The following is a 72,089-nucleotide window of genomic DNA, read 5'->3' on the forward strand; positions in this document are numbered from 1 at the left end:
AAATATACACTGTATGTAGTGAAATCAAAGTGGCTTCTGTTAATTTCTAAGCAGTTACTTAAAAATTTGTAAAATCATGCCATAGCAAATGTCCTTTGAAAATAAAATGTAGATTTTAGTGAATACCCAGAGAAAAATCACCTTAGTTGATTTCTGTTACTCTTTCACCCAACATTAACTTCCCAAAATGGGAGTATTACCTGTGTTAATTCTGTGTGTGTCTGTGGATAGTAAGTTCACCTGATTAAGCCTCAGCCCCAGTGAAGTTCAGGTCTTGGGTTTGACTCACAGATGGCCAATTAACTCCACTGTATTCTGAGGGCACAGACTGTGCCTCTCACCTTGAGTAGCTGGTTGTGAATATGGCCATTGGCCTTGTAGGGACAAGCCTGAGTGAAGGTCTGATGGAAGTCACACAAGTTCATCACTGAGTAGAAAGACAATGAGGGGGGTGGGGAGTTGGTCAGAGATGCCCTCATGTAGGGGTGGAGGTAAACAAAGAGGCTGGAAGTGTTAGAGATGAGAAGGACTCAGGAAATATAACAGGACACGTGGTCACAAGTTTTCCCCTATGGCAGGAATGGGTCTGTTATAGGATGACCTAGCAGGTTTCACCAGTAATCAACCACACTCTCCTCCCGTTTTCTGCACACAACACTCTTCTATTCATACCCTTGATTCTTAGACTTTACAGCCAGAGGTGGTGCAAGTATATAAGTATATTGGGATGGGGATAAAAGTGTGGCTAAAATACTTAAAAAGCTTTATTGGAAGTTCAAACTAAATGCCTAAACATATTTTAGGAGTCTTCAGGTCTTCAGAACATTAATTCCTCCTCTATATTCTGCCTGAGATCAGCACTCATGGTATTTTATGCATGAGAAAGCTTTCTGAGAGTGGCACACAGTGTGTGTGTGTGTGTGTGTGTGTGTGTGTGCGCGCGCGCGCGCGCATGCATGCTTAAGGGAGATTGCAGGATGAAAGGCCTTTACTTCCCTTCTTAGTATTGAATGTTTTCTAGATATCACTAAGGGTGGGAACAGGGTGGAGAGGGATTCTAATCCCTATCTGACCATATCTGTGCCTCCTATAGCTTCCCATAGAACATCCCAGGCCCCATAGTGCCAGCCAACTTGGAATAATAGTTTTAATAACATACACTTGTGAGACTTTATATTTATTTCTAACCCTGGTCCTGTATTAATTGTTTCATTCACTAGACAGAACAAGCTCATGAAATAGGCTTATCTCCATTTTACAGATTAAAACAAACAAACAAAAACAAACAAACAAACAAACTTAGGATAGCCTCAAGTGTCTTTCCTGATGTCCACATAGAGCTCTCCTGATTCCTGGACATAACTATTTCTCATATAAGAATAAGATGTCTTGGGATGTTTGGTATTTATGCTTCCAGGTTTGATTAAAAAGCCATGAAGGCATGCTGTTAGTGGGAAGCTTGCTCACAAATTAAATTATATTCCTTAAAGTAAGTTTTCATTAGACCCTAGAGTTAATCCAAAGTCTGGGCTAGTTTTTACTTCACTTGAACTTGGGCCTACCAGCTAGCTGTCAGTGCTCACTGGTGCTTACCTAGCAGGAAGTTATTGGTTAATATGTTTACCCAGTAATTACACACCCATGCATATTACTCACTAATTACACTCAGCAGGAGCAAAAGTCATTAGCACAACACATCCCCGGCACTGGGGTAAAAGGGACACACCATTCTGTATTAATTTAATAATTGCATATTATTTACCATATCTAGGGTTATTTCACCAAAGAATGATAACAAAGAGCTGCATGGTTTACCTGCTGATGCCATTTGCCAGTGCAAGTCAAAGGTGGTATGAAGGCTCCCTCCTTGTGTGAACTATGGCACAGACAGACTGCGAGGGACACTTGGAGGTCCCAGGCTAGCCCTAGTGGCAGGAGAGTTGGGCCTTAACAGCCGAGTTGCCATTACCTATGTGTGTCTATCCTAAGCATATTTAAAACCCTAGGCCAGCCTCCCCAATGCCCAGCATGCTCCTGAGCTGCTCTGTGCTCAGGGAATTAAAACTAATTTTAATATTAGCCCTAAGCAAAGCATAATTAGAAAGATAAATCTTCAGCAACTCTCTCCTACCCAGACCTCTCCACTGCCACCTCCCACCCTTATCCCACCTCCTTGCCATAATGCATTATGAAGCCAAATATAAATGGCTTGGAGATGATCTGTAACAACACTAAACACATTTGTTCAGCTAATTGAAGGCTGGTTCTGATGTCAGGCAGACACTGGCGGTATGACACCTGTGAGGGTGGGGCATTCCTTGCCTCTAGAAACTATGAGGAGGGAACAGCTGGGTGTGGACCAATCCTGACTTATTCCTTCAACTGAATACCAGATCGATCATCATTCATTCCTGGAGCAGCCACTTGCTTATCATGGCCACAAGAACCTGTAAAGCCAAAGGTGAGATATTTCTTGCACTAAATGATGCTGTCTTGGACTTCAAATGCCCACCTTCATCTCCAGAAATAACTGTTCATCTTCTGTAGCTTTTGATTGCTGCAGAGGGACTCCCCTCATTTCTCCTTGACAGGTACAGGCAGGTAAGCAGACAAGTGTCTGGTGATTTAAGGAATGAGGGACTATGATGGCAAAGGGATTGACTCCCCTAAAAGGCTGGAAATGTGGTCTATAATGGTGGTCAGGTAGGGAGTGGGCTGCTCTGTACCTGCTTCACATCAGAGAGAGCTGAAACTTTGGAGACAATGAAGACAGCTGGCCTCTCAATTCCTGAGAGCAAAGAAGGTCTAGGATTTAGGAAGATTTTGCCATGTAGATTGGATAACTTACAATTTTCTGCTTCTTCTGTTAAAAATGCATTTAGCTAGTAATAACAGGCCATCTTCGTTCAGAAGACAAAACTCTTTTTTCTCATTCTTATTTATCCTTCTTCAAGGGACCACCCAACAACCTGCCTGATTTTCCTTCTCATTCACGTGTCTCGATGGTTTCACTGAAGGCTTATGGAATACTTCTTCCTTTTAAAAGTGCTAAGTGCTTTGCTGACAGCATCACCACCGCCATGGCCTGTGGAGTGGATATTAAAGAGAGAGATGAAGAAGACAATACCCGAACAATAGCCAGGCAGCACCAGCCCTTGGGACGCATCATGACAGCTGGGGTCAGCCCCTTCTTCCCTGGGGCAGAACATGAAAGAACCATGTCAAAAACCACAGGCGACTCTGACCTCTGTTTCTGCAGGTTTCTGAGTCCCCGTGCTTCTTTTCCCCAAGCTCCATGCCCAGCTATTGTGGTTTTCTTGCAGACCCCTCATGAGTTACTAACAGCAGAGCAGAATTCTGAGCCTTCTGTTCCTCGCATATTTCCCACACCTTTTTTACCCTACAACTGTCATCTTTGGCTTTCTTTTTAAATTTCTGCTCTTTATATTACAAGGTGTTAAAAATGAGTGTGGGGGGTGGTAGATCACAGCTCAATCAGAGAACTATGGAGTCAGCTTGTTCCCCACTGCCAACACCCACCTGCTTCTAACCCTGCCCCAAGTTCAAGTTCTAAACCTGGAGGGTCCCACCAACTCACTAGCATCCTCTGTGGGGCACACCCCCGAACCTTTTCTCACAGATCTTCCAGGTATCCCTGATTTCATGGCCTGTGAAGACAGTTGAAGCTAAAAGAAGGCTCTATATCCTCAACATCATTCCTGTTCCAGGAGCTTCAGGTGCTTCTAAGGAATTTGAAAATATACCACATACATGGATTCTTTCATGCATTTTATCATGCTCCTTCCTCTGGAATTTCATTTTCTTTCTTTTGTTTTTGTGGGGACTCACAGTTCAGCTCAATGGTTACCCCTTTTTTTGATGCTTTCCCCAATGCTCCTCTGATTCCCTGTTGCTTTCAGGCACAGATGGAGCAATCAGGGGGATGATTCTTCTATTAGTTTGCAAACTTCTTCATGAGATCTGGACTCTGACTCTATCTCATTCATCTTGACCATCCTTGGTGCCAAGAATGCTCTCAAGACACAAAGCAGGCCCTAAATGAGTCCAGAGCAGGCCTAACTCCCAAGACAAACAGGACTTTCCCATGGAAGAGGGCCACTTTGACCTTTGCAAGTAGTTGGGAATCTAGTGGGCATTGATGGCTTAATGGTGAGTATCACTGCCTTGCAAATAGGAATCTATGTGAAGGGAACTAACTAACATCACTTGGTGCCCTGTTATGTGCTAAATCCCTTATATCTCTTACTTCACTAAATTCTCAGAATAAATGAAGTAGGTATTTCCATCCCCCTTAACAGATGAAAAAAAACATTTATATAGGTTAAGATACCTCAGGCTAAAAAATGGCGGATTCCTCGGAAAGTTCCTATTTCTCTGGACTTTTTTTCCTCTGTACTGCTTCCTCAGAGAGATGAGCAGGAAAAGAAGTTTTTCCTTCTTTACCAGGAGGACCTGCTTCTGAGACCACTGCCTTCTTTCCAGCCTTTTGGGGATTTGCCAATCTTTTGCAGTTGTATGACCCTGCATGAGGGAGGCCAAGTGGCATTCGCTTTCTTCATGTGTTATGCCTTCTGATTAAACATCTGATTTTTTAAAGCATTTGATTTAACTAAACAATTTCTGACCAAATTTCAAGCTCTCCCTTATGCATGGTTTTCCATTTTTCAGCAGCCTCTGCAACTGGTTGTGCAGGGAAAGTCAGTCTGTCTCTGGAGCAGTGAAATCATGAATTCACTTTGAATATGGGGAATTCATAATTGCTGCTTGGAACAGTTGAGTTTTCCAAACATACTCCCTCTGAGCTAGCCCACCCACCCCTTCTCTTTTGTTAACAGGCCACTTATTGGGCTTTTCAGCCACATAAAGGTTTTATGTGATCTATTATATGATGATTTAATTGCTGCTGTTTATTTATTATGATTGTATTTGAATTGCCATGGAGAGCCAATAGTGACTTGGCAAATGGCACCCAAAGACAATGTTACAATATTGTTTTCAGGAAGGCAGCAGGCCTGCATTACAGACTGGAGGCAACCAAAGGGAAGGGATGGCCCTGCTGACCAGAGTGGCTGGTGTGTAATTGCAAGTCTACACTGAGTTGCTCAGTTCGGTATCTATTTTGGGTAAGTGCTCCTAGAGGCAAGCAGCTGAGAATCTTCCTGTGTTGTATAGCACTTGTAGGATTGACTTAAGTAAAATATGCTGTATTTCCTATACCAAAATAACACTCCAGCCCATTCTCAATGTTTTTTTTTTTTCCCCAGCAATAGTGATGGCTTTGTCGGAATCTAGTTACATACCTTCTCATCCAATCCCCACTGTGATTATTGACCCAAGACCAAGTGAAATAAAAATGTCCTGTGTGAGCATCATTGCTGTCCATTGGTCAGCTCATGTTCTAAATGGCCATGTACAAGCAGGGTCCACCTACACTAAAACTCAATGCTCTGTGAAAGGGCTTTGCTAAGAGCATATGACCTGAGCCATTATAGTTCATTCAGCAATGAATTATTGAACTTTTAATATATGCCAATCCTGTGCTAAGCACTGTCCCACCCCCAACCTTGGTGACTGGGATATGGAATGGCTGGTAGTAAGGGCAAAGAATTTTAAGACCTGGTTCCTATCGTCATGGAGCTCAGTCTAGTGGAGTGGTGAGGGGGGATGACACACAAAACAACCAGCGGTAACTTCATGAGGCAAGTGAACAGTGTGGACTCCTCCTTCCTCTGCTCTAGTATGTCATCACTAAATGGTCCATATTAACATTTTCAGGTGCAGAACCAGCATGGCAGCATGTCCTCGGAGTTGTGTGTTTGTTAGCAGGAAGGAAGGACAGTGATCTCTTTGAGGAAGCAAACACTCTGTTTCATTGTTTCAGTGGTGGCTGGTATCTTTCAGCCAGAGAAGGCATCCCAGTTCTTCTCTTGGGCCTTTTGGTGGAGAAGTCCTGTAGGGAAAAAGTATTTCTGGCCCAATGGGATGAAAGTGTCGACAGAGAGACCAGGAAGGAGCAGCGGGCAGCCCCAGCAGGGACACAGCAGCCTTTAGGGGAAGATGGGCATGGGGGAGAGCCAGGGCACAATCTGCTCCGTGGAGAAATGGAGGAAGCGGGCCGTCTGTGTGCGGAGTGGCTGGGAGCCAGGCAGGCGCAGGGAATCTTCAAGGGGATAAATACTAAGAGATTTCCATCCCTTTTGGGACGAGTGCCAGGGAAAGAGGCCAAGATTCCAGGGAACATAGCCAGGATAGGGTTATTATAATCCCTAGGAGGATTCATTTGCCAGCTACTAAAGCAAAAGCAAGCAGCACCCTGAAATGGAGACTAGCTATTTCGGAACAATTAGCCATTGGTGCCTGCTGCTGTCTTTGGAGAATCTCCAGAAGCCAGCGGGGTAAGGAGGAGGGCAGGAAGTTGCAGCCTGCCGCTGGGGAGAAGGCTCTGTCCTTGGCACCTCTTCCACCTGACAGCTCACTGTGAGTGCAGTGCCATACCTGACTGTCCAAGGGGCTCCTGCTGCCACAGGGTCTACATCCTGCCCTCAGGACAACACTGGGCCATCATAGCCTCCATCCTCAGGACACTCCACTACCACCCCAAAGTATAACATCCAGCAGTTGGATCAAGCCAGATGCTTTGCTCATATCAGACATTCTCAGCTTAGGACCCAGGGAAACTTTAGGAAATTTTCCTTTGGGGGACAGTGAATCACCAGAAATTATTCATAAAAAACAGAAAGGCTAAAGAGGACCTTACTCCTCCCACACTGTCATTAATTTGCTGTAAAAATGCACTTCCCCAACATGGTTCCTTCCAGAAGAATCAGCAAGATCTAGACGTGCTGGGGGTAAAGGCAGGATGGGGGTACTACTTGCACTTAAAATAATTAAGTCACTGCTCAAAAAAGAAATAGCCTCTGCTTTGTTTCCCTCTATACTGCTTGTTCTATAAACTTTCCAGACTCTGGTCTTCCTGACTTCTATGCCTTGAGATTTCTTTCTGGAGTCCTGGGACTTGGAGCTCCTGGTAACAGCTGTAGCCCATTTGCCTTGGTCTGTGCCCCTGCATAATCCTGGGGTATATCCTGCATCCACATCCCTGTCTTTCCCAAGGCCTTCCTATGGGCTGTGACCACTACCTGGAAATAAATCCATTGGAGTAGAAAGAGACTAGGTGCATTGTAGTTGAACAAAATAGCAACAAACTTCCAAATTTATAAAGCAAGAGAGACAACATGTGTTTTCTTTAGTCTGTAGCACTGCACTGAACTCAGGAAGAACTGATCAGGAGGGAGCTGCTCCACCTGGTTGGATAGATGACCGACCACTAAGGAGGGCAGAAATGAGATAAATAGGGTTTGGAAATGAACTACCATAACAATGTCAAGTACAAATGCAGGAGTCCCCAGCAATTTTTTTTTCACTTTTATTTTTTAATGTTTTTATTTATTTTGAAAAAGAGAGAGAGAGGGAGGGAGAGGGAGAGGGGTAGGGGCAGAGAGAGGGAGAGAGAGAATCCCAAGCAGGCTCCATGCTGTCAGTGCAGAGACCCATGCAGAGACCCATGCAGGGCTCAATCTCACAAACCATGAGATCATGACCTGAGCTGAAATCAAGAGTTGGATGTTTAACCAACTGAGCCACCCAGGAAGCACCCCACTCCGCTGCCCCAACAACTCTTTAAGCAAGGATCTCTTCTGTGCATTTAAAAATAGCTTTCTAACTCTTTATGTGGCCTTCTCATCCCTCCCCACTGCCAGCCACTTCCCCAAAACAGAGGTATTGCTCCAGCACTGACCATAGTCAGGTCATGCTCCAAGCTGAGAAGAGACACATTTCAACTCTCCTTTTCCAGGTATTTTGTGATAGGATCACTGTGGTAGATTAGCATCTGACTAGCCTGAAGTTAAGCTGGAATTACCTTCTGAAGAATCACGTCTCTGGGGACTTCTGCTGGGACTACTGGGAGGTAACAGAGGAGAAAGGCTGGGATCCCAAAAATATTCTTCAGGACGCAGCCCCAGAAGCTCTGTGCTGAACACTGAAGTGGGTAAGAGAGAAGAGGACGCCAGAATACCATAATAGAATAACAGAATACTGTGGAGGAGTTTGGCTAATGCCCAAAGGGCTTCACCATAGGAGTCCTTGCTCCAACTATTCAAAATGTGACTGATTTCCCTGCAATTCTCCCCTTTCCTGGAGAACAGGCAGAGAGCTGGTAAGGACTGGCATGCATAGCTTGGTGGATTCTGGGCATTTCTGTGTGCTGTCCTATCTCTCTGAGATTGGATGAAGAGAGAAGTGCAGAAGGGAGAGGTGTGGCTTTGCTCCACAGGACTCCTGTGGAGTCACTATGACGTCACAGGAAGCAGTAACTCTCCCCCATTTTTCTGACCCCCATAGGAAGCAGTAACTGGTGACCCAAATCTCCCACTTTCTTCACCTTCTCAATCATGTTTTCCAAGGAAACAAATTTTTAGAAGTTGTTTAGAAGTATACACCTTCTGAAAGGCAACCCAGGAAAAGGCAGTTTGGGATTAAACTTGTGTTGTTAAGGCCTAATGGAAGTGAGGCAGTGATGGTGGTCCTCCTCGAAAACGCCTTTGCCTTCGGACCAGGTCATTCCCCCACTGTACCTAGACACATTCTGCATGTAGCAAGCACTCTTTCTTGTGCACTCAGCCTTGCCTTTCTCACTGGCCCTAGCTTCCTGGGTCCAAAGACCTTGTCCCCACACGATAGCCTAGAGCAGGGCCCTGAGGGAGTCAACATGCTAGTAACATGGGAATAGGGGCAAGCAATACCTTGGTCTTTCTCTCCTCCCCCATATGCTTCCCTTGGCCCCCAAATCCCTAACATTCATGTATAAGTCAAAAAGATGATAAAGGGATACCCATGGGATATATGAGAAGGAGAGAAATCTTATTTCTTTAAAGATGGAAGAGCTTCTTGTACACATGTGATCCTCAAGTCTCCCTGTGTTTATGGTAGTATCAGTTGGTTGGCTGGAGGAGTACTTATCTCCTCCCTGGGTCCTTGCCCAGTCACCTGTGGTACTACCTTCTCTCCCAGAGTGACTACCAAAAGCTGACTTTGGGCTCAGGAGTCTAGGATCATGCATCACCTCCTCACGCTGCTATGAACCTTGGCCGTGAGTCAGAGAAAATGAGGCTAGGCAGGTGGCAGGTTGCGGGCTCTGGGGAAGGACCCCGAGCTGAGGCGGCAGGCGCATGGGGCTCCCCGCCTGCGCCGCAGCCACCCGCCGGCTGGGGGCCTCCGCTAATGAGAGGGAACCTGTTGGCGGACGCAGCTGAGCCCCAGCAATCGCAGACGGGCGCTGACAGCGCGCAGGACCCGGGCCAGAGGGTAAAAAGGACTTTGAGAATTCAGAGAGGAGACTGGCGTGCGACAAAGAAGCTCGCAAGGCTGACAGGAAGTTGGTAGCCAGCACAGGCGCAATCTGCCGGCTTCAGTGGGGAGATGGGGGTCTGGCTTGCCCGGTGTGTGGCTGCACCATCTGAACATCTTGATTTGCTGCTAATTGAGCAGCCTGACACCAGCGCGAGCACGTGACCCACCCGCAGCTGAGACCAGAGACTCCCGCTCCGCTGGCTCACTGGGGAGCACGGGGAACCAACTGCCGCGGGCTGCCGAGAAAGCTAGCTGTGCCAGGCAGAGCGGGCTGGGCAGGGCCCGTGAGCCAGCCCTGATCCAAGGGGCTTGGCTGTGGTCCCGCGGAAGGCCTGGCTCCCAGGCTCCACTTCGCCACACAAACCCTCCAGCTGGCAGGACTGGCATCTTCTGAGTCATGATAGTGATAACGGCCCCAGCCCCCATTGGTGGCTCAGCCCGTGCAGCCTCAAATGCTACCTTGCTCTATGCCCTGGCCAACTTCACATGGTGCATGTTATCCCCATTTTAGGGATGATGAGACCTGGGACTTAGGAGGGTTAGAGAAGCAGGTAACAGCTAACAAGTAGCAAGGCTGGGGTGTGACCTCAGTGGTACTTGGCTGCAGAGTTTATGCTTGACAGCCTCAGTACAATCTGGAGAAAAAAAAAAAAAGTGCCCTTCTAGGATTTGCTTATTCCATTTAGCATAATGTCCTCCAGGTTCATCCAGGTTGCAAATATGCAGGATTTGGTTCTTTTTAAAAATTGAATAATATTCCACAGCATGTATATCACATGTTCTTTATCCATTCATCAGTGGGTGGGCATTTAGGCTGTTTCCACATCTTGGCCATTGTGAATAATGCAGCAGTGAGCATGAAATGCAGATAGATCTTTGAGATCCTGATTTCAATTCTCTTGGACAAATACTCAGAGGTGAGATTGCAGGACCATGTGATAGTTCTACATTCTACTTACATGAGGATTCTAAACTAGTCACGCATGGGGTGCCTGGGTGGCTCAGTTGGTTGGGCGACTGACTTCGGCTCAGGTCATGATTTCTCAGTTCATGAGTTCGAGCCCCCTGTCGGGCTCTGTGCTGATGGCTAAGAGCCTGGAGCCTGCTTCGGATTCTGTGTCCCCCTTTCTCTGCCCCTTCCCTGCTCATGCTCTGTCTCTCTCTCCCTCTCAAAGATGAATAAACGTTAAAAAAATAATAAAAATAGTCATGCTCATAGAAGCACAGAATAGAATGGTGGTTGCTAGTGGCTGGAGAAAGGGGAAGAGAGGAAGTTGCTAACCAATGGGTACAAAATTTCAGTTGTGCAAGAAGAATAAATTCTAGTGATCTGCTGTACAACACTGTGCCTATAAATCACAATATAAAAATCTGTTAAGAGGGTATATTTCATGTTAAGTGTTCTCATCACAATAAAATAAATTGCTTTAAAAAAGGAAAGGAGGAGGGAAAGAATTCATGGTGACCCCACTAGTTATATCACTCACCAATTTCTTTAAAACTTTTTGATTCTATTTGTAAGTAAGGAAGATTTGTGTCCCTGCAGTAATAATTATCTTGTACTCATCTGATGCTTTACAGTCTAACCAGTGCTTTTACATCTGTAATCATATTTGGTCTTCATGGCCACATCACAAGGCAAATATTGTCCCCATTTTCAGATGTGGATACAACAGGATCTCCTGGCAATGAACTGGTGCCCACCTTTGGACCCAGCTCAAGTGCTTGTCCCACTCACTGCTTGGAGCCAAGGGGCAGAATCAATGCTGAAGTGCAGCACTGATAAAGCCCCTGGCCTTAGCATTGAATCCAATCTCTTTCTGCCCAGTCTTGATTTGGCAAACGCTAATGAATCTGTTTTGACCACTGTGCTCATTTCTGTGGTGTCATCCTTCAAATCCATTTGTTCCATTATTTGGTTAATCCAGGGATTCAGCCAGAGCGAGGAGGCTTTGATGCAGCTGCCGGAGTGTTTAAGAATCTCTCTTCCTCTCCCTGTGTATCTGAGTGCTTCTCCCTTCCGGTTTTACCTAACAAGGGAAGACAAGGCACACACAGGTGAGGCATGTGTGAGAGCGCGTGTCCCTGCAGATGAGTAAGGAGGCAGAAATGAAGGGAAAGGTCTGGAGGCTTACATTTTTTTTTTGCCGAAAGTAAAAAATCAATCCATGACCTTAAAGAAGTTTATGAATTCCTAGCTTAGGAATCAATGCACATTGATTTTTGTGCCTCTGCATGGGCTGTACATGTACACTATCAAATGATGAAAGATATATTTTGTTGGGCGTGGAATGGGGATAAGCAGGTGCCATTTTCTACTGGGTTGCCAAGAGTAAAAAAGGAAAAAAAGAAATGTTCATTCTGTGGCAGTCTCAGTCCAGGGCTTGGGCCTCTGGCTGTGACTGTTGAGTTCAGACATTGGCCCTGATCACAGGGTCAACATCATGGATTCCTGAGTGCTACATCCCAGTCTTCTTCCTCACACTCCTTTCCTCTGCAGTTCCAAGCCTTTTCCACGCACAACCTCCCTTTCCTGAGATGGTTTTCCTAGCTTAAATTCAAAGGGTGAGGGATTGCTAAGAAAGACGGGAAGTAGGACAGAGATAAGCAAGGGAGGCGTAATATAAAGGTGACTTAATTACATTTGAACAACATATTCCATTTAAAGAATCATTTTTTATGCATTATGTCACTTGATCACCATAACACCCTTGGGAGTTGGTCAGAGCATCTATCATTGCCCTCATTTTACAAATAAGGGAGCTGGTGCTAAGAAAGCTTGTGACTTACTTACAACCTGCCAGCTGGCATCAAACACAACCAACATTCACACCTGGGGCTTCTGCCCCCCCCCCTCCCCCCAGTTTCCTCCTCACTGGGATGGCTCCTCTGGTGTCCAGAGGACAGAGCCGCTCTGTCATGATGGAAGCTATCATGTAAATGAGAAGAATAATCTTTATGCATAGGAAAAATGTATAGACATATGTACAAAACATTTAAAGAAGGCAATGCAATTGAATCAGTGTAGAAAGAGAAACACAAATATTTGGGGGACACTGAGGTAGAAGAATCTAGGCAAGAGAAAGAGACCACATGAAGGTGTGGCTTGGGCTCTGCTGGGTTTGGTAGGTGGAGCCCTGGTGAGATAGCAGCTTCAGGACTGCTGGCCCTGAGCAGGCAGCTCAGCTGCTGGGGGTGTTGCCTTCACAAATGAGTCCTGGGCCCTCTGAACTCAGCCGTCCCCAGGTGATCCCTTTGCCATGTCCCCCCACATTCCTGCTCCTGCTGTAATTTCTAGTTTCATTGGTGCCATATTGCCTTTTGCCTGCTTCAGGAGCCCAGAACCTCTCTCCCTACCCTCCATTTGTCATCAGTTTCTAGCTCTTATTTTTTTACTTCTTACATTATCCTCGAATTTTCTTCTTTTACTCCTTCTATCTTTTCTTTTCTAGTTTGTTTATTTATTTTGAGAGAGAGAGAGAACACAAGCAGGGGAGGGTCAGAGAGAGAGGGAGAGAGAGAGAATCCCAAGCAGGCTCCACACCATCAGTGCAGAGCCTGACACAAAGCTTGAACTTATGAACTATAGGATCATGACCTGAGCCAAAACCAAGAGTCAGATGTTTAACTGACAGAGCCACCCAGGTGCCCCAGTGTTCCTTCTATCTTTCTCCTGGTTCAGGCTCTCATAATATCTCACAAAAGTCTTGATGTCATATATATATATATATATATATACACACACATGTGTATATGTATACATATATGTATATGTGTAGATATATATATATGTTGCCTTTTGCCTGGTTATATGGTTATATATGGTTATACATATATATGTATATATATATTTTTTTTTCTTTAAATCAATCAATTTTTTCTTTAAATCAATTTGGTGGAATAAGCCACTTTTTATGTTAACTGTGATTTGTCACCTTTATCTCTTTCCTCTCCTAAACAGACAGGTCACAATCTCTGGCCAGGACCATGGGTATATGAATGTAACCCATGTGGAGAGATGGTCTTATCTGGAATTGCTGAAGCACTCCCAAACCTTGGCACAATCTATGGGAGGAAGGCACTTCAAAAAGATGAAAGTTAAAGTTTTCTAGCAACCTGGTCACATAAAGAGCTTGAAAGAGAAATTAAGGTGAATTATATAAAGATGTACTCTTTACATACCTAAATTTGTGGACTGTGATTCACAGACATTAGCCCCTTGTTTTACTAATAAATCTCAGAGACTTTAAAATTTCATGTGAAAACAAAACAATGTTATATGAGTCTCTCTACACCTCCCCCCCACTTCCCCCCTACACAAGCTGCCAGAGAGATCCAGCTGAAATATGCATCTGATCATTTCATTTCTGAATTTAAACCCATCAGTGCTTCTGCCTGCCTTTGGGATCAAGTCTAAATATCTTGGCAGGGTCCTCTGTGATCTCTGCCCTCCCCCACCTCTCCACTTTCCTTCCTCTCTACTGCCTGCCTCTTGTGTTATATTCCAGTCATGCTAAGTACTTATAAATCTCAGCACCTCCCATGTTGTTTCATGCCCTATCACCTTTACTCATGCTGTTCCCTCAGGCAACATTTCTTCTCCCCTAATTCCCTTGTCACCTGGATGATTTCTACTCAACCTTAAAACTCTTCTCCTCAGACTTCCCTTTTTGCAGAAAGCCTTCCCTGACTCCCCATACGGACTCCCATGGCATGTCCTCCGAGTACCCTTCTCACACCAAAGGCAGGCACCTTTGAATCCCCAGCTCCCGAACAGGGTTTGGCATGGGTTGGCAAGATCTCTGGGGTGGAAAGGGAACAGGAAGTGGGAGATTGGCCTTCAAGAGAGACATGCCAGTTCCCTCCCCTTTCTGTCACAGGGAGGACACAGAGGGGGTGGAGTCAAATTTGAGGTTCTTCATGGAATGACTTCCACAAGATTTTCAGCACTGAAAAATAAATACTGGTATCTTAAAATGTTATGTGAAATGACAGATCAAGAAGTAATATTTTAACCAAAGTGGCTTCTAGCACAAAATGTCAGGACTTCAGGAATAAAATTTTCTCTATTTGGGGGGGTCTTCTAGATCCTTCTTTTCAGTGAAGCCTAATTAGCCTAGGCTCCTAAAACTGAGGAGAGAGAGAGGCCCACTACCCACTCTGCCCCCCTTTGTTTCCCCAAAGAGATAACAAGCTCCAGAAAGGGAAAAGGAAGGAAACTAAAGACTTCTGTCTATGATTAGAATTGTCTCTGCTCCACCACCCTTGTCCTTAATGTCTTCTCCTAAACTCAGTTACATTGTCCCTGGTTGATTTGGTCAGCATACGGACCCGGGGGTGGGAGATCTTATACTGGCAAATCTTGAGCTAATGATAATTAGGGACACTGTTCACTGTCCATCACCACATTTGCTTGATTTTGAGGGCTGGATTATGAATGGTTGGAAACAGAAGCTGTGAGGCAAATGGCACAGAGGAGAGCTACAGTGGGGTATCAGCTGGGGCCAGTAGCCTGGAGGGAAGTGAAATCTGCTCTTTGTGCTCCCACTCTCCAGTCCTGCAGGCAGAACTACTAACTAATCAGCCCTAGGGGGCCCCCACAGCAAGAAGCCAGGCTTCCTTTGGCACTGGCATTGTTTCTGAGTGTCCTATGCACAACAGCTTTTTTTTTTCTTCCACTTGTATGTGTATGGATCTCTGTATCCATAGATGTTGTGTGCTGTGTGCACATACATACATACATACATACATACAATGAGCCATGAAAAGAAGAGAGGACCGCTTCCTTTCTCCTCTCCACAGGTTTGCATTTATTTGTTGTAGAAGGGAGCACTACTTGGAAAATGCCTCCTCAGAAAGGTGCAGAGCTGTCTAGTACCAACTATGTATTTGGAGAAGTATAAGAGACAGAGAGGGTCTCAAATGTAATCTGCAACTCTGACTCTTAATCAGAGCAGCCCATTTTATAAGCCAGTTTTATAAAAGTGGAAAAAAATCCCTTAAAGGTCCCTGGGAATATTTGCTAAGAACACACATCTGCTCTGTGGTCAGTAAACAGTCATCTCCGAGCTTGGAGAGAGGGAGCAGTGAAGGAATGGAGGAAGGAAATGATAAAAATGGTGGCTGGGGGAAGACAAAAAGCATGGTGAGGAGAAGGGGCAAGACCAACAAGACGGCCAACAGAATTCACTCAAAATTATAGTAAAGGGGAAAACAGACAGTCTGGAGCCTGAATGAGTCAACTCCTCACAAACCAGTCATTCTAATAATGGTGGTGAAGACAGCGGGGAGGAATATCAAGATTAATCCCTCCAGACAGTAACCAGAGGTTTTCCCAATGGGGTGGGTATCTCTGCTTGGGGACATTCTTTTTAATCCATACTCTTGTGGGGGTAGTTTTAGGACAGTGGGGAGGAGGAGCTAAAAGGAATATTGACCTAGCTAAATAAGAGTTTCTCAACTTCAATCATTACTGACATTTTGGACAGATAATTCTTTCCTGTAGAAGACTATCTTATGTATTTTAGAATGTTTAGCCACATCCTAGTATCTATGCACACCCCACCCAACACCAGTTGTGACAACCAAAAAATGTCACCAGGCATCACCAAATGTCCTCTGGGGACAAAACAGCTCCTGGTTAAGAAACTCTGAGCTAGACTCTGTGCTGGGCGCATTAGTCATGTGGCCTTATCACACACACAACAATCAGGCCTTTCTCCATCCATGTGACAGGCAAGAAATCATGCCTGGACTGGATCACAGATCTAACTGACTCTAAGGCCTGGGGTCTCTTTGTTATACAGTGCTCCCAATGCAACAGAGTCTATTGCACATTCTCTGGCTGAGGGACAGTCACTGTGCATTGCAAGGCTATGGAGATGCATAATAGTAATGCTCTTCTGTGGTCCACTTTGACCCTGGGTCTGGAAGACCTTGTTTCTCTCTCTCCTCTTAACTTCAGCCACACCAGAGACTCCATGATCAAGATCCATATTTAGCTTAAGTTAAACCTTAGTTGACCAGGGAGAGGGTAGGGAGTAAGAGGAAGAAAATAAGAAGAATAATATGTTAAGCCAATTCATATTTCAGTATGAAAAAAATCACAAACCCAAATTTATTAGAGAAGAAGTACCTTTATCTACTGGTTCCTATTTCAAGCAGAATAGGACTGAAATAGGAGACTTTACAGGCAAAAACAAAGGGATATCCTTTTCTCTTGATATTAGAAATATCAGGAAAAAAATTGCACATTGGTTAGGTTTCCAGATAAGTTCGCTATTTTAGTACTTGTAGTAATATTGCTATTATGGTAAAATTAGCACCACTAGTGATATTCTCTATGGTTCATTTTCAATAGAGGAAACCACTATGAAGAATAGAAATACTTCTAAATGTTTATCATTGATATTTATTACTGCTTTTTGATTTAGGACCTTATCTATTTTTACCAAAATTTTTCTAATTGTCCCTTAAACATTTCTCTTGGCCTCATGTCTCCACTCAATCCATTGACTAAGTCTCTATTCTCTAGTTATATAAGATTCATATCTATATATTATAAATCTGTCCATACCCCTCCGTTTTCAATGCTCCAAAGTCTCCTGCTCAGACTTCAGGATTAAATTTAAATGCATTGGCATGACTCACAAGACTTTTCTTACTATGAGTTAGACCTGTTCTTTGCCATTCCCACACTGAACTTATAGTTCAATCACACAGAGCTAGAGGACCATGTCCAAATGTTCTTGGTTTCCTCATTACTGCATAAACCTCTGCACCTGCTATCCACTTTGCCTGGGCTATTCTTCCCATTTTTCTCCATCTGGCTAATGCCTTCTTGTCCTTGAAGACTTATCCCAGGAATCTCATCTTTCTAGAAATCTTTCTTAACTCCCTCCTCCATTGTATGCCTTCCACAGTATCCCATGCAGCCACCATGATATCTTAGGTGATACCATATAAAAGTTACTTGCTTATTTTTCTGATTCCTTCACTAGCCCATGAGCATCTCAAAAGCAAGGAATATATCTTAGTCTTCATTTTATTCTTAGTGCCTACCATGATCCCTACCATAGAGGAGATGGAGGGAATACTCAATAAATGTTTGTTTAGATGGCTCGCTGTATCCATTAATCATTGTTGGTCCAGCCCAGTAGTTTACTTTCTTTTAATACACTAACTTAGATAATATTAAAACCTTAGAATCTATTAGAAATACTTTCAACCAGATCTTTAGGAATTTGTAAACCTTTGAGCAAGCATAAGTTACTTTTTAAACATTCCTCTGTGCAGTAGTAAATGATTGAACCCTCAATGTTCAATCTCTTCCCCCAATTCAAATGCTCAAAAGCAAGAGAAAGTGAAGCTGGAACACAGCAGGTGTCAGGATTAAAGCAAATCTGCTCTTGCTGGATTTGAGGTTGCCCTCTAACACGTGCTCATTGTTCATTACTCAGTGCACTTTACATGTTCAGAATGCTTAAGAATCATTGCTATTGGATCATTGCAATTGGATATATGTGTTTTTCACCTTCCTAGTTTGTTACTTGTCTCTTCACCAACACCAAAATATTTCTTTGCTCTATAACTGGATGTACTACCTGACTAACGTTAGCTGTATGTTCTTCTGCATTAAGGGCAGGAAAGAGAGAGAAACTTCTTAAGTTGTTTTATTCCAAGATGGGTCATGGTAAGATTTCAAGCTGTGCTGAGCTGAACATTCTGCATGAAAACTCTTTATTTATTAATTTATTTAGCCTGCCCACCCACCTTTCTTCACAGCTGCAAATGCCTTTTGATAACAACTGTGGATTATGAAAGGTGTTAGAAATGTGTTAGGAACAGAAGGTTTGGAATTCTGTTCAACTGTTAATAACTTGTGAGTAGTGTCAGTGATGCACCACAGTGTGCTCAGTGTGCTGAGCCGGAGGAGCACCACAGGAGTCCTGCCCCTGCAACCTTACCCCCTTGGGCTCCCCTTTCACTGAGGATTATCGGGGGGCACTGCTAGCCATCAAGGGGAAGCAGCTTGTGAGATAGGATCCTGGGAGAAATCATGTGCCTGATGTTATCTGAGGAAGGAAAGAAGTTTTTTTTTGTTTTTTTTTTTTTTTCTTTCTTGGCCATAGCAGATGTATTTATCAGCCAAATGTGGTACCAATTTGGCAGTCCAAATGGTCAGGGTGTGAAGAGAATAAATGAAAACTTTGTAATTGTCAATGAATTGAATACACACAATATTGGTAATGAGTTGAGTTAATTTTAGAAAAAAAAATGTAACTGGATTTAATATCTCCATTTGCACCTAACACCAGTAAAAGAAGGGCAGGATGATGTTTGCAAAGTTTAGTTGTGGAAGGTGGTGTGGGGTTGTCTCTAAAGAGGAAGGCATGGATGGTATATATACACTGCATTACACAGATTGGAGGTGTACATTTGGGGATAGAGCTTGAGCTTTCCTGGAGACAGGTAAGAGGAAAGTCCAGCTCTTCAGCATGCCCCACACATGAGGGCTAGATTCTACAAGGCAGACTGCAGCAAAGAACATACTCAAGCCTGTCCAAAGCAGAATGCCCAAGAGATGGATGGCAGATGACCAGGACCATGGCCAGTGCTGGCCTGTAGTGTCCACAGATGGCTGTAGCAATAGGAAAAAAAAAAAAACACGGGTCCACCATATTATTCTATCGAGGAAAGAAAGGAGGAGGCCCAGACTGCTAAGACTAGTAGGTGGGAGCTTACAGCAAAGTAAGCCTGATTTTGAGAAGTAAAGTAAGGTGACATTTATTGGACTCTGGTAGCACACTGGCTACATATTCTTCTAGAGTCTAGGAACTTCACAGAAACATGGGAATGAATATAACTAGATTGTTGATTATACTCCATGCTATTTCAACAACTGTACATAGTGCTGCCTACAAATAACACAGTTTCTGTTCTCTAAGAAATTGCATTCTGAGAAATTCTGATAGTCTGTCTTTTTATGGGAGTTTAGAATTGGTTGCTACTCCCTAGCACCTCTCACTAGGAAAGGAGAGAGCGGAGAAAGTAGGTTAGGAGAAGATAGATTTCCAGGCCATTTTGGTTTTTACATGGAAGCTGCATGCAAGCCTGACTTCCACTGGATATAAGTACATAATCTTAGAATCCATACCCCACCGCCATGAGGAAGGTAATGTGCTGTGGTTGAGAGCACTGACTCTAGAGTAAAAGGCAGACCTGGTTGTAATTTCTCCTCTGGAACTGGTACTTACATGGCCTTAGTGATGTCCCTTACCTCCCTAATCTTACCATGTCTCCATCTGGAAAATGCCATTCATAACAGTACTTACCTCATAGTGCTGCTGAGGATTACAAACATGATGGAACTTGCATCTTAACAGAGGAGATAGGCTATCTCAAAGAAATAAATATATATCCCAGTGGCAAGTAATGAGAAGTGCTGTGGAATAGATAGTTGTCCAGAGGTTGGTGGTTATTTTATGTAAGATTGTCAGGAAAGGCCCACTCTCAGGAACTGGCATTTGAGCAAAAACCTGGTGAGGCAATGTGAGGAAGTAGCTGATGGACATAGTGCACATATTATTATTCAGACCACGCTTAATGTTCCAAAGCTGCTTGTTACCTTCTCATTCAGATATACAGAAACTGATGCAGGAAATGAGCATGGACATGGGTAGGAGAGACTTTAACACACTTTCTTATATCTGAGTGTCTGAGTCTGCAAGGCTCATTCAGATATACAGAAACTGATGCAGGAAATGAGCATGAACATGGGTAGGAGAGAATTTAACGCACTTTCTTATATCTGAGTGTCTGAGTCTGCAAGGCTCATTCAGATATACAGAAACTGATGCAGGAAATGAGCATGGACATGGGTAGGAGAGACTTTAACACACTTTCTTATATCTGAGTGTCTGAGTCTGCAAGGCTCTGGCAATGACAAAAGATATACAATTTTCTGCCTTGGAAGATCCTTTAACCATCAAGACACTACCATTGAAAGATTGGTCAAGCAGATGTAAAGAATGACATATAAAAGAAACAAGGGGATACATGCAGGGTAGATAAAAAGAATGCACACAGGAGTGTGTGTCCATCTGTGTGTGAGAGGGAGGGAGAGACAGAGACAGATACAGAGAGACAGAAGGAGACAGAGAGACAGAAACAGAGAGACAGAGAAAGAAAGTGAAAATAACAGAAATGTGAACAGGTGCAGAAATGAAGAGATGCTTTTTAAAACTTTTTTTGTAAAGGATATATTTTGAGTTAATGGGTTTCAGTGGATTCTCAGTGGGTTTCTGAGCCCCGAGTTTCTTGCAGTGCATTAGCCAGACTGTATAAGGAATTGGCTCTTAGAAAGGCACAGTCGTTTGTTCTCTGTTCCGCATGCTCCCCCCGCTCTCACTGCTCTGATGTCAACTTTTGACATTTTCCATCGGGCAATTTATACACTATCACCTGCCAGCCTTCCCATAGTACTTGTGTTTGTTTGATCTCATACAAACTCCCCTCTCCGATCTGTTGATGAAATAATAAATCTGAGGACCTTTGAAGATAGTGCACCATAGGAGAGCACAAAGTAGAATCTTTTCTTGATACTTAAGCATTCTGAATGCTGAGTCCCCAGTGTTGATGGGGTCTTCATTGTGCACTTCCTTTTAGACACATTTAGACAAATCCATCAAGCAGGAGTCCCTAAAAGCCCATAATTTTCCAGGCAATATGGGACATACCACATTGATAATGGAAGATTCTTGTAAAGCAGCATGATCCTGAGCTAAGCTATCAATTTATTTGATTTAAATTGTTTTAAGCACTTTTGAGTTCCTGATGTGATAGCAGGAACCTCACATGATTTAACTTAAAGACATGGATCTGACCCTCAAAAAAACTTAAAGTCCTAAATGGGATGCTTATTTAGGATATTAATATTTCTAAAACACTTTTTGGATAGTCCATATCCCTGGGTGAAAACCTTCAGGGACTCAGTTGGTTGCTGAATACATCTTAGGCTCTTTAATGTGGAATTCAGATTCCCCAGTTACTTTCCAGCCTGGCTCCAAATTTTCTCCCATAAAAACCCTCCAATCTGACCCACTGCCTGACTCATAGCCTCTGAACACCATTGGGGATTGCAAACACAATTCCTATTATTCCAGCCCTGCCCATTCTTGAGAACTTATTTCAAATCTCCCTTCTTCCATACATTCCTGCATCACTCTTTTTTTTTTTAATTGACTTTAATTTTTAGAACCATTGTAGGTTCACAGAAAAAATATTGAGCAGAAAGTATAGAGATCTCCATATATACCCCCTGCCTGCACACACCCCTAGATCCCCTACTATCAACATCCCCCACCAGCATAATACATTTGTTACAACTGATGAACCTGTGCCACACATCATTGTCACTCCAAATCCATCATTTGCAATAGGGTTTGCTCTTGGTGTTCATTTTGTGGGATTCAACAAATACATAACTGTCATATGTCCACCGTTATAGTGTCATACAGAATCGTTTCACTGCCCTAAAAATCCTCTGTGCTTCACCTATTCATCCCTTCCTCCCCCAACACCTGATAACCTCTGATCTCTTTATTGTCTCCATAGTTGTGCCTTTTCCAGAATGTCACATAGTTGGACTTATAAAGCCTGTATGTCTTTAAGTTTCCTCCATGTCTTTTTGTCCCTCAATGGGTCATTTCCTTTCAACTCTGTATAATATCTCATGTGAGAGTACCACATCTCACTGTTCTTTTTTAAACTCTGGTACTTCTTAGTGTTCAGACCTGTTCTGTCTGATGCATGAGCCCCTAGTTTTATAACACTTAAAGAGTATGGCTATTTAAATTAAAATAACTAAAAGTAAGTAAAATTTAAAATTCAGTTTTTGGTGACATTAGACACACTTAAACTGCTCAACAGCCACAGATAAGACAAGACAGCCCAGGTATGGAACATTTCCAATCATCATAGACAGTTTTATTGTATAGTGCTACTCTCGACTATTGATTTGTTCACTCAACATGTTAATTTATTGAGGTTCTACCATAGTTAGATACCTTGCCAAATTAATATACATTAACTAATTTGATCCCATCAACAGCTATGTAAGGGTGGTGCTATTATTATTCCCATTTTATGCAGGGAAAAACTGATGATCAGAAAACTTAAGTGTTACGTAGTGTCTTGATTTGGGCTTTGAATTTGCACATCTTATTTCAGGCTTTCATAATTGCATCTGGACCTGTCTCGGTGCTTGGCATATAGTAGTTAAGTAAGTATCTGTTGACTGTTGTTTAATTTAATAAGTGAATTCTTGCTCCTGACCAACAACCACCTTGTTCTGTAATACTGCCTCACATCTGCTCCTGGTCCTTCTCGGAAGAAGCCAAATCATAGTCCAAGAAAACATCTGAAAAGACACTTTTTTCTTCTACACCTCTCTCAACTCCCTAGGGGAGGAAACTAGACCATGGCCTCTGCTTTCTGTATCCATCACAGGTACAGATGCATGCCATTGTCTCTTACCAAATAAAAATCTATTAAGCACTGACTACTTCAAAGGTTCCGTGCTGATTGCTGTGGACTACAGAAGTGTGCAACAGCCCCTTCTCTTTCTAGAAAACAGGTTAGACAAAGGCTCACCACACTGGCAGTGAGGGATCTTGGACTTCCAGTCTCGGCTCTGCCTGTAATGTCACCTCAGTGACCATGGACAAGTTACTCACATTTTGAAATCTCAGGTTTTTTGTCTATAAAATGAGCATGTTGGGATGGATGATATGAGGTCCTTTTCAATGGAGGCATTTTAAGATTGGAAGTCAAATAAGAGCTAAGGCACCGACAAAAAGATACCACAGAGCAAATGAGAGGTAGTATGGTGACTGGTGCATCGGTGGAGTCTCCAAGTTGGGGACACTTGGCTCTGGTTCAGGCCCCACCACCAAGCATGTGACTCTGGAGGACTAGTTAGAAACAGAAGCTAAGCAGTTGTGGGATAGCAAAGAGGAGGCAGAGCAAGATGTTGTCTTTTCCAAAGACAAACGCTGCAGCTGATGAATTGTCTTCCTCAGAGAATGCCTGGTAAATACTAAAAGCAAGATCAATTTCTTTTTCTCCATATAGGAGAAGCTTCCTGACCTTGGTGGAGGTGCCCCTAGCTACAGAGCTTCATATTTACTGCTGGAATTTACATGCAGCTCTGCCCTCCCAGCCCCCTTAGAGGGCCAAGGTCCCCTTCAAATGGGCATTTGAGTTTGGTCTGATTTTCAGTGCTCCCTGGAGAGAAGAAAGCAGTGAAAGAAAAGTGTTGGAAGGATGGTGGTAGAGGGAAGAAGTGACTGGTTTCAGGTTGTGGGAAAGGATTGCTGTGTTGTGGCTGTTGGAGAGGACTTGGGCCGCCCCAAGTCCTGCAGACTAGGCCAAGGCAAGTTGGGCATGCAGCAGTCCTCTAGAGGTCTTTTTACATACTTTGCATGCATTCTGCCCCTGTCCCAAGGAAACTCCTGGTAGCTGCTCTGGAGCAGACTGCAGGATGAGGCCAATGCAATCTGTGGCTGAGATGCAGGCCAGCTTAGCTGCACAGCCTGGGCCAAGCCTCCCCTCCTCCAACCACTTGCTGCTGCAGCTTCCATGCAAGTGGGGGAGTCCAGTGAACTTCATACCCCTGGGGACATGGCAGCTATTGACTCCTATGCTCTCCTTTTTCCTGTGCCCAGCCATGAGCCCACTAACCCTTTCTATTGCCTTCCTTCTTTGGGTGCCTGCTTCTCAGGTTGTTTCTGTTCAGCCCTCACTTCCATTCCTTTTCCCAGCCACCACCCTACCCCAGGACCCTATTTCTAACAACCTGGTGCCTGGACTGAAGACCAGATCTCAAATAGTACTGGCTGAAGCAAAAGGGGGTGGGAGTGTTTATTGCCTTCTGAATCTTCTCCTTCCTTTTACCCTTGCCCTGCTTCCTTCTGTTCTCAGATGCAGGGTGACTTGAATGACACTTTTAAACATTGGTTGCATTATGTCATTCTTTAACTCAGAACTCTCTAATGGATGTCACTCATTCTGAGGGGAGAGGCCGAGCTCCATTCCAGGGACAACAAAGATTTACATGACCTTACCCCTGACCATCACTCTCCCTCTTGCTAACTTGGCTCAGGCCACACTGGCCTTCTTGCTGCTCCTCAAAGATGTTGAGCACATCCCAGCCAAGTCTTTGCTCTGCTCTTCTCTCTCTCTCTACAGAGTTCTTCCCTTGGATACCCACATTGCTCACTCCTCTGCCTCCTTCTGTGTAGACCAGTTGGGCTAGGTAGAGAGCTTCCAAGAAGATAAGATGAGAAAGACATCCAAAGTCATCTTGTCAGAGAGGCTGTCCTTGACCACCACTCCCCCTCCTTTCTGGCAATATCTAGCCTCTGAAGTTGGATGTTTTTACCCAGAGCACATATCAGCCATAGCTGAACCCAGGGGTTCAGTCACTTCAGAACTCTCCTCATCTCTTGGCCTTTCTTTCCTCTGGTTGGATTTTATTCTCTCCAGTGTTGGCAAAATGGCCAGCAGCCCTTCAGGGTTTTAGCCTCCAATTGACAAACCCAGTGCAAAGAACATGCTTCATTTCCAGTTATTATGAAAAAATGCAAGAGTGAATTCTCATTGGACCAACTTGAAGCATGGTTTGTTTTTTAAGCACCTTGTGTGTGGCCTGGGAAAGGACCCTCTGTGTTGCTAGGCCTGGGTCTTGCATTCATTTCTATAATGGGATTGGGAGTAGAATTAGCCATTCCAAATCATAGAGGTAGAGACTGGTGAGATATGGTTCCTACAGGAAAATTCGAGCACAGTTACCAGGAAAAGAGGAAATGGATACTGAGCAGTTGAAAAGAACCCATATTCACTGCAAATACTTCTCCACTTGCTTCACATCCTCTTGTCTTTGGGCTATCCTGTCTGCATCCTGCAATCATTCTGAGCTTATAAAATAGACCCTAGGACCTGCTACTCTCCTGTTTGTAAATCTTTGGTGCTTAGAGGTTAAAGCCTGAACTTATTAGATAAACATTAAATGCCACCACAAATTGGCTCCACCTCATCTTGTCTTTTTGCAAGCTCTTCATCTGGTCTGGTGGGTCTACTCACTGCCTCATCCTGCCTCTCAGGCTTTCCGTGTGTATTGTTCTCATCTCCCTTGGATAGCAGGCTTTAGCTCAAATTTGACTATTTGCTTCAATACTTGGGCTTAATTTTTTGAAACCCTGTAGTATTTATCATTCCTGACATTTATTATACATTGTCTTATAGTCTTAGGTATCCATGTGAGGCTTATCCCATTCCTCCAACCCTGTTGTAGGTCACTTGAGGGTAGAGACCATTTTGCATGTTCCTGCATAGCCTAATCAAGGCCTTGGCATATTGCGAGAATCCAGCAAATCAGGATTGATTATTTAAATGCCACTCTTCCTAAATTTCAGCCTTTTTCCAAAGAGCTTGCTCCTTTCTCACCAAGCCTACCAGATGGGTGTTGAGAACTGGGGTTGTGTTTGACATTAATGAAGGGTCAGTGGGTCATCTGAAGGAGTTAGAAACTTGAAGACTCTTCACCCATTCTATCTCCACCTTATCTGCCTGTCTGTCTCCCCTGTCTCCTTCCTCAAAGTTAGGACTTCCTCACCAGGGGTTAATATCATCCCAGAAATTGTTCCACAAGGAGTCTGTGGCTGAATAGGCACTGCTTTCTTGTCCTCCACCTCCTCCTCCACTCCTTGCCTGCCTGTGTCTCCTAGAGCTTTGCTCCTCTATTTTCACACACTCTCTCAGATACTACTGTGCTATAGTGAACATTACCTTAGAGAGAGTAGATCTAGCTGTGTGACCTTGAGCAAATTAGTTTACCTTTCTGAGACTCAGTTTTCAAATTTGTAAAATAGGGATACAATACATATTGCACAGTTATTATGCATGCCAATTTAATAAGGCATGAAAATGTTTCTAAGTGTGAGATGCACAGCAAACACCCAATAAATGTTAACTGACTACAATCTCTGTCTCTGTTAGATACTGCCTCTCTTCATTACAGCTGACATGAGGTTGCCATCTAGTGGGCTTGCAATTGACAGCTGTGAGAGGCTAAGCAGGGATGGGTATAAGGGCCAAGTCCCAAGGATTCTCCTGAGGTATGCCAGCTCTGGCTCTGAGGTATAAACATTTAGTTTCCCTGCTTATGCAGTTCCATAGATAGTCCCCAGGCATGGATCCCATGCATCTCCAATGGCTCCCCTTCTAAATGTAGAGGAGAAATCCTAATACAACCCCCATTTGGCTCATGGTCACTTTTCCTACCAACTCCTACTTCATGCTGCAGTTGGTAAGCAGGAAAGTGGGCTACATTTGGTTTAGAGGTTTTCTGTTTCATTAAGCTCATGATACTCCTCTTTTAAGCAACTTTCCAGATTATCAGATAGAATGAGTGTGTTAATGGAGACACAAGTAGTGATTCTATAGAGCAGAGCACCTTGTGTGGAGAGGAATAAAGTAGGAACTAAGAGCAACTCTTTGAGACTGAAATCCTATCATCAAACTAAGCCTTAGACCAATCAGACTTGAGGTCACAGAAGAGGAAGGAATTCACCAACACACAGAACTCACTCATGCAGCACAGCATATCCAAGTGTGTTGTGCAGACATCCTTCCAAAGTTGACTCTGAGGACAAACCGCTGGGAGAGTGCAGCCTATGATATCCCACTCCCTATAGCTCTGCCATGCATGTTGACATATCAAAGTACAAAAGGATTTCAGAAGCCCTGAAGGAAAAAAAAATCATGTATGACTTTATTTAGCTGAAGTTTTACTAAATTAGATTGGTAGGATGATACTTTTTTTCTGCATAAGCCAAAGAACTTATCAAGAGGTAGGGACAGAGGAAATTAAGGGGATAGGAGGAAGGAATGGTCAGGGTGGGGTGTTGAAATGATATTGCAGAGAGGTTCAGAGAAGGAGTTGGAAGTGGAGGAATGATTTGAATTGGGTTTGGAGGCTGGGTAGAATGTGGACACTCAGAAGAAAGAAATCAAGGTGTTGTAAACATGGGAGGCAATCATAAAGAAAGGTGGAAAGTGGAGAGCAGGGCATGTGCTCTTGACTTGAAGCCATAAGATAGGCATTCAAGTTCCACACCTAGACCTTAGCTTGCACAATTACAAAGCAAGAGAGTGGCTCAGCCCTCCCCAGGTTATATGTGTGCCAATGTAACAAGTGCTAAATAAAGGTTAATTTCCCACAGAAACAGATATCCCTTGCAACTTCCCTTTGCCAGAAGGGTCTGTGTGACTTGTTATTTCCCATAATGGTGTGAATAGAGGCAGAAGTCTGGTCTCTATGACACATTGGACATTTTTCTTGCTCCAAACACCTTCTCCCAATCCCCACCCCTCAATGAGATAAGAATAATATCCATCACATTTTGGAGATGGGTAAACTTAGTAGTTAGGTGTTTTGTTTGAGGTCTTCCAGAAAGTCAACTCTTGGAAGAGGAACCAAGATAGGGCTTCACAACTTTGCCTATTCTCCTGCTGAATATGGTTCGAAATATGGTTCATTTCCCAAAGCCAGGCAAGCAGCCTTTAAAAGTGTTCAATTGTGGTAAGATATACATAACATTACATCTTAACTTTTTAAGTGTACAATTCAGTAGCATTAAGTACATACACAGTGTTTTACTACCAAACTCCAGAAATTGTTTCATCTTGCAAAATTGAAACTCTGTACCCATTGAACAACTCCCCATTCCCCACTCCCTCCAGCCCCTGACAACCATTGTTCTTTCTGTCTCTATAACTCTGACTACTCTAGATATCTCAGATAAATAGAATCATACAGCATTTACATTACTGTGACCGACTTTCTTCACCTAGCATAATGTCCCCAAGGTTCATCAATGCTATAATATGTGCCAGTATTTCTTTCTTCCTTAAGGCTGGATAATATTCCATTACATATATCAATTTTTAGATCCATTCATCCCTTATTGGACACCTGAGTTGCCTCCATCTTTTGCCTATTGTGAATAATGCTGCTTTGAATACGGATGAACAAAATACTGAGACTATGTTGTCAATTGTCTTCCTAAAGTGGAATGGCTGAATGGTAATATGGTAACCCTATTTTTAATTTTTGGAGAAACTATCATACTGGTTTCCATAGTTGCCACACCATTTTACATTCCCACACACAGGGCATAGTGTTCCAATTTCTCTACATCCTCAGCAACACTTCCATTTTGTGGGTCCCTTCCTTCCTTCCCCCCCTGCCTCCCTCCATTATTTCCTCCCTCTCTCCCTCTCTCTCTCTCTCTGTTCTGTCCTTCCTTCCTTCCTTGATGGTAGCCATCCTAACAGGTATGAAGTGTGTCTCATTTTGTTTTTAATTTGCATGTCCCTAGTGGTTAGTGATGTTGAACATATTTTCATGTAATTATTTGCCATTTGTATATCTTCTTTGGGAAAATGTCTATTTAAGTCCTTTGCCCATTTTTAACAGGGTTGTTTGTTTGCTAGCCAAACATTTTAAATGGTCAACAAGACAAGAAAAATAAATATAAAGGAATATAAAGGCAAGCTTGGCTAAGAGTTTATCACCTACTCCATTGGCATGATTTAGCCTCTGGCTCAGAGTGGCTGTGACACTAATGGTGAGAAACCAAATCCCTATCCCTAAAATGGTGGGAACCAGGACTGGCTTTAGGGACCTATGTTATATCCAAACTAAGGCTAAAGAAGAAACTATTTGTGTGTAAAAACAAAAATAAAATTCTTGTTCTTTTCGCTTTCCCTTTTGCAGCCCAATCTGAAGATTACTACCGCAACAACCTCAGCAACTATTGTCACCACCACTGCTACTAACATGGGCCAGTGTGTGCCACATCTGGCACCCCTGTGGACAAAATCCATCAGTATTCAAATCCCATATGTGAGAAATAGATAGTCATTTGAGTTATCTGATTGGATAAACATCTTAAGTGTCTGAAAATGAAAAGAAAATGTGGGTCTTTCTTTCTTCTTTCTTTCTTTCTTTCTTTCTTTCTTTCTTTCTTTCTTTCTTTGATTTGTCATCCATACAAGAGAATAATGAAGGATGTGGTTAGGAATTTTAAGCAGCAGCTTCAGTCAGGCTGGGTGGTTTATAGAGATTAACTTGCCCCCTTGGAGTGTTCAGCAACCAACCAGAAGGCTCTCCCAAGACAAGCAATTTTATAATTAAGTGATAATTGTTTTTTTGGAGGTTTTTTTTTTCCTGGGTAGCCTAGAGAAAGATAAACAGCTGCAGGAATCAATAAGCATCAAGGTCATAGGCTGAATTATTTACCAATTCTCTGCTATTTATCGCAAACTTTTCTCTCTACAAGGAAAAATTGTGTCTACTTCACAGAAGATTTAGAACACACCTGGCTTAGTTTCACAATTGTTATTACTGTCTTTACCTCTTTATGACCAAGTAAAATTGCTGCCTCATTAACAGAGTCTAGATAATGGGAGCATGAAAGGGTCTGATGACAGTGCTCCTTCACTGAGCCAAGTCAGGGTGGACAAAGCCTGGCTGGGACACCACACTGTAAGAAGTACAGGGCTTGTGGGTAGAGTGCAACAAAAGATGTGCACTGCATGGACCTACTCACACAATTGTCCATTTCTATGTTGACTGCAATATCTCCTTAATAGGTCTCTTAGCCCTCCACCCCTATGGATTCTACATTCTGCAGTCAGCATGATCTTTCCTAAACCAAAATCTGTCAATTCACTCTGACGATGTCTTCAGGCCCATTCTTGGTCCCTAAGGATCATATAAATCCATATGCATTCCTTATTAGTTCAGCAGCAGCATTCCCCTGTGCACATACCTAACACTGTATCCTCCTGCTTTCTGTTTTCCTCTCTCAATTCCTGCCATGTTTCTTGGAGTTCCTGAAACATACCCTGGTCTTGCCCCTCAGGTTCATTTCAGCTCTTGGTCCTGCTAGAATAATCTTCCGTGTTCCCAAGGGAAGCCCTACTCATCTAATTTCTATTAGCCCATACCTTTCAAGTCTAAGTGATTGACACTTCCTGGTCATCCCAGAGCACACCTCCCAAACCCCCATGAGCATTTCTGAGTCATTTGAGATGAAGGGCCATGCTTGTATGAGCATGTATTATATAACTAATTATAGTTCAATGTCTAGACCATAATAGTCAGTAAATGAAGGACTCTCATAAGTTAGCTTGGACCATGGGGAAGGAAAGAGGGCATGTGGAAAAAGTTGCCTAGTAAAAGATTGCTGTAAATGTCTACCTGAGCCTGTCTGAAAGTTATCTTCCTTGCATTCAACTGAACTTTGCATTATTATGATGGTTTAGAGACAGAACAATATATAAAAATTAATATTAACAACTTGATATATTGGGAGTTAGTTAGAAGATTGTTACTCCTGTAAGCCAACTTGCCCATTTCTGTGTATTTTACTATTGAATCAATATGTATACAGCCTTCAAAGAATATACCTGTTGTATAAAGCAACAAGTCATCTGTATTAAAATAAATACTTTTTGGTGAGTCTCTAGCCCTTTCAGTCTATTAGCATATTGGTTAACAGGTACAGGAAAAAAAAAGATCTTAGAAGGACAAGATAGCCTACAGAGGTATGCTTGACCTCTACAAATTCTGCATTGAGTTAGAAGCACCTACCTACACCCGAAATCAAATTCATTTATTGTTATTTGATGTCCTTTTCAGGTACAGTTCCAGTTTTTCCTTTTTGGAGTTTAGGCTGATAGATAACTTTGAGTTTGCTAAAATACCTCTGTAAAACTATATGGTGCCAAAAATTTGGATGGAAAGCTATTTGATATTCCATGAAGAAAATATCTGGCTAAATAACTGAGACTTTTCTTTTGGAATTTTGGATGTTTTGTAGACAAATCTAAAAGCACTTGTCTTCCTATTCTGAAGTCCTCTCCCTTCCTCCAAAGCCTTGGATGTTGACCTTGGCTCTAGGCCAGTGACCAGGCATTCTGACCCAGCATTCTCAAAGGCCATGAGAAGCTTTTAAGAGCTTCTTGATCTCTGTTAAAGGTGTAGATACCAATGAGGCATTCATTTCCCATCTCCCTTTCTCTCTCATCCACCCCGGCAACTATTAATGAACTCAAAATCAATCTGTCTGGTTGCTTGATGAGATTAGAGGACTTTCCCTAGTCTTGCAATTGCTCATAAGAAACCAGATGCAGCAATCAGTTTATTGTGAACTCTCTTCCTCTCCCTCTACATCTCTGCTATTGATTAAGTAATGCCACCCTGGGGCTTGTTCCTGATAAAGCAGCTTCACAGAAAGCAAAGTGATGGGTCTCCACACAATCCTGGTTATTATTCTCTATCCAGACACCAGAGCAGGGATGCTTAATTTAAGTAAGGCAACTTGTTGGTGCTAAACAGTCCCCCTTGAGAATCCTGGTTTTAATCTGAGTTAATGATTATCTTGAAGAAGGATTTTCCAGGAGTTAGGAAGGTCCCAGCCTACATAGAAACTGGGAGGCTCAACAACATATACCACTGGTTGTTTGGAAGGATTCAAATAACTTTATAGCAAGAACTCGAATTAGTTTTGCTGAGTGTTCCAAATTCCAATTCTTCCCATTATCTTAATTATTTTAATACTAACATACAGAGACTGGAGGGCAGCAGTGTCTCCATTATGACCACTAAAAGATAAAAAAAAAAATCTGAGACCAGAAAGAAAGTTCTACAAATAGGATCAGCTGAACTGGGGAAACCATAAAGCCTGTGGCCCAGAAAAATATAGATTTGGGGCCAAGCAAATGATTAGATGATTATGAAAGTTTACGGATTAATCAGAGCAGGTTGACAAATTCCCCTTTCATGGATTAGATAACCAACAGAGGTTTAGAAGAATGAAGGGCTCATTCCAGGCCACACAAATTAACATTTGAATCTATATATGTTCATTGTTTTATTTTACTGTAAAACTACATTTAATACCTATGTCTAGAGGGTCTTCACTTTCTTAAAAACTAGGAATAAACTTGTGTTTTTAGGAAATACATTGATTCTATCATGGGTAAAGTTAGTAAGCATTAAAATAAGGAGGTAAGGGCAGGATTCTCATTTCAGAGTCCTTGTCCTCAGTTAAAAAGTGATAGCAATGTTCTGATTGTTTTCTTTAAACAGGAATAACACAGGGATTGCATGAGAAATTTGACTTCCTATGCAAAGTTACCAGTTCTCTTGGACAAAGAAAATTAAAGAAGTATTAGAATTTACTCTAAGCTGCTATTACGAAGAGACCCACTCAATAATGTGCTTAAATAAAATAAAAAACTCTGGCCCTTTATCAAAAGCAATTCTCTGCCAGTAGAAGGTGTACAAAAGCATGAGGCTCACCCATCATTTGTTTTAAAGCACAACCAGGAATTGACAGGCCTTAGTCACATGACCACATAGCCCAGTGAGGCTGGGAAATCAACCTTCAGCTGGATACCAATATTCCCAGATTAAAGACAGGAGTTCTGTTATTAAAGGAAGAGGGTTAAATTATATTGGTGGACAATTTGTGGGCTCTTCCATAGGTGCAAACATAGAAGAAATGCAAGACAACATGGAACTTGAATTAAGATATTAGTCTACTGCTCGCACTGGAATAGCATTTGGAATAAAAAAGAGAAGGGGAAAATGAAACCTGAGGTTGGTAAAGGTAGTCATCCCAGACTTAGGATAAAGAGGGTCAAACATAGATGGGCATATTAGAAGTTGGAATTGGAACAAAGAGTATGTAGTCTAACTTCTAGTTCTTTAAATTTGAGTCCAAACTAGCTTAAATAGTGTTTAACTCTAAACACTATTAAGCATCAGTTGGGATGCTTGATAGTGTCAATCCTATAAGGAAATTCACTGTAATTGGGGTGGGTTTGAAAATTTGTAATTCCTTAGCCCTTGATTTTGAAATGCTTCTCTTTATTCCTGGTACTATCACTTTTTCTGAAGGATAGCCTCTCCAGATTTCTTATTATTAATAATAATCTATCATGTTATATATACATATATACATATGTGTATGTGTGTATATATATATACACACACACACATACATACACACATATACATATTACTTGATTTATACACACACACATATTTAAAACGTATCTGTGCATTTATATTTCAAGAAGATTTCTGACAGTCAATACGTAGTTGTGTCTTGTTTCTGTATTCAGTCTGACAAGTTTTGCCTTTTATTAGACCATTTACATTCAATGTAATTATTGATATGGTTGGATTCAAGTTTACCATCTTGCTATTTGTTTTCTATTTGTCTCATGTGCTCTTTGTTTTTATTTCATCATTTTATGCTGCCTTTTGGAGTAATTAAGGATTCTCTATTTTTCCATTTTATATCAACTATTGCTTTACTAGCTATATCTCTTGTTTTATTTCTTTCTTTTGTGGTTGTTCTAGGGTTTATAATATGCATTTAACTTATCACAGACTGCCTTGAAATAATATTATATCATTTCTTGTATAATGTATGATACTGCCAAGAGAATACTTCCATTTTTCTGCCTCTCCTTTGTGCTATTATAATCATACACTTTACTCCCACACATATTATAATATTCCATGATACATTGCTGTTTGTTTTGCTTAAACATTAATTTATCTTGTAAAGAAATTAAAAGATGAGGAAAAGGGGAAATACTGACATTTTAAAGTGCTCTTATTTCTTTGTGTAGATCCATGCTTCCATCTGTTATCATTTTTCCGTCTGCTGGAATAACTTTTTCTTCAACAATTCTTGTAGAACTGATTTACTGGTGATAAATTATTTCAGCTTTTGTTTGTCTAAAAAAGGTTTTATTTTGTCTTTATTTTTAAAGGCTATTTTCATTGAATATGAAATACTAAGTTGACAGGGTTTTTTTTTTCTTTCAGTTATTTAAAGACCTTGTTCTATTGATTTAAGGGTTGCATAGTTTTCTTCTCCCATTCTTATCTTTATTTGTATGTGAGGTGACTTTGTCTCCAGCAGTTTTTAATATTTTGTCTTTATCACTAGGTTTTAGCAATGTGATTATGATGTACCTTAGTGAGGTTTTCCTTTGTTAACCCTACATGGAATTCGCTAACCTTATTTTTTTTTTAATTTTTTTTTCAACGTTTATTTATTTTTTGGGACAGAGAGAGACAGAGCATGAATGGGGGAGGGGCAGAGAGAGAGGGAGACACAGAATCAGAAACAGGCTCCAGGCTCTGAGCCATCAGCCCAGAGCCTGACGCGGGGCTCGAACTCACGGACCGTGAGATCGTGACCTGGCTGAAGTCGGACGCTTAACTGACTGCGCCACCCAGGCGCCCCTCGCTAACCTTATTTTATTTGAGTTTATAGGTTTTATCAAATTTGGAAAAACCTCAACCTTGAATTATATTTTTCAAATATTGTTATATGTAAATCTCTTTTTCTTCTCTTTCTGCTATTCCTATTACATATATGTTAGACTACTTGATATTTTCGCAGCTACTGAGGCTCTCTTCATTTATATTCAATATTTTTTTCTCTGTTAGCTTCATTTTAGATAGCTTCTATTACTATCTTCACAATTACTAATATTTTCTTCTGTAGTGTCTAATCTGTTGTTAATTTCATCCAGTGGAAATTTCACTTTAAATATTTTCTTTTCATTTCTAGGGCAAAGATTAACAAACTTTTTCTGTAAACAGCTGAATAATAAATATTTCAGGCTTTGCAGGGCTTACAGTCTCACTTGCATAGCTTAGTATTCAATAAAAACTTGGGATTGCTAAAGATTTTTTTTCTATATAGCTCCCTTCTTTTATTTTTTTTTTAATTTTTTTAATGTTTATTTATTTTTGAGACAGAGAGAGACAGCATGAACGGGGGGGGGGGGCGAGAGAGAGGGAGACACAGAATAGGAAGCAGGCTCCAGGCTCTGAGCCATCAGCCCAGAGCCTGACGCAGGGCTCGAACTCACAGACCGCGAGATCTTGACCTGAGCTGAAGTCGGGCGCTTAACCAACTGAGCCACCTAGGCGCCCCTATAGCTCCCTTCTTTATGGAACTCTGTCCTACAACTTCCAGCTACCACCAGTTCCTTGAACTCCATTTTCCACCTCCTTAAAATTCACCAAGACTGCTGCACTTTGTTAGGGTTCCCCTTCCTGAAAGCATAGTTTTGAAATTGCCTCTAGGTAGAAATTTGGGGCAATCATTGGGCTCACCTAATTTTTTTTTCTCTTCTTTAAGAAATGTCTGTTTTCTCCAGTCTGTTGTCTAATATCTAAAAACAATTGGATTCATACATTTTTGTGTGTTTTCTAGTTATTTATTATGGTCATAAACCCAGTCTTTTTTATCCTATCATAGTCATAAGCAGCAGTCTTTTTAGCCATTTAAAATTTAAAGATGAGTTGTCACAACAGGGGGCCTGTCATACATTTACATGTAGCCTTTACATTATATTAGGTTGTTCTTCTGTGACAAAATGTCCAACCAATAAATGAACAATAAATGAAAGAATGCTGGTAAGTTCAGGGATCTTTGGCTTGTTTCATAGACTGATGCTACTTTAGGTTCAATGATATTTAACATTATGAGATTATACAGAAATAGTAGTTATAATCTGAAGGAGTTTTTTAATGAAAGACTGTTAAAATTCATTGAAATGGGTTGGTGAAAACATCCTGTTCATGCCACTGCCAAGTTGTTGTACTACATAGGAAGAATATTGTTGAACAAAGCATTTATGGTGCATATCCTGGAAGTCCTACAACTACAACGGACAATGGAGATATATTTCTAGATGAGGGTGTGGTGTGTAAATGCAGGATTCTAATTAAAGTCTTAAGCATGACTATAGGGATTCCTCCATTGACAAAGATATGAGCAACCAATCAAGTTGTAGATAAAAGAATAAATATCTGTTCAACTCTGTCTTTAGTTTCTCAAGGTTAGAAAGCAGAAAGGACTGAAAATTGTCAGGATGTGAAGTTAATACTCATGGGCTTGATTGATAGTGAAGGAAAGGGCAACACATCAAAGGCATTTTAGAAGGTCTTCTTTTGAACAAGCAATCAGCATACTTTTTGGGCTGGCTCTAAAAGGAGCCACACACTGAGTAAACAGTCATATTAGGGGTTCTCAATAAGGCACACTTCAGAAGTTTTGTTGATGAGCACTGTATTCACAAACAATGCATCAACAGTTTTATTAAAAAGTCAAGACCAGAGTTGTCAAGCAGAAAAGCCAAAATAACAGCAGGGTGTACAACCTAGAAATATGGTTTCCAAGTGGATCTTGGGAAATATTGAGGGACCTATGTAATTAGTAGCTAATTTTACATAGGCTAGGGTAAAAAAAAATATTACTATTCTTTTTGGAAATATTTTGGACTACCTATAAATTGAGTAACCCTTGGTATTGAATACAGAAGAATTGTTGAATAGACTTTATTAAAATGTAATCCTAAAAGGATAATTTGGTCTGACACATATATACTCCTATACTTTCTTATTCAACTAGAGTAAGAAGCTATCTGTATTTCAAAAGATACTGCTACTGGAGATCACATTGGCACTCATTAGCCAAGGCCAAAGGAAAATCATTTTAATTAGTTTAGGGAAGGCCACAGTCACACGAAGATAGCCTTGATTCAGAACAGGAATCGAATGACCGAGTGCTTTGTGAGCTGATGAAGACACAGAGATGATCAAAGAGCACATCATCCCTGCCTTGATGGATGGAGCTCACAATCTCATGGTAGAGAACAAATATTAAATATAATTTAATATATTTAAATATTAAATATAATTATGTGCATACAGTTGTGATTTTGTCTGTGGGGGAGAATAAATCTAAAGTGCTCAGAACTAATGTCAAGGATTTAATTTAGAAGTTGAAGACTGAGGAATGAAAGACAAGAAATTAGGAGACAAGAGGCAAGGGTGGGGTGGGTACAGAGATGGATAAGTAGGAAAGAGCTTGATAAGTTCAAGGAAATAGAAAAGGCAAGTGTGGAGGTGCCAAAGTGAGAGGGAAGGAATTGTATGAGGTGCTGACTAGGGATTTAATCAAGCTGTACCATAGGGACCATGCTGAAGACTTAGAACTTTATTCTAAGATCAAGGGAAATCACTGAATTCTTTTAAAACATGATCATGACATGATCAGATTTGTCTATTTGAAGGAGAAGGGACTGGAAAGAGGTAGGAATGGATATAGAAAGTTGTAGCAGAAGGGTGAAAGTGATCTGAAATGTCAATAATTTACTGGTGGTCTCTGCCATTCTCTGGTCCTTCTGTACACTTCAACCAAATTAAATACTCTTTTGTAACACTTGGGGACAGACACCCATTTATTAAGTAAGTGGACAAAGAGAAAAAGAGAAAAATGGCACAAATTACCTTCCCTCCACTGTCATTATGCCAAATGTCTGAAAAAATCTCCCTCGGGGGTGCATGACTTATGATGCTCATAGAATTTATAATTCCTCTGGAACATGGCTCCACCTTTCCTGTCATGGAGAGAGCCCAGGGGAGTAGATGTAAATATCAGGTATCATTGTAATGAATTTAGATATTATACCAGCCTCAGCAGTCCTGCTCTGCGGTCAGATCTTTTGTAATTCCTTTCCCACTTCTGCCTTTTTGAACAAAACTAGCTTTTCTCTAGATCTCATCCTGAACTATCTCAGAGGCAGGAGTACTTGTCTCTCAGGACCTACTTCCCTAATATTCAAGAAAAGGAGTATGGAGAATGCTAGAGTCTAATTCTTGTTGGCTCAACATGTCTCTCTTACTCTGAGAGAAAAGCTTAAGAAATAATAGCAACAACAACAAAAAGCACCAAAACAAACAAACAAAAAACAAATAAAAAAACCCAATCTTCTACCAGGGTCATATTAGCCAGTAATAAATTCTTTTGGTGTTTAGAGCCACACATATTGAATGTCTACACTTCAACACTGATATGGCCTTGGTTTTGCTTATTTTGTTTTTCTTATTTGTTTTAGTGGTAGAGATAATAAAATCAGTAGAGGAAAATTCCTGTATAGAGGCTGAAGCATGCTTTATAATTTTTCTTCCCATCATCCATCCACTATTAGATAACCACAAAAACACTCTTTTATAGCACTTAGGGTAATATATATTTTAAAAATATCCTCTTCAGGACACCTTCTCTGTTCTAAGATCATTTGAGACCAAAATTATCTCTGCTATACTCAAGCTTAGTTTCCATTTCTCATCTCAGAAGATCTCCAAAAGAGTTTGAAGTAATGCTATTTAGGTATGGTCTATGGATCAGTGCCAAGCCTTGAAACATTTGTCACTGGTCTATGATTAGATGCATATACAAACTGACAATAAGCATTTAGAAATGTTTATAAAAGTTTCTATAATTTTATCTGCTCTATTAAATCAAATAAAGAATTTGGGCTAGAACTTTATATGTTTCATTTTTTTTCATTTTCCTGCTCATTTCTGTTGCATTTCATTAAAAAAAAAAACATTTAATCTACAATGGATTGGGGAGAAAACCCCAAATACCTAGCTCTCTGTATACTGTTCTATTTTTTTGTAAGTTCTTTTAAAAAAATATTTATTTTGAGAGAGAGAGTGTGTGTGTGAACAGGGGAGGTGCAGAGAGAGAATTCCAAGTAGCCTCTGTGTTGTCAGCACAGAGTCTGATGTGGGGCTTGATCTCACTAACTGTGAGGTCATGACTTGAGCTGAAATCAAGAGTCAGACACTTAACCAACTGAGTCACCCAGGTGCCCTTATTTTTTGCAACTTCTTATGAATCTAGAACTGTTTCATATAAAAAGAAAAATAACAGCAGATATGAAAATAAATAGCTGGTCCTTCACCACAGATAGAGAAGCATTGAATCAGCTATATATGGGAAGACAGATTTAAAAAAAAATCCTAAATTCATGGTCAGTAGTTACGGCTAATCTCATCAGGATGTAATTTGTTGCTGTCTTTTAAATCCATTATCTATTACTAGAATAATGCTGTGTAAGAAAACCAAACACACACAGGACTGGTAGTATAAACCAATGAACATTCTTCTAGCTTACTGGCAGCTCTTCTGAGCTAGACTCATCAGTGTCTACAGTCAGCTGGCTGCTCAGCTGGGAAATAGCTGGTGTTAGATGGCCTCAGGTGGCTTTTTCTGGTCCACATGGTCTCAGTCTCCAGCAGACTAGCTTGGGTTTGTTCTTGTGACAGACACAGGACCCAAGAAAGCACACAGGATAATGCAAGGACTCTCCAGGTCTAGGCTCAGAGGTGTCACACAGTAATTTTCACTGCATTCTTGTAAGTCACAAGGTCAGAACAGATTCCAGGGCTGGATAGATTCCATTTGATTAAAAAAGAAGAAGAAGCAATTAGGGCCATTTTTCAATCAGCTTACCAGGTCCTGGCTAATTGTATGAGCTGCCACATTTTCGAGGATATCAGCGTGATCTCAGATTTCAGATGTTAGTGCTGATTTCCTGAGCCCTAAGGGCTACTGATAAAAAAAAAAAAAAAAAAAAAAAAAAAAAAAAAAAAACAACTGCCCTCTCCCGCAAGTGACCAAAATAGACACAATTAATTGATTGCTATACTCTGCTGATTAACTTGGAAGTGACTTTAGAATCTATCAGAATTGGGTTTACAAATTAAAATCTGTCACTCAACATTGCAATTACGGGCAGCTGGGAGTAGTTCAGAGGCCAGTGGGCATGGTCCTCAGTTAGTAACAGGTAACTCTATTCTCTTGGGTATTAATCTTGAACTCTCATGGGTAATTGTATCCCAATCACAGGGCCTATGAACCCTTATCTACCAACAGAAAAGCAAAAGAACAACCAGATCTTTGTCAAGGAAGCCATAGGTTCTTCCACATAGGTCAGGTGGTATTAGGCTGCATGTGGGCTTCTTGGAACTTCTCTGGGTTAAGATATTAACATTTTTTTGTTAGTTTGGGGGTTATCAAGGATAACAAATGTGGTTGCAATACTAGAAATTCTCAGGAATGGCACAAATAAAACCAGAACACATTAGCTAACATACTGGGTCTGAATTTAGGGCATGGATGAAGTACTTTGGATGTTCTCCTAGAGTACTAGAAGATCAAGAGTAAGTTAAGGAACTGGGGAGCTACACAAGAAAGATTAGGATTTCTCTGTAGCAGGAATTATGTAGCTAGAGGGCCATCACAGGGGCCAGCAGGTTCAAAGAGCATGGCTAAATCTGGCACTGGTGAACCACAGAGATTTGCTGGAATTCTTAACAAAATAAGATGTCTCCCTAGCTTGATATTAGCTGAAGTCTGTCTCTGTAACAATGATAAAACATCCCAAAGAACAATTATGGAGCCCTGGGGACTTGAGAAAAGCAGAAACTATTCATCAGCTTTTCTTCATCAGGATCTCTGTACCAGACACTATGATAAAAATCTCACATAATCATATTGAACCTTTACACTAAGCCTGTGAGATTGTAAGCCCATTTTATAGGGAGCTGAGTTACTTGCCTGAGGTTCCATGGGGAATCATTTATAAAGTCAATATTCAACTCAGACATGTGAAATTAAATCCTATATCCTATCCACAATACTCTATAACCTGTCAAGAATTTCAACCCTTTGATAAAGGTAGGGGTTGGCCTGGTTTGTTCCAGGAATGAGGATAAATTTCAACGGTGGAGAAGCAGTGCTTCTCCAGGGAAGACTGAAAGAGTCACAGCCAGGTCATGGTCATAGCATGGATCTGAACTGCTTGCCTTTCAATCCCTCAAAGACACAATAGATGCCAAAGGATCTTCTCTGTGTACTTTGGTAAGCAAAGTAGGACTCAACCCACTGAAAGGCAGGCCCAATAGTAGGCAGACTGGAAGAGTATCAAGTTTCCAGGATTAATGCATGACAAACCTTAAGGAGTGGGGTTTGGACATGTACAGTCTCCTTAGGCCTTGAGAGAGGTGAAGAGCTACCCATCTTGCCAGTCTAGTAAGAGAGAGCTAGTGTGTAACAGAACAGGAAGGGGAGGAAGGAATGACTGGGGAGATATAAACAGGTAATAGAAGTCCACCTGGACAGTTAGCATGGGTGGTCACACAGGCATAAGCAGGCCCTGCCATGGATGGGGACACAGTAGCAGGGTTCAGGTCTTGGGGAACAGGTGAGTTCAACAACAGTAAGGCAAAGAACTTCAGCACCACAGAGACCAAAGTGCAAGGGAGGCTTATTGCCCACTACTCAGCCCCCCACATCCTCAGTTACCAGACTGAAGACAGACCCTCAAAAGGGACAGCTGGGAACAATTGAACTGGAAGGACTCTCCAGCTGCTGCCCCCAGTGGACCACTATGTTGGTCTGACACCCCCCTCACCAAGATCTGAGTGCATAGACTTGGAATGGTAATTTGTCACTGTAGCAGGAGATGGTTTTTATAGTTGGCAAAGGGGAGAGATTTCTTCATCTTTGAGTCTTTCCTGCTTGTGCCTGTTCATGTCAGGTCCTGCTCTACTACAGATCCAAGATTTCAGAAATAGAGCTTTGGTGGATGCCATTTAAATTTATGTCTTTTATGTTGTAGCATTCTGAATGAGTAAATTGTCACAGTTTCTTATTGGGCTGGTCCAGAAGAACGTGAAATTGGCTGAAATTACAGGGTAGATTTGAGTTAGACATGTCAGAGGACTTCCTGGTCTGAACGGCACTGGCAGGAGAGAATGAAGTTACTTCTATAGCTGTCATACTCACTCTTTTTCTCTGCCCTTTCCCTCTCTCTTTGGAATATTTTTTTTCCTCCTTCTGCATTTCACTCATTGATTTTAGCCTGAGCTAACAGAGAGCTTCATTCCTGTGGGCTCACTCATGGCTGCAAAGAGCTGGAATGGGTGCTATAATCCAGTGCGCTGGGAGAGCACTGGCATGACAACCTTATGTTAAATTTATGTGTTCTCATTTTTGTTGAGTATGACTATATTTCTGTACATTTTATTTCACCCTTTAAACATTTATGTTCCTGTGTTATGATTAATTAAGTGTAGTAAAATGAAGTGTTTGCAATGTATGAAAAAACCCTCACTTCTCTGGAGTCTTTGTACCTCACATTCTTTTTACTCTTGCCAATCCTTATTTCTCTTTGCTCTTTTCTTCTGTTGGTCACCTTTCTTTATTTCTCCCTTTTGTTCCTCTGGGCGAGTCCTTTAATCCCCACTCCATTAAAGGATCTGCTGATGCAGAATGCTTTCAAGACAAAAGGGGTTTATTCTCACGAGAGAATCCCCAGCTCTTCTCTCTTCCCTCCCCTTCCCTACTCTCCCTACCACATCCTTTCCTCTCTCTGACTCTTTCCTTCCCTTTTCTCCTCTTTCTCTTCATCCATTTCATCTCTTCCCATTTCTTGATCTCAGCCAATCCCTCCCATAGTAATAGTGATAGTTTTATCAAGAAAATGGCAGTGACTAGTAGAGTCGGTTTCACTGGTGGTGCAGAGTAGGGGTCTCTCAGCCCATGTGCCCCATCAGATAAGGAGATGAGTTATGGGTATGAGAAGAACATTCTGGGTCCGTAGTCTCTTACTTGCAGTGTTCACAAAATGATTAAAAGTAAACCTACCCTCCAAGTTGATTTGTCTAAACCTTCTAATACTCAATTCTCAATCAGTCTGAAGAAAGGCTTTGTAGAGTGCTACTTTAGAGATGCCTCAATGTGTGGCTTAATTGATTTATTAAGGGCTCTCAGAGAAGACTTAAAGGTCACTGCTGGACAATTAATAATTTGTTTTGTTCTCAATTTGTTCTCAGACTTCAAAGCACACAAGCCTCATTTGGTGGACTTTTTAAAATGCAGATTCTTGGACCTCACCTCCAAAGATTTTGATTCAGTGTGTCCAGGAAGGGGTCCAAGAAGTTGCATTTTAAAGAAGGTCTCTGGGTGATTCTGAAGCAGATACTTATGGACTATACTCTGAGAAATACTGCTTACATGAGGAAAGTCTGTTGCTATTCTTGAGATAAGGGTGAGGAAAAAAAATGTGAGTACTCCTTGATATTATACAAGAATTTGAGTACTCTCTGTATGTAAAGTTCTCTGCCAGGCACTGAGTGGGAGGCAAGGAAAGAGGAGCCCAGGTCTGCATCAGCAGTTCTTCACCTGTCTTTAATTATTCCTCCAAGTTTTGAACCTGGGGTAATTTATCCATGTCACTATATGCTTGGGTACTCACTTTTGCAATCACTTCCCTAGGTCTCCTATATAGGCTGTTTGACTACTGCATAAACACAAATGAGTCATGAAAATAAGGTGATAAATATATTAGTAGCAGTAATAGTAATAGTTGAATGAAGTCTAGGGTTGTATCTAACCAAGAATGTCCTATAGCCCATATGGAAATGATGCTAAGTACATTTCATAGCATGGTCTTCTTCTACAGTTCTTTGAAAGTAGGAAAGACATCATACCTCACTCTTGCCTTTGATCAGAATGGTGTTTGTATGCCTGCCATATTGCTTCTGATCATAGCTAGAATCTCAGGACTGCATTCCAGAGGGTTGAGTGTAAACCCTAATGTCGCAGCAAAGCTCCCCATGTGAGAGTTGCCTTCTGTTTTAAAACTCTACAGCAGTCACTCTGATTGCATATATTCTACTTCTTGACTTCCTCTCTTATGATCTGCTAGTCAGGGATTAGTGGAATCATCCTTGCTGCATGTCTCGGGGCAAGATATTTTCCTTCTCTTTGCTCCCCTGCAAACCATGAACAGCCAGCCTAGAGCAGAGCTAGGACTGGCATGATGCGTTGAAAGACCCACATGATCCTGGGAGGCAGGATGTTGCAGAAACAGCCTTCAGTTCTCTGGATCTCTGTAGTATGCAGCTGCCATGGGGAGCACTAAGACTGGGGCAGCGAGTGTGTGTGTGTGTGTGTGTGTGTGTGTGTGTGTGTGTGAAATCTGCATGTAAGTTATGGAGTATACTTCTACTTTAAAAAGAGTGATTTCGGATGGGGTTTCTACAAATCAGCTTTTTAAAATTTTATAAAAGAGTATTGAAAAATTCTTTATGTAATAATCTTCTTGGGAATTTTACATATTTTAAATTGGTGTGCCATCAATATTCTATTTGGGCTAAGCCAATTTATCTTAATTTTTTGTGGAGGTTCACACATCACCTCCATCCCTGCCCTCATGAATGCTATGAATGCAATTCCTAAGAAAACTTAACATAAACTGAATGCAATATTTTAAATTTCAAAGGACTGTGGACCCTGAAAAGTCCATCCATGCATTCTGGGTTAAGAAATGCTGGTTGAGGTGAATAAAAAATGCCTTTGCATTTCTTGAATATACCTGGAGATGAGACCCAGAAAAGGTAGCTCTCAGAAAGGTTGGCAACCTGATGTGGATCACAGAGTTGATTTGGAGCACCTTAATCCAAAAAGTTCTGCAGAAACTGGCAGTTCTTTTACATGACATCTTAATGATTTTCCTTCTGGTCCGACTGGGATCGAACCATGGGAAGAAAGTAATAGTTATTAAGAATAAATGCATGTATAATATTTAATGTTTGTGTCTATTCAAATATATATTATATATCTGCATTTTTTGAGTGCCTAATATTTGTATTGCATAGTATTAGGGTACAGGAAGGAACTAACATTTATCAGTCAGTTATAGGCTGGGTCTTTTCATTGTTGTTTTTTTTTTTTTCATAATGATGCTATGATGTGTTTATATTTTTACCAATTTTACAATGAAGAAATAAAAGCTCAGAGAGGTTAAATTACTTACCCATAATCACACAGCTAGTGACACAGGACTAGCTTTGATTTCAGATCATTCTGTCAACAAAGCCTGTGTTCTCTACCCTCTGGCCTCTGTCCCCATGGTTGCCTCAACCACCCTCCTGCTAGGTGCTGTCCAGCTATCCTGGAGCTGAACACAAAATGCAGCTGCAGGTAGACCTCACCTGATCTTCATTACAGCTGGCTTGAATTGCAGAACAAATCTAAATTATTATCCCATTGTGTAAATGAAGGAACGACAGCTTAATCAAATGGGATTATCCGGTTAGTGGCAGAGAGTGCTAGAATCCAGGCTGTCACATGCCTACTCTTGTGCATGTTTCACTACTTCCACTATTTCATGTTCCTCTTGCGGATGTTTCTTCATCAGCACCTACTACCGCCTTCAAACACATCCTGCTTCTCCTGTGGGAGAGACCTTCTTCAACAGAACCAGCAGACTGAGCCAGTGCCTCCTCTGCCCTCTGCAAAGCTTGCAGCTCCAGATCTCCCTGGTGTCTCCTAGGACTGGCTTGAGCAAGGCTTCCCTGAGTTTAGGTGATGTCCAAGGAGGTAAATCTCTCCTCACCACTTATCACACAACACAAAACTCTTTGGGAAAAAATAAATTAAATCCAGACCCCCAGAAAAAAAGCAATCCTTTCCTCCAAGTTAATTAATTTGAGCACTATTTTCAGGAAAAGCGTTTCTTAAATCCCTATCGCTGAAGGCAATTTTCTTGCCACAATCACTCAGTGTTCCTGACAGAAAGGAGCATAATCACTCCTTGACAGAAGGTGACTGGCAGAAAGAAGGCTGAGGGGAAAGCAGATTTCTACAGCCATCGAAGGGGCTGCAAATGCCTGAGGACCCCCCCACCCCTGTAACCCCAGGGAAGTTCCAGTGCCTGATAAACACGATTCTCTCCACAGAAATCCTGACTGCTCTGGGCTGCATGTTATTGGGCTGTGTGTACACATTTGCGCACGTTTGGTGTGCATGCATACACGTATGCATTTCATGTACATGTGAGTGGTATGCACATGTGCGTGGGTGTGTGTGTGTGTGTGTGTGTGTGTGTGTGCATGTGTGCCTGTGCTGGCGGATGGAAGGAATAGCAGAATCTGTGCATCTACAGGGACCCTGGGCACATGGGCACTGACCTCTTCCAGGCTGGTTTACCTGGACCATTATAAGGGCGTGTGAAACAAGACATTCATCAAGCACGGGGCCTCTTCTCTTAGGTTATCTCCATCCCTATCTATGTGCCTCAGCATCCTCTCAAGTCCAGGTGCAGCTGGGTTTTCTCTGAGGGATGGAATTGACCATTATTGATGGAAAAACTGTGGTGGAGCTTTTCCCACTCTTGGAAATAGGGGTAAAAGATGGGGTAATTGCCCCAGTTCCCTTAGCCATTAAGAATAATAATAGTTTCCATTCATCAAGCAATCAGGTACTAGGCTAAGGTATGTCTTTGCATACATTATTTCTTATAATCCTTATAATACTCTTAATAAGTTGCTATTTTAGGGGCGCCTGGGTGGCTCAGTCGGTTAAGCGTCCGACTTCAGCTCAGGTCAGAATCTCGCAGTTTGTGAGTTCAAGCTCTGCGTTGGGCTCTGTGCTGACAGCTCAGAGCCTGGAGCCTGCTTCAGATTCGATGTCTCTCTCTCTCTCTCTCTCTCTCTCTCTCTCTCTCTGTCCCTCTTCTGCTCATGTTCTTTCTCTCTCTCTCAAAAATAAATAAACATTAAAAAATTTAAAAAAAGAAGTTGCTGTTTTAATCAGTGGTTTACAGATGAGGAAACTGAGGCCCAGAGGCACCATGACTCACTCAGTGCACACAATACCGCCAGGACTTGAGCCTCAATGTGCTTGATGGCCAAAGTCCTGCTCTGAACACACCACTATCATACAACCTGTTATCAGGGTCCTGGGTACACCTCAAGCCAGGGTCCCAGGACAACCTTGACTGTAAGAGCAAGGGGCTTCTCCTTTCTTCCAGAACCTGTGATGCTCCATGCATGTCTCCACCTGCAGGACAGAATCCACCCTCTGTCTGGTGGGTAAGGCAATGCTGAAGAAAGACAGTCTTGAGAATGGCAAAGCAAAGGTCCCTAAATTTGCTTATGATCACCAGGGCATGCGGTGAAGAGCAGTGGGCTTCAGAACTGGATAGGTCAGTGATCATCTCCTGTGTCTTGACCCCTTACCATCAGTAGGCTCGCTTACATCATCTTTGAGCCTGTAATGATTCATGAGTAAATCATGGATAAAATATTTGCCTCTCAAGATTTTGTGAGCATCAAATGAAAGAATATATTTAAATGGCTTAACACAGTGCCAGGCTTAAATAATTGCTCAGGAAATAGTAACTATTATTATTATTATTTTCTCCTCCAAGTGGCAGGGAGCAGACTGCCATTTTATGCTGCACATCTGTATGCGTAGCATTAGGAGTTCGAGCCAGGCTTGTCTAGACCCCATCTGGGTCTGATGTTTGTCAGTCTTGTGACACCAGCCATGATGCTCATCCTCTTTGTGACTCACCTTTGTCATGTGCAAGATGGGGAAGTTCATAAGGTAGTGTATAAGGAAAGGGGGACAGGCAAGGGTCCAGCTAAGGTACATTACATAGTTATGGCACAGAAGAGGTGCTCAAAAATGGTAGATATTGTTGTTCATCATCATCACCATCAGCATCAGCATCATCATTGTATTGCCAATCCATCAAATCATGTAAGAATTGTCCCAACTCCTGTGGAAACTCAGGCTGCGAAGAGTATTTTCCTTGACTGGAGATTAGTATATCAGTACAATTCATAGTTCATTAGAGAAGGCTGTATGCTGCTAAATGAGTCCCCCAGGAGTTGAGGACATTTCTAAAAAGTGTTTTAAGTTAATCTGTGGAGTATAAAGCAAGGACAGAGAATAGTCTTTTCCTCAGGCCTCCTTTGTGCTCACATTGCATCAAGCACATCCTGAATCTGAGAGGACATCTGTCTTCTTTCTTTTCTAAATCACATGGACTAGAAGCATGACTCTAGGTACAGGTGTGTCACTTGAGAAAACATTCTGCTAATGAGAATATACAATGTGTTCACCTTGCACTAGGAATTAGGACTTTGACTCTATACTCCAGTTTTTGTCTGTCAGGCCAGACCAGATGTAACTGTTTTCATGTCTTTAGTCTTTCTGCTCCAGTCTCCCAAATTTATTTATTTGGATTTTAGTTCTGACACATTTATCTTCGATCAGTTCATCTATAAACATTTGTCTAATTTTGTAGCTCTTGACCTGGACAATCACTTGGGGAACTTTAAAAAAAATACTGGCCTATAGAGGCTGAGGGGTGAGGGAAAGAGAAGATGTGGTCAGAGAGTACAAACATTCAGTTAGAAGGTGAATACCTTCTAGAGATCTAATGCACAGCATGGTGACTATAGTTAATTATGTGTTGTATACTTGAAGTTTTCTAAAAAAAATAGATCTCAAGTGTTCTTACCACCTATCCACACATAAGGTAACTGTGTGAGGTGATGGATATGTGAATTAGCTTGATTATGATAACCATTTCACAATGTATACATATATCAGAACATCATCTTTGTACACTTTAAATGTTTATTTATGTATTTTTGAGAGAGAGAGAGAGACGGGGAGGCGTTGTGAGCAGGGGAGGGGCAGAAAGCAAAGGGGAGAGAGAGAATTCCAAGCAGGCTCTGCACTGTCAACGAAGAGCAGTTTGTGGGGTTCAAACTCACAAACTGTGAGATCATGATATGATCCAAAATCAAGAGTCGGATACACAACTGACTGAGCCACCCAGATGCCCCTGTAAACTTTAAAAATATATACTTTTTATTTGTCCAAAAATGAACAACAAAAGAGCTAATTGGAAAGCTGTACATAAGTAATGGGGAAGGAAGGAACATGTGAGTGTGGGCTGCTTGGGGTAGAGTATTCCTGCAGGGATGGCTGTCAAGGGGATAGAGAGGACAATGAGAGTATAGGGCACATTAGACACATGGAATGTGAGGCAGAAAGAGATTTTAGCAAGTTGAAGATAAACAGGGGTTATTTTATTTTTTATTTTTAAGTTTATTTATTTTTGAGAAAGAGCACACTACATGCGTGAAGTGGGGAGGGGCAGAGAGAGGGAGAGAGAGAATCCCAAGCAGACTCCACACTGTCAGCACAGAGCCTGATGCCGGGCTGGATCTTGCCAACCATGAGATCATGACATGAGCTGAAATCAAGAGTTGGATGCTTAACTGACTGAGACACCCAGGTGCCCCAATAGAGGTTATTTTATTTTCTTTTTTATTTTTTTCTTAATGTTTTTATTTATTTTTGAGACAGAGAGAGACAGAGCATGAGCAGGGGAGGGGCAGAGAGAGAGGGAGACACAGAATCCGAAGCAGGCTCCAGGCTCTGAAGAGCCCGATGCAGGGCTCAAACTCACAGACTGTGAAATCATGACCTGAGCTGAAGTCGGATGCTCAACCGACTGAGCCACCCAGGTGCCCCCAATAGAGGTTATTTTAAAGCAAGATTGGCCAGCAATGGCCTGTGGGTCAAATCCAGCCTTCTGTCTGTTTTATTTCCATAGTAAGGCTGTTTATACACTTTTAAGTGGTTGCAAGAAATCAGAAGAAAAAATACCTGAAACATATGAAAAGTATATAAAATTCAAATTTTAGTGTCTATTAATAAAATTCTATTCTACCACAAAAACAAAATAAATACTATCACCTGAGTCCCATGTCAGACCCACTAAGAAAGGGATCTGGGTTGGGCATGGGAGGAGAGGTCTTGAGTACTGGCAGCTCTTTAAAAGCTTCCCAGGTAAATTTGTGACCCAGGTTGAGACTTAGTAATTCACTTCTCACTCTATGCAGGGAAGAATCCCAACCATGCAAGGTTGATGAGGAAATTCAACATGTGATCATATCTGTGGAAATTCTTTGTAAACTAGACAGAAACATGCATACATATGCTTCTTGTTGCCTTTGGCTTTTAGACACAAATCTCAGACTCGGAGTCCAGATGTGGAGGCTGTCGGGTGAGCAGTGAGCAAGCTCTCTCCATGTGGTTTGAACCTCCCTACTTGCAGGCTTGTGTGCTCTTTTCTCTCCAGCTCTCCCCAGGCAACAGATCAGGTGCTGATCTGTCCCTGCCTCAGGGTGTCTCCTGAGCTTGAGTGGCTTCAGAGGTGGCTTCATGCCACAGATCTGTGTGCCAGGACAGAACGCTCAAATGCATGTCCCTTGTAAACCATTGTGACTTGGCATTGGATAGGAGATGAGATGGTCCCTGACAGGGAATGAGGTGACCTTCTGAGTTCTATCTTGTCCACCTAGGGCACTGCTTCCTGGAAGGAGGCCCTCAGCCAGGTCTGCTGGGCAATTAGCTCCTGCACAGAGAATCAGCTCCTTTGCAGCTGTGTTTATCAAGTCAGACACTGCCTGTGTCAAATCCATTGTCGCATAGTTTTATCCTGTCCCTGGTTCCATATGTGAAATCAATTACCACACATTAGGTCATGTTTAACACTTTAACGGAGCATTTTTCTGTACTATTGTTTGCATGGGGGTGCAGAAAGAATCATTATCAAGTGGTTGGAAATGGATTTTATATCAGCACAAAGAGAAATGAGGCAGAAGCTAAGTTAAGTGAATTCAGAGTGTCCGAGGGAACTCCACTAGGCCAGCCTCCAGTGACTAGAATGTTCTCGGGGGAGCATAGGCCAGGCAAGTATGAAAATATTTGTTCAAACCTGGTATATGAGAATAATTTCCTCTGAGTCTTTTAGGTGTACACCTTGATTCCAGACTGCTGGCTTTTGTCCATGGTAACCCATACACAGCTTATTTCCTCCTGAGGAGGTACAGAAACATGCTCAAAAGCACGGGCTTAAAGTCAGACCACCTTGATGTGAACTCCAATCTAGCCACTTCATTGCTATGAGCCTCAGTTTCTTTATCTGTAAAACTCTCTAAGCCTCTGTTTCTTTATCTGTAAAATGGTAGCAATAACAGCACCTATCTAGAACTGTCTGGAGGGTTAGAAGAGGCAAATGTATATAAAACATTCAATCCTGTGCCTGGACTATTTCATACACCTTAATGTCATAGTCCATTTGAGCTACCGTAACAGAATACCACAGACTGGCTGACTTATCAACAATACAAATTATTTCTCACAGTTCCAGAAGCTGGGATGTCCAAAGGCGAGGTGCCCACCAATTCAGTGTCTGGTAAAGACCAGCTTCCTGGTTCATAGGTGTTGTGCCCTCACTAGGGAAGGGAGTGAGGGAGCTCTTTGGAGTCTCTTTTATCAGAGTGCTAACCCCACTCATGACCCAATGCCCTCATGATCTAATCACCTCTTAAAAGCCCCACCTCCAATGAGCACTGGGTGTTGTATGGAAACCAATTTCACAATAAATTTCATATTTAAAAAAAAAAAGCCCCACCTCCAAACATAGTCTCAATAGTGATTAGGTTTCAACATGGGAAGTTGGGGGTGACACATTCAGTCTGTAACACTAAATAAATGTTTTAAAATACAAGGTTTTCCCCCTCGTCCTTTACCACAGAACCCCTTCCCCTTTGATCATACTAAGCACCTTCCCAGCAGCAGCATATTCTGAAGTCGCTTTTCCTCTTTCTCCTCCTCCTCTGCGCATGTCAATGAAGGGGCTGGCCTTGTCCATCTCTAAGGCTCTTCTCACCTCCAAACTCCTGAGTGTGGCCGGTAAATTCAAATAAACACATGCACATACACACACACCCTCCCTTGCATGCACAAAGACAAAGAAAACGGATGAAGGTTAATTTTTTTGGCCCCTTCTCATAATGACTCATCCATAACGATTTCTACTGGTTGTATTTTCTTCTGTGACAGAAACAATTTACTGCATTCCTGCAAAGCCCATTTTCTCAGCATGATCTAGTTGTGTGGTGGTTTGGGAAGTAATTTACCGATATTTTGCTTCAAAATAGCTTACAAAGACAAAGGGGTTCTGTTGACACCAAGGTGCATTCCTTATGGGCTGGAAAAATAGGATAAAACAATTTAAAAAGTAAAAACATGGTATTATCATCACTTTGAACTTCAGCTTTAAATCACACACCCTTAGTTGAGACTGGCTTCTCTTCCCCTTCATTTGTGCATCTTGCTAAGAGTGCTCTGCAGTGGACTCTTTGTATGGGCAAATTCATGTCGTGTCTTGTTGGAAGCAAGTTTTTTCTGTTTGATCATGAGCCCCATTCTCAGGATGCTAATGTGTGTTTTTATTCCATTTCTTGTCTTTAATATCTACGAAAAGCATGCAGCAATTGCAAGACCTGTAACTAAGGAGTATTGCCCTCACCTCCCTGGATGCTGTCCTTGGTCCCAGCTCTCTCTCTCTTTTTTTTTCTTCCCTTTTGGCCAGTCCTCAGCCTGAGAGTGTCAATTCTAGTTCCCTTAATCCTTCTCTATTCAAACTGCAGACTAGAGAACTATCAGGCTGATCTTTGTCCGTCCCCTGACTTTGGTCAGGAAGAGTGAGCCTGTCCTCCTCATCCTTGAGATCTCCAGGGAGGGAGAATCCTCAGTCTCACTTGATAATCCGCTCCAGCCTGAGCTCTCCAAATTAGACAGGATTTAGGCCTCGTGTTGGTCTTAGAGTTGGCATACATTTGTTATTAGTTTTGCCCAAGGTTTTATACTCTTTTTAAAATTAATAATGATTTTAGGATTTTATAATGGGCAAGGTTTATGATCGTCAGTCTAATCCTATAAGCCTAAATCCTAAACCAACATGAATTATGCTCAGGACAGCCTAAGCAGCTGCACAGGTCTCTGATTTCCTGAGCAGTTGACATGAGTAAGGGTAAAGAGCCATTGTTATCTCCACACCGTGTTCTCACCAACAAGGGGAGTCTGTGGAAATTTATGTCTAAAAAGGAGGCCTTCAAGCACCTAATATAGATTATCTTTTGTTAGAAATGTATTTAAGTTGCAGTTGTAAAATTAGAATGTGATCCTCTCTGGTTTTTAAAGCAAATGTTGAGTTACTATACTACATTTCTGGGCATTTTATAATTTACTCTGTAAATATTTGCTCATTCATGGAGTGCCTGGGTGCCTCGGTTGGTTGAGTGTCCAACTCTTGATTTTGGTTCAGGTCATGATCTTGCAGTTCATGGGTTGAAACCCTGCATTGGGCTCTGCACTTACAGTGTGGAGCCTGTTTGGGATTCTCTCCCCAGTCTCTCTCAAAAGAAATAAATAAACTTAAAATAAATAAATAAATATTTTCTCATTCACAAATATCTATTGAAGACCTACTTTGTGTTATACCTTATGCTAGAGGCTTAAAAAAAAGACTTAAAAGCGATCTCTGCTTTGGAGGAGTTCCCAGTTTAGTGGAGGATGTCAATGTTTTAAAAAATTTAAGTAACAAGATCCTTTTCTTTCTATATTTGTTATTTTTGCTCCTTTAGCTGGCTAGTTGGAGCTGAAAAGTAATGGGGCTTCCCAAGAAGTGCTGCTGACTTAATATGAATAATGTTCCCATCCACATTCATTTCTGCCTCCTGACATCTTGACTGTTCCTTCCTTCTTTTTGTTCCTGCCAACATAAGATCTATGTTTATTTATAAACAAAGATACCCATGACCCCTGAGTCATGAAACTATCCTAGAAAAGGTCAAGTTTCAAAAAATAACCTAGAATTCTGCCTGTTTCATTTTTGTCTGTTCTGATTTCTGCTGAGTCCTGGGCATGTGCTAATTTGTACTGCATTATTGTAGTGACAATTGAGTTCCAAGGACAGAAAGTTAATTCTCTGCTTCTCAAGTCTCCAGAGCTATGCAATCAGGTAAAAAGTCCATTAGGTCTTCAGATAGGATATATAAGGCCAAAATTATCCCACTTCTGCTCCACATTCATGCCCAGCACCAGTGGCCTTGAGTAAGCTGGGAAGGACAGCAGCAAGAACACTCCAATTTTGATCACACAGTTATCACTGGGCCTCTTCTGGGCCACTCGGCCACATAAAGGGCATTGTCTTCCTTGTCCTTCCCTTGTGGAGGCTGCTGAGCACAGCTAAGTGGTCTTGGAATCCTGTGGAGGAGGCTGACAGTCCTCTTGATCTGCCAGGAAGCCCAGGAGAGACATGTCTGGTTAATAATAGAATCAGCTACTTGACAAGGTTCTTTTAATTTATTAGAGGTATGCTTCAGATGGCAGGTGGTTGGAACTAGGAAGATAAGAACTAGAAAGTGGGCAAATAGTGTTTCTTTTCACTTGTGGCATCAACTTCTGAAACAACTCCTACTCCCGATCTCTTTGACACTTTTCAGGGCTCAGCTGATCACCTCCAATAGAAGACATTGCCATAGTTCCCCTTCCATTCCTCTGAGACCAATGCATTTTATTTAATTGACATCACCCCATGGTACCTAGATATCTAGAATTTGTCCTAATGGCCTTCTTTATACCCCAGGAAGGACTCTCGAGGCCAACCCAAAAGGGCAGCTTTGTCCATTGAACAGGCGACTCCATTAATTTGGGATGAACTGAGTGTCAGCAAATTGAGTTTCAAGGGCAGCCTAGGAAATTTGTCAGTTTGAGGCACTTTGCTGTGTGTCCAAAGGATCCTTAGTAGCTGGATTTTGGAGGCTTGTTTACGTTGGTTTATGTAACAGCCATAGTCCCCCAGGTAGATTAAATAATTTCTTCATTTAGAACATCCAAAATTGTATGACATTTGAGAGATTTCCTCAACCTTGGCAAGGGCAAACACTCACTTTATTGCTTTCCCTGATTCTTTACTTAAAGACAACAGACTGCATTCTTCCTCATGGCAACTGCAGGAGCAGAGGTGAGTGGAAATTATCACAGATGTTTTATGATGCTCAAGCCCTTGCAGTCATGCACCCCAAATTGGCTAATAGCTTCTCTCCTGTGTTTTCTCATACTGTCTCCTGTAATTTTTCCTCCCATTTTCTTTCCAAGTCAAGATCTTTGCCCTTTACATGAAGCATAATAATACTTAGCATTTATGCAACTCTTTGCATTTTTAAGACCCCAAATGATCATTAATTAGCTAAACCACAAAAGCTAAAGCTTGCACAGCTGGCCAGATGTTACCCCATTGCACAGATGGGAAAACCAAGGACCCTGTGGACTGATTCACAATCCAAAGCCAGTTAATCTGTCTTCCACCTCAGAGACACAGGTTTCAAGAGAAGGCTCCCTCCACACTTGGCTCCCAGAAGTAAAGTCAAGAGAGGAAGAAAAAAGACCAGAAGTTGTTTTCCCTACATATTTTCTCTATTAAAATCCAACCTGTTCCCACTTTTCAACTATTTCCTCAGTAATCTGTCTGAGCTATAGAGAATTCCAGGTCTGTTCAACAGGGAGCACCAGCATTGCACTTTGGGGCTACTCATGACTTAGTAAGCTCATCTGTGCCCTTATCCTCCAAATTATCAATCGAAATTGGAAATACTTCAGGACTCAAGATGAATTCCCATCAAACACCTCTTCTGTGGCTTCCTTGGAGTGTACCCACCTTCTAGCACAGTTACTGAGGCTATGTTATATTAGCTTATCTATGAGCATATCACCGAGGGTAGGATCAACAACCTTGCTGTAGTAAAGCCATAATTACTTATTAATTCACCATTTCTACATGGTCCATCTTGCTCTTAGGATAAAAGTAAGCTGGATTTTTCAGACATGGTTGTTATCCAACAACCAATGATCTTTCTCTCAATTAACTCCCTCTTCATTTGTTTTGAAGTTCTTTCTCATAGACAAGTTAGGTGTAGTTACCAAAATCTAGTTTTCTGGGCCCTAATCTTTCTGCCTTTTTAAAAACACACATTGTGTTGCTTGCTCTCTTTCTAGGCTTTGGAAATTTATCCAGTCATTTATGAGCTCTCAAGAGTGGGATTTGTTGAAACTACAATTCTATCAGTCAGTGTTTAATGACAGTGCCCACAAAGTTATAAGACACTGAAATGGCAGAAGTAATATTTTATTTATTTATTTTTTTATTCCCCATGGTGTTGAGCACTGTGCCCTGGCAGATTAACAGTTGCTTAAAACCTGCCTGAAATGCACCCAGCCCTTTGGGAAATGCTGCAGAATATATTATCTTTCCCAACCTTCTTGGAATTTTCAATTTAGGTGGGTAAGCAAGTTTTATATCCATGAAACTTTTAGAAAATAGTAAATGACAATATGATCAAAGGCCAGAACATACCATAAAAACCATGTGTATAATGCTCCAGCAAGTAAGATAATTAAGAATGGGATCTTATAGCCAACATGCCTGACAATGTGCTCTGAGTACAGCTGGAGGCAGTAGGAAGGTGGGATTCCATTTGAGTTCTGGAGTCAGATTTGGATTCAAACTCAGGCCTTCTGACATTGACTTTCTGTTTGATTTGTTCAAATTGCTTGACCTCTGTAAGCCTTGTTAACTCATCTGTAGTAAGGGAATAATAATATTTCTAAGAATGCAGAAGAAGGAGAATTTTCTCTCTTTTGTTCACTACCATACCCTCATTGGCTATAAAAGTACTTACCTTGTAGTAAAAGATCAATAAACATTTGCTGAAACAATCTACCTCACCAGCTTTTCATTAGTTGAGGTAATACATTTGTGTTATAAATTCAACACAGTATTCAGCATAATAAATGCCAAATAAAGTTTTTTTTTTATCATTATCATCATTTCCCCTGGGCTTAGGAGTACTAAGCCTTCTGGCCATGTAGGCCTTGAGTTTTATTTTCCCTGTAGCAATGACACAACAGCCTTTCTAAGAGAATATTGGGTCCATTGAAAGCTATACACATATTCTGACTGGTTTCCTGCATTTCTTCACTCATGCATTTCTTCACTGACTTCATCACGCTACTTTATCATTTGTTGATTCCAATCTTTCTGGATCTTTGACTTCTTTGTTATTTTCCCTAGATTGTATATGATTCACTTGTTGCATCTTTTTTTTTTCAGACTTCATCTCATCTTGATGGTTGAAGGTGATTTTTCTTACGAATGACCAATGCCCAGTGTGAATCCATAAGATACAGTCTGAAGTCCTACTAGCTCCTGGATAACTAGCTTATAGTTTCTGGGAAAGAGCATCCTTAGACCTTCTGGGGAACTGGAACAACTCCCTGGCAGATGGGAAGCACTCTTCCATCTACCTGAATTATTTGAAGTTTAGAACGGAATTAATCTACGTAAGTGACACTGCTTTTGTAAAGAGAGCACAGACTTGGGATCCAGGTTCTGCCACTTATGAGCTGCACAATTTTGGAAAGTCTCATCTCTCAGTTTCTATTTCTTATTCAATAAATTGTGGTTAAAAGTACCTCCCACATAGGGTTGTGGTCAATGTTAAGAAAAATGATGTGCATAAGGCACTTTATATCTTGCCTGGCATGTAGTTGCTTTTATTTTTCTGTTTCTTGTTTCCAGAAACCATGTTCAACCATTCATAAGTTCTCCAAGAGAGATCCATTTGGTCCAGAAGTTACTTTTCACACATGAAGAGAATGATGTTCCAAGAACTGACTTCTTACAACCAAGCCTGAGTGTGGCCTGTACTTTCAGACACTTCAGGGTGTTGGGTGTTGCAAAGAATACCAAAGACAATGAAATTTCCAGTATAACTAATACTCTATACTCACACAAATATGTAAGACCACAGCAAGCAGCACAGGGAAGCATTTAGTGAGTTAAATTAGGTAGTACAAAATCTCAGTGCTGTGGTAATTAAGAAGAGAGGAAGGTCAATGAGAGCTGAGAATTAGAAAGAGCTCCACTGAAGATGTCCTGGAAGCACTGGCCTTTGAAGAATGAGGTTGAGAAGGAGGAGACAGGGAGAGACTTTTGCTGTCAGCATCTTATAGAAAAAAAAAGAGATTTTCCTGGATTAGACCTACTGGATGCTTTACAGGTAGTGTAAAGATGAAGCTATATGTACTAGCTGGCAGTCAGGAGACCCCACCAGTGCAGGCAAAGGGCATGAAAGAGCAAATGAAGACTGAGCAGTGACCTCTGTAGTGGTCAAGACCCATGAGAGGCTGGAGACTCAATGCCCATACTTCCATTACAGAGGGCAAGGCTACCCGCAGCACTGCAAATTGTCCTGGCCAGCAGGAGATATTATAGCAGGTGCCCAGGAAGGCAAGTAGTGCATGGTCAAGGCCACTGCATTTTACAACTCCAGAGGCATGATTCATATAGAATACCCTGGGAGAAGTGCCATTTGAAGTCAACACAAGGTGGCAGCCCCAAGTGTAGTTCATCCTTTATGTTGGTACCTTCAGTCAGCATACACCTTGGGTGTAGATGCTATTTGCAATGAGATAGTCCCACATACTTCACTTGATCAGCATGGGATGAGTGTTCAAAAAAAAGATAACTTTACAAGGGCATTATACATAGTACAGTGATTTTGTTACTACCACAACCTTTTATATGTCACGTGTGACAGACAATTCAGCAAAGTGCATCATGCATTGATTGTAACTTGGAATTCTTATCCTTTCAAAGTGGCTTTTTATAGGCACATGTCCCCCAGAGGCTAAGTAGGTTGAGATTGTTTGAAGAGAGAGTAGGCGCAAAATTGTCTTCATTTGTCTTCACAAACTTATTCGCTTTTTAATTTATTCCTTTTCTTTCTTTCTTTCTTTCTTTCTTTCTTTCTTTCTTTCTTTCTTTCTTTCTTTCTTTCTTCTTTCTTTCTTTCTTTCTTTCTTTCTTTCTTTCTTTCTTTCTTCTTCCCTCCCTTCCCCTTCCTCTTTTCCCTTCTCCTTCCCTTTCTTTCCCCTTTTCTTCTTCCTTCAGTTGGAAAAGGCAAAAGACATTACATGGCTGTAAGGAGCTCTGGGTTTGAGCAGTACCTTCCACTATAGAAAAAACAAAATGCAAAGGGACAGCTGAGACACATCTGAAATTTGTTTGACCTGCCTGTCACACTCTTGTCTCTCACTTTTTCTATTTTATTTCTATTTTCTATTTTATTTCTTTGATTCCTGACTCAGTTCTCCATGGATTTTGTATGTGCAGTTATTAAATATTTCAAATTTTTTGTAACTGTGAGATACAGTATGCATTATATTTTACAACCTTAACCCAGCACACATGCACAAATACACACACACACACACACACACACAAAACAAACAAAACCATCATTGAACAATATTTAACTTTAACATGAATGATGCACTCTGACATTTTCTATTTTATTCTATCTTCTGTACCATCCATTTAATTTCATTCAAAAACAATTCACTGAGTCAAAAGCCACTAGATTCATCTCCTAAATAATTAATGGATCATAACTGGTGTTTTGAAAAACTCTTTTTTTTGATTATTACTCACTTCTGAATTAATCCCATCTCTGTGTGGATTTTGTTTCTACCTGACTCCAGAATATTCCTTTTTTTAAAGTTTATTTATTTATTTTTGAGAGAGAGAGAGAGAGAGAGAGAGAGAGCAAAGGAGGGGCAGAGAGAGGAGAGATAGAGGATTCCAAGCAGGCTTCACACTGTCAGCATGGAGCCCAGCACCGAGCTTGATCTCATCTCAAGAATCCTGAGATCATATCTGAGCTGAAATCAAGATTCTGAAGCTCAATCGACTGAGCCACCCAGGTGCCTCCAGAATATTCCTAATTGGTTTATCTCTTTGAAATTCTGGCCAAAAATGATAAGACTAATAATACGTATTAAAGAACATATAAACAAGTTTGAAAGGATTTTGTGGAAGCAGCCACATGACATTAGTTTAAAACTCAGGATCTCACATGTTATTCAATATATGAGAAGTTTTATTTTTTCTATTCTATTATAACCCCTACCTGCGTTTGGATGAAGGTCCCTGCAGGTGCATGCCTTTTTTGCGTCCTATGAAACAGGTGTGCACACTGGCCAGTCAGGATGGATGCTGGCAATAAGCAATCCTTAAGAGGGCACTGAGGCCAGCTGGTTCCATATCTGATTGGTTCTTAAGTAACCAATCATCTGTTTAAGTCACAAATGCAGTCTGAGGAAATTAGAATATGCAGCCTAAGATTTTCATCAGGATTCTGAACTTGGTTTAACAAATCAACTCATTGAGGAAAACAGTAGCTTTCTCCTCTCCCCACTCCAGCAGGCCCTCAGCCTCCAGCAGGCAGACAGATGGGGACTGGCAGTGGGACTGGGGAGGGAGAGGGGGTCATGGGATCTGAGACAGGCTTCCCATGGCAGGAACTGGGACATACCAGCTGAGGAAGAGGTGCATGCCCACATCAAGAGAATGAATATGAGGTCCCAAGTAGAGACTGTCATGGAACCTTGCCCTTGTGTCTCTTCACACTCTGGCAGGAGCCCTCTTAGGCAGGATTCAAACTGGCTCTGACCTACTTTTCCTTCTCTGGTATGGGCCATCTCTGGCCACAGGTAGCTGAAAGTGCGGGCTGATCTGATTTATCCTTTTGCTGTGAGTCAGGCACAATTCTTCTCTCCTTCACACTGACCACCAAAAACCGGGCCAGTAATCCTGGTAAAAGAAGGAGGCATACTCCTTCCCCAGGGGCCTTGGGTGTGGAAGCATGGTGACAGCTCCTTCTAGAGAAAAACTCATCAAATCTTCCCTTGACTCTTTTATGTCTTAAAAGCACGTGAAGTGCTCAGAGCTGTGCAATGAGTTTCACTCATTTCCTTTGGTAATCTACATTGTTCTGGCCACTCTGAAATTTCCTGCCTACTGCATTGTGGCACCTCTGCAAAAACTAAAACTTCCATATCTGTCACTATAAGAAAAATATTTAAAATGACATGAGTTTTTAAGGAAAATGTACCAGAATTTTTTATATTGTAACTGTATTATTGTAAGTCAGGTCAAATCAATCAATTTCAAATTAAATAGTCAGTTTCATTATATTTAATTATGCCTTCCTTTACAATTGACCTTTTTTAAAAATTCATGTAAATTTACTTTGTGAACAATCTTTCACATTTAGGATTCACTACTAAAATCACAGCAAAAAAAAATCTGCAATCCACTCTTCTCTGTTTTCACAAATGGAATCTTAAATCAGATATTCCAAAAAAAAGAAAAAATCTAAACAAAAAAGACTTGGTTGGCTACCATGTCAATTACATCATCAGTTTTGCTCAGTTACCGCAATAGGCCCTGGAAGGTCAAGAAAATTCAAGGTAAAATTCCTCACCCCCATAGCATCCTAAATCCCCACCCCCATCTCACACTACCAAACTATGAAGAGGAGGAAGAGCAAAGATAGTCAAATTAAACCATGAATACCAGGAACTGAGTCAGGAAAATAAGACTTGCACCATTGTTCAGGGGAGGAAGCTAGAGAGAACAGGGTTGTGGGAGAGAGGAGTCCATAAAAATCTGAAAGAGACCCAAGACCTTCAGTGTTCAAGGTTACTACTGGTGTGGTGAGGTTCCCAGTCCAGTTCAGCCTGGCTTCTGGCTAACTCTGCATATCTTGGTCTCTCTGCTTCCTGCTTGTTCCTTCTTTCCCTTGGGTCTTACAGCCAATAATGGGAAGATAATTGTCATTGGCTTTGATCCAGCCTTCCAGGTGGCAATATTTCCTATTTTTACTTTTTTTGGTGGTGATTAAAATATTTTTTACTATTAAACAGCTACTACCTGATTAATGAGAGTTTAGTTTGGAGGATGGGTTTTGCCAGGTGGAGAAAACTCTTTGTGGATTGTAAAGAAACACATATAATAAGTGTAACCTGAGGGGAAAAGATTGCTATTTAAAAAAATAAATGACTTCATCCACTTGTGCATTATAAGGGAGTGCAGCTTTATCTCAGGGAAGATGGCTCTTTTGTTTAGGAAAGCCAATTAATAGGCCTTTGGGTTAGGCTCCAAAGCCTAGTCTGCAGCGAAGGATTGAGACAAAAGAGAATTAAATCTCTCTGCATAATAAAGCAGAAGCCTTGACCCACGTGATCCAAGAGCTGTGCCACATTTAAATACTCACAGTCCAAACTGGAGCTTAACATCTCTTGAGTCTCTTTTTGCCAGAGTCTAAGAATAGAGTCTCTAGTTCTTGAGCTCTCAGTGACCTCTGGGAGAACTCTAGGCTCTTCCTTTAAAAGCTCTTTCTTTCATACAACCCTCCCATCCCTTTCATCTTGCCACTCTTTTTATTGCTTTCCTACTCCCCTCCTACCTGAAGGATTTACTACTCAAGGGTCAGGCCTCTTTCTCCCCTTTCCTCCTTCTCTCTCTCTCTCTCTCTCTCTCTCTCTCCATTCCCCTCTCTTCCCCTCTTACCCTCACATGTCTTCTTCAGTTCTCTTCCCCCTCCCTTTGCCTTCTCCCTCTCGCCCTCCTCCTCCCCTTCTTTGGACACCTGAAGACAATCTTTTGCTCCCAGATTTTCTTTAAACTCCCAATCTATTCTCTTCACTTTGTAACTTTTGCTTAGTTGTATCAGGAAAATTCCTTCTCCCCTCCTCCCTCCAGACTCTTTCCCTCCTTTTTCTTCCCTTCTCCTCCTAGTTTCCCTCCTCTTTGTTCAACTGGTGAGGGAAACATAAAAACTGACTCTAATTATGGAGGATGAGCACAAGTAGTGCTAGCTATATACCTGTATCAAGCAGAAGATGACTCATAAGTTTTGAAGTGAAATGAGACATAGTAAAGAGCCTGTGCCATCAACCTCAATAGCCCTTGAGGTAACCCCAAAGCCTCCTTCAAGAGCACCACACAGTCTCCATTTAACTCCTTATCCTTCTCCAATTAATCTTACTTTCTTCACGAATGAGCTTTCATGTAAAAAGAAAAAGACATTTCATTTTATTGTTCCACTGTTTGGTTTAATTACTGGTATGGCACAGTTATTGTTTTCTACAAAGTTTCCTTGCAACTATAGAATACTGGAACCACATTACGGATTAGATAATCATTGATGGGCTGGGCTGGAGCTCTATTTATAACATCATTTCTATGGGAAATTTATTCCAGGTCCCAAGCAACTAACTTAAAGATGAACTTTTTGATTATGACTTGGAACAAAGCATAATCATTGGAAACTTCTTGCTCATGAATATGTAGGATAGGTTTGTGATGGCTACATTAGGCCATGGTTCAGTCAGCACACAGGGTTCTCTTCAGGTTCTTTCTTACCTGTTCTCAGCAAACACAGGGCTGTTGGCCAGGCTCTGAGCAATTTGCTAACTACCTCACAGAATCACTCACAGAAAGGCAGATGGATCCCTACTTTACATAAGCAATTCCCACTCATGTATATGGTCTTAGGACTCTGCTTCTGCATGTGGAAGGTGATTTCTACGGAAACACTGTTTATTCATATGGAACATAATCCATGTGAGTGCTCAAAAGTCAATTGCTTTTCTGGCAGACCTTGGGGGGGCAGTGTTTATGGTAGAAAACACACAGTGTTCTTTCAATGGTTTGGGCAGGTCACCTTGAGCTAGTCAACTTAGCTTTTTTTAACCCTTCACAAGAGTTATTTTGGGGGAAATGCAATAAGCATGATTCATACACCCCCCCACACACACACACCCCACACACATACAACCTTTCATCTTCTAATCCCTCATGATTTATTGGTTGTGTTAAGAATGGCCAATGGAGGATATTTTCTGAACCTAACAAGAATTTGCTTCATGGATTGGGGATTTTAATCTTCCAAGCATTTACTTCTGGTGGTGATGATCATGGGGGGGCGGGGGGGGGGGGAAGAAGTTGCCAGGGCAGTGCTGCCCCAGCCCCCAGGCTCTGAGAATGAGTCCCCTGTGGAGAGCCATTTACACTTAGGAAGAAATGTGATCACCTCATGCTTACTATGGTGTTTGGGGTGATTTGAATTGCAATGTGCTGTATCCAATCCACAGAGTAAAGAAAACCGAAGCATTATCATTAAAGCTTGAAGTGTTGAAATAAGTGGCCTGGGCTTGGCTTCCATGGGGATAAAAGATTCATCTGTTAGCACCAGAATAAAATCCCTGCAAAAAAATGGGTGGGCAGGGATCTCCTCTGTGCAAACGTCCTATGTAGACACACGTGCACACATATGTATGTAGCTTTTTCTTCTGGTCACTAGCTTTTCTCTCTTAGATGCATGATTTGTTGGAAGGCACTTCTGTATTAGGAGAAAAGGCTGGTTGTTTCTTTGGAGGAACAGGGATATTTGCAAATTCCTCTAAATTCTCTCCCAACTCCCCCTAAAAGATAAGGAGCTGATTTGCCTGGGGCTATTATTGCAGGAGGGTTGTGTCCACACAGCATTAGCATCTTCTGATATACAGGCACCTTTGAAGCTGCTGGCAGCACCGCCCGTAATAACACTCTTCTTTACAAAGTGCTTGTTGTTAAATATTTATGAGGCCTTGCAAGATGGGTCCCCATCACTGCCTGGGAATGTATAAATGCTCTAAAGCATCATATAGGGTTGCGCTGCAAAAGAGGTTGTGCAGAGTCTTTCCAGTCGCTTCTCTGATGCTGCTAAAACTGCACAGCTCTGAACTGGTGAAATCACCACTTCAGTGGAGGAATGCTGCAGAGGTGTTAGCTACAGAGCCAAAACATAAGGGGAGAGGGAAGAGGAAAAGGGGGAGGGGAGAAGGTGGAGTGGGGAGGGGGAAAGGAAGAGAGGGAGAGGGAAAGAGTGGGGGAGGAATGTGGAAAAGAAGGAGGAGCTGGAGCATAGAAGAGGGGAGGAGGGATATGACTATTCCCAAGCAAGAGCCAGGGCAGGCTCCCACCTCACAATCTTTTAAATATTAATAGGTTCCAAAAATATGTTCATAAAAAATGAACAAAACTAAAATAAAAGGAAAAGCAATAGAGTGGGGGAAACGGTGGCAGTAAAGATGACAAAGTAAAAGTTAGTTTGTCTTCCTCAGCCCCACACAGCTCAGGTAGCACAAGTTCAGCAGGCAGAGCACAGCCACAGACAGGTGCCCCTGTACCTGAATGTGTGTACACATCAGTTGCAGTTTTTGCGATTGGAAGCTTCCAGTTCAGTAGGGCTGGGACAGGGCCTGAGATTCTGCATTTCTCACAAACTCCCATGTGAAGAAGTTGCTGTTGCTGCTGGTCTGCCTTGAAAAGCAGGGGTCTAGCCGCTGTCTAATAGAACTTTCTGTGATGATGGACTCCTACGTCTGCGAAACCCAATATAGTGGCCACTAGCCACATGTGGATACTAGTCCTTGAAATGTCGCTAGTGTCACTGGGGAACTGATGTTCTAATTGTATTCCATTTTAATTAATTTGAATGTAAATAGTCATATGTGACTGGAGGCTGCCTGTTGGAGAACTAAGGAAGAAGTTTCCATCAGTAGACTTCAAAGCCAGTGTTTCTCAGTAGAAGGTGAGATCTAGAACTTATCTGCTGACTAAATGTGTGACCCTTTGTGAGCCCAGAATGCCCAGCAAGCTGCAGCTATACTCCTGGGCTGCTGCCTTCCTCCCTGGTTTGTCCTTCTGCACTCCCACTGAATGGCACCTGATCTGAGATGGCACCTTCTTCACTGGGTTCGGATAACCTACCTCTATACTACACACCCCTGCCTTGAGGCCTAGCTCCCTTGTTGCCTAACCTCAGATGTTGCTGGGGACCCTGCCTCAGGTCAGATGTCCTTGTTACTATCACAACAGAACTGCCTCCAGGGCCTCTGTGTGCAGATACCTCACCCACCTGTACTCCATGTCAGCCCCATGGGCCCAAGTGAATGCTCCCTCTGTAGGCTTTTCTTTGGGTTGTTGATGAGGCTTTCAAGCAGCTGGTGGGGAGCAGCAGAAAGTAGAGAGAAAAAGCTCAGGCTCCAAGTTCAGACAAACATAGATTCAAACCCTGACTTGCTTCTTCCTACCTGTGTGGTTTTGGGCAATTTTAACTTTTCGAACTTCAATTCTGTCACCTTAAAAAATGGAGCTATACTAGTATCTACCTTTCAATAATGTTATGTAGACTAGAGATAATAATTATGAAGTATGCTTAATACATGATATCTGCTGGTATGCTAGTAGTAATCGCAGCAGTAATAATAACAACAATAATGAAGTCCTGTGCTTTATTTCTTCAGTTGGGTCCACTGACTTCACCTCCACTCATTACTAGTCAATTATTTTCTTTTCATGAACCCACAGTTAATGCCTCCAAACCTTGGCAAGCAAAAATATGTGGGGACAATATATAAATTCCTAAGAGAGATCACCAGATTCACTTTACTAGGTAGAGCACATGCAAAGGAAAATACAAATGGTAAAATAAAAATCTTAGAATTCTTTTTAGCCCTGCTAATCATTATATAAATGAGAAGAAAATCACTGCTCAAACTATTATAAGAGTCTGTTGGAGCCATATAATTTTGTACTGGTGACATTGTAAATTGGTGTAATAATTCTGGAAAGCAATCTGGTAAAAACCATTCATTCAGTGGACATATATTGAGTGCCTACCAAATTCCAGATATTTTGTTAGGCTCTGGGGATACAGAAATGAATAAGGACAGGTCTTTGTCCACAAAAGTCTATAAAATGGTGGGCATTGTGTAAGATGTGCCCCCACAAAGATCTATCCTACTTCTTGACTCAGTAACCTCAAATAAATCACTTAAAAATATTTTCTTATAATAATGTGCTTTGCTATGCCTTCTGTAATAGTGAAAGACTAGCTCTCATCCAAATAAACAACAATCAAGAAATGTTTAAAATTATAATTTATCAATAGAGTAAAATTTAATGTTGACATTGAATTGATAAATATGAGAACTGTGGAGACATTTAAAATAATGTCAAATTAAAAGAACACAAAATAGGGGCGCCTGGGTGGCGCAGTCGGTTAAGCGTCCGACTTCAGCCAGGTCACGATCTCGCGGTCCGTGAGTTCGAGCCCCGCGTCGGGCTCTGGGCTGATGGCTCAGAGCCTGGAGCCTGTTTCCGATTCTGTGTCTCCCTCTCTCTCTGCCCCTCCCCCGTTCATGCTCTGTCTCTCTCTGTCCCAAAAATAAATAAACGTTGAAAAAAAAAATTAAAAAAAAAAAAAAAAGAACACAAAATAGTATGCACAAAATAATGTAAGCATGAAAAATTATGTATGACCAAATTAAGAATCAAATATGAGTAAATTTCATAAATAGGGTTTTATGTTTTGAAAGGAGCATTATATTGTGATAGTCATTCAGGCTGTTGACACTGCCTCCCACAAATCCTGCACCCCAACCTCCCTACTTCCTGGATCACAGTTTCATGGCAAGGTGGCAAGTCCTTGAACTCTGGGCCCTTAAGCAGGGCCATGAGATTTGCTTTGGCCAATGAAATATAAGTGGAAGTGCCACTCAGCACTTCAGATTTAAGAGCTGGTTCTCTTAGGATGGACAATTCATCACATTCCCTTTCCCTGCCAATGCAACCAGCAACACTTCAAAGGCTAGATGCTGCATCAGCCAGGATCCTGGGCTGAAGAGATATGCAAAAGAGACCCAGACAACTTGTAATGTATATTTACCATATGTGAAAAAAATAAATGTGTTCTTTTTACCCTTGAAGGTCTCTTTTACCAAAATCCTGATCAATAGATATGTGTATATTATTTACTAATTTTTAAACTTTACAGACCATTTACTAATTCTAAATGATACTAATATGGCCTTCCAGAGCTATTTCACAAATCACAAGATGGTATGAGCTTTATGACCTTGGGACTCACCAACCAGGATACCTCCATATACTTCCATAAACACTGATAGGTTTCAACACCAGCTGGTATTTTCTAATTCAGTAGTTCTAAAACTTTACAGTCTCAGTATTCCTTTATATACTCCAAGATAACTGAGGTCCTCAAAGAAGGATTATTATGTGTGAGTTATCACTATTTCTATCACTATTTATTTTTAAAATTTTTTTCATGTTTATTTATTTATTTTGAGAGAGAAATAAACAGAGCACAAGTAGGGGAGGGGCAGAGGGGGGGGGAGAGAGAGAGAGAGAGAGAGAGAGAGAATCCTGTCTGAGGTGGGGTCGATCTGAACAGTGAGATCATGACCTGAGCTGAAATCAAGAGCCGGGAGCTTAACCAACTTAGCCACCCAAGTGCTTCTATCTATATTCTAATATTGATAGTGATACCAATATCATAAAGAAAAACTAAAAAAAAATAATATTTGTCAATGTAAAATAACAATAAACCCTTCATAAAATGTTTTTATGAAAAATAACCACAGTTTCCAAAATAAAAACAATTTAGTAGGAAAAGTGTCATTATTTTACATACTGCAAATCTTCTTAATGCCTGACAATAGAATTAAGCTGGATTCTCTTACCTGCTTTTGCATTGAATCTGTTGGAACAGGTTGATTTTGATTGAAGTATGTGAAGAAAATTGAGTCTCACACAGATATGTAGAAGGAAAAAGGAGACGTATTCTAATAGGCTTTTCAAGTAATTATGGATATTCTTTGTTACTACACCAAAACTTGACAGGTTGTAGCAGTTTCTTAAAGGTTACAACCAATATGGAATCTGAAACCACATCAGTGAACTCTCATAGTCTGTTATATAAAAATTCATTGATCTAAATTGCACTCTCAATGGATCTTTTACCCATGCATGATTCCATAACATCAGGCATTGGTCATTTGAAAAATACTGGTTTGTTAAATTATTCAGATAGTCCAAAATTTGACACATTTCATAATCTAATATCAAAAACCCCCCTTTATTAATTCAACTACTGATCATATAAGCAAAATCCCCTGCGAATATTGGGATGCTGTCAAGCCTATGGTGGCAGACACACTTTTTTTTTAATTCTTAGTTTTGCTCAAATGCTCACATTTTGTCATTGGTAACAAATATTCTAAGTTGCTTTCCCTTAAGTGGTAGGCTCCCTTTGCTCATTTTTGAGAAAATGTATGCCAAATGCCCAAGTCGGAATAACCATGGTTTGTCTGAAATTTGTTCTTTCAAGCAAAAATTGTGTTCCAAGAAAAAAAGTGGCTAACAACTTTGTATGGTGACAGAAGTGGCTAACTACCCTTATTGTGGTGACCATTTCTTAATGTTTGTAAATATTAATTCACTATATTGTACACCTGAAACTAACACAAAAACATGTTAATTATTCTTCAATTAAAAAAAGAAAAAGTGGCTAGTTGAGCTCACAACTTAATCATGCATGTTCATTTCCTCAAATGAACAATCATACTCGGTTTTGCCAGCAAATGTGTTTTATGTGTCCATCAGTTTGTCACACAGAACATTAAAAATGTTTGGATTTAAGAGTTGAGGTTTAATAAAATTAGTCATTTTTACTGTTTCATTAGAGGGTATTCTTAGGTGAACTGGCTTTTTATTTTCCTTACTGTGAGGCTGTAGCAGTAAAAAATATAATGGCTAAGACAGTTTGGTGCCTGTGTCTTTGATTCCTGCTAAGTGGTCAGCATTTTCACCTACCATGGCTTTTGTATCACCAGGGCGAATGTCAATGGAGTGAAAAAGACAAATAGTATTCTAAGTATGAAAATAATTTTGACCCCCAAGGGGCTCCTATGAAGGTGTTGAGGACTCCTGGGGGTCTGAGATCACACTCTGTACACCGCTGTTCTAGTCTATTGCATACGTAGTTTTGCTGCAGTTGACTAGTGCTAGACTTCGTCCACACCCAGCTCTTGAGGATTATGTGACCTTGGAGAAGGTACTTTTATCTACTGTGTGCCAGTTTCCTTGTCTACAAATTAAGAACACTCATTCATTCATTCATTCATTCAACACATACTTATCAACTCTTATATGCACTGCCTGTGAGAGGCCCTGGGGATATAGCCAAGAAAAGGCAGACAAAGTCTTTGAGCTCACTTTACAGTCTAAAGGGGCACAAAACATGCCTGGGTGTGTGGGCATTTATTTAGATACAAATAATGTATAAACATTTAACAAGTAAATAAGTGAAACCGGTACAGACTGTTGTATGTTCTAGAAATGAAATTAATCTAAGTGCTCTGATGAGAGTGATTGTGGGGAGGAGTGGCACAGTGGATCTAGGATGGGCAAAGGAGACTTTGTTCCCAGAAAGTGACCTTCGAGCTGAGACCTAAAGATGAGAAGTTTCCATGCACTAAGTCTAATTTTCTGTCATCTTGAGAGTGCTCAGTGTGGCATCTCAGCAATATCTCTGGATTGTAAAACCAATGATAAAAGAGGAGGAAGAGGATAAATAATACTAATATTTCTTTAAAAAATAGAGAGAGAGAGAGAGAGAAAGAGAGAGAGAGAGCAGGGGAGGGGCAGACAGAGAGGAGGACAGAGAATCCCAAGAAGGCTCTGCACTGACAGTGGGGCTTGAATTCAGGAACCACAAGATCATGACCTGAGCTGAAGCTGGACGCTTAACTGACTGAGCTGCCCAGGCGCCTCTAAAACTAATATTAGTTAACATTTGTTAAGCACATAATACCTGGGCAGTGTTTTAAGGACCTTATTTGTATTAACTCATTAATCCTCAAAGTAACTTGATGAAATAGAATTCTATTATTTCCACTTTGGGGAAGATTAAATCAAGGTCCAGAAGCCACACAGGCAGGAAATAATAGCGGCAGGATTCAAATCCAGGTAATTCAAACCCAGAGGTTTTAGCACTCCCGGAAGTACTTAGGAAGTACTTTACTGTTTTGTAAAATACGGATATGGGTGTCGAGTATCACTATCATTGGTGTACACGTATTATTGATAAACGTGCTTTTATTTATTTATTTATTTATTTTTTTTAACGTTTATTTATTTTTGAGACAGAGAGAGACAGAGCATGAACGGGGGAGGGTCAGAGAGAGAGGGAGACACAGAATCCGTAACAGGCTCCAGGCTCCGAGCGGTCAGCACAGAGCCCGTCGCCGGGCTCGAACTCACGGACCGTGAGATCATGACCCGAGCCGAAGTCGGATGCCCAACCGACTGAAGCCACCCTGGCGCCCCGATAAACATGTGCGTTTAAATCCATGCATCTAAATAATACAAATTGAGTTGGTTTTGAAAATATTTCACAAATTATAGGACATATTTTCTATAAATCTAGCAAATATTGGAAGGGTGATAAGAGGAATAAGGCTTGAGCTATAAAGAAGGGATAAGGCAAAGACAAGTATGGGAGATAAACTGTGGACTTTTGGGGAAGGTTAAATGTATGAGTGTATAAAGAGCTGGCTCTCTACAGCTGCTCTTCCTTGAGGGGCTATTCTAAGCACAAAGCATGGGGAACTCTAGGAAAGCTGCCTACCTGGCGGGCAAACCACAGGACGGTTTTGTTTGATCAATTTGCTCTAGCCGCCTCTGAGCTCTGAGAGATGTTTCCACCCACCCCTTCCTGAAATCCTTCCTATGTCCTAAAAGAGCCTTTCCTCTTCCCTCATGCACACACTAATCTTGGCCTGAGGAGAGTGGGTGCAGGAAGTCTGGCTGTCTTTCTTGTGAGGGGCAACACTGTTAAGAGCTGATAGTTAAATGCTCTGCTTGACTGTTTTTTAACTGAGTACCAGCATGGTCTGTGAAGGCCAAGTTTTTGTTAGGGGTGACTTCTTATTGTGACCTTAGACTAAGGCAATCAAGAGATGCAGGTGTCCTTCGCCTTGAATTTCCCTTTCAAGAAAGTTTTCTTTTTCTCTAGCAGCATGCTTAACATTTGCTTCATTTTCTCAGGATGGATTTAGATGCTGCTTTTGTCGTTGTTGTTGTGTGCTTGTTTTTCTTTTTTTTTTTTCTTTTTTTTCTTTTTAACCAGCAGACAAAGTTCTGGAGAAGAT

Source organism: Herpailurus yagouaroundi, unplaced genomic scaffold (assembly GCF_014898765.1).
Source record: "Herpailurus yagouaroundi ecotype Mexico unplaced genomic scaffold, PumYag 161, whole genome shotgun sequence".
Taxonomy (NCBI): domain Eukaryota; kingdom Metazoa; phylum Chordata; class Mammalia; order Carnivora; family Felidae; genus Herpailurus; species Herpailurus yagouaroundi.